General features: G+C 37.1%; 2 protein-coding genes and 1 pseudogene across 2 annotated transcripts in view; 1 reads left to right on the top strand and 2 right to left on the bottom strand.

Moving 5' to 3' along the window:
- The first annotated feature begins 3159 nt into the window (after nt 1-3159).
- On the top strand, nt 3160-7630 carry LOC138319220 (uncharacterized). The gene is made up of 2 exons (XM_069262207.1): nt 3160-3318; nt 4816-7630. The coding sequence occupies exon 2, from the start codon at nt 4859-4861 to the stop codon at nt 6242-6244; it is 1386 nt and encodes a 461-aa protein (XP_069118308.1). The 5' UTR covers nt 3160-3318; nt 4816-4858; the 3' UTR covers nt 6245-7630.
- Nucleotides 7631-51500: 43870 nt separating this feature from the next.
- LOC138319758 (uncharacterized protein MCAP_0864-like) lies at nt 51501-52731 on the bottom strand (annotated as a pseudogene).
- Nucleotides 52732-52862: 131 nt separating this feature from the next.
- LOC138319219 (probable tubulin polyglutamylase ttll-15) overlaps nt 52863-60948 on the bottom strand; it is a 40731-nt gene continuing 32645 nt past the window's right edge. Inside the window, exon 15 of the mRNA XM_069262206.1 lies at nt 52863-57459. Within this exon, the coding sequence (XP_069118307.1) occupies nt 57328-57459 (132 nt within the window). The 3' untranslated portion in view covers nt 52863-57327. The remainder of the gene's footprint in view (nt 57460-60948) is intronic.

The raw sequence follows: 60948 nt of genomic DNA, 5'->3' as shown, positions 1-60948 counted from the left end.
AGGATACTGGACACTAAGGGATCTACCCTAACTTTCTCTCCAGCCAAGTCATTGCCTAAAATGAGCGACACGCCCTCTATCGGAAGTTCCGGTCTAACACCAATGGTGACAGGCCCAGTAACCAAGTCTGACTTTAAATAAACACAATGGAGAGGCACATTAACAAAACCTAACTCTACACCTTGAAGCAAAACACTACTACCAGATGAGGTCTCCTCAGACAAAGGCACTACGCCATCTAATATCAAAGAATGAGAAGCCCCAGTATCTCGCAAAATCTTCACAGGTTTCAAGTTGGTAATATCACTAGTAAGTGAAACAAAACCTTCAGAAATGAAGGGAGAGTACTTCTCCAAGACACTATCAGACTCTGAGCTCTTAATCTCAACAGACACTTTAGAATCTTCCACAATATCACTAAGTTTCTGACTAGGCTTTGACATAGCTAACACAGAAGGAACTGACTGTTTACGCCTTTGCTCCTTACGCTGGAGAGAATAACATTCAGACATAGTATGCCCTACTTTCTTGCAGTAATTACAAACAGGACCAGAAGGAGACCCCACACCTGCCCTATGATCTGTTTTAGAATCAGACTTAGTCTTATCACCTAATTTAGGTTTGTCGTTTGAAGGGCCACTAAAGGTTGGGTTCCTAGGCTGACCAAATTTACTAGTACCTGTGGTACTGTTTTTGTCTTGAGAACTGTTTTTAACAAATGAGCCTTTGTGGGTGAGAGCGTAATCATCAGCCATTGTAGCTGCTTCACTAAGTGTTTCAACTTTTCTCTCATCTAAATGAGTTTTTATGTTTATGTGGACACAACGTTTAAACTCCTCTATCAACAATAATTGCCTCAATTTACCGAAATCCTCATCAATTTCTTTAGAATCACACCACCTATTAAATAATTGTTCCTTTTCTCTGGCAAATTCTACATGAGTTTGTTCATCTCTCTTTCTCGAGTTTCGAAATTTCTGGCGGTAAGCCTCAGGAACTAACTCATAAGCTTTCAAAATAGCTTTCTTGACTACTTGGTAATTTGAAATATCATCAACAGATAAAGAAGAATAAATGTCTCTAGCTTTACCAATCAAGACACTCTGAAGAAGCATTGTAAGCTTATCTTCAGGCCATTTCATACTATCAGCTATTTTCTCAAAATGTAGAAAATACTTGTCAACTTCTTTCTCTTGAAAAGGAGGAACTAACCTAATATTTCTACTGACATCAAAACCTCTGTTTCCTTGTAAACCCCTAAAAGTTGGATTACTTGAACCGTCTTGAGAAGCTAGCTCTAATTCTTTAATTCTAAGTTCTGTTTCAGCTTGAATTTTCTGCTTCTCTAGTTCTAACATCTGATCTCTCTCGATCTCTTTTTCTTTTAATTTTTCTTTCCATTTCTTTTTCTCTTAACTCTCTTTCTTTGTCTATTTCTTTTTCCCTTAACTCCTTTTCTATTTCTCTTTCTCTCATTTCTTTCTCTATTTGTTTCATTTTCATTTCATTCTCTATTTGTTTCATTTTCATTTCATGTTCAAGTTCCATTTGTCTAATTTGGATTTCTGAAGTGACTGTTTCCTCTATACTATCTAATGCACTAGAGTCAAATTTGCCATTGTCAACAAAATATCTTATAATTACATTCCTAATTTCAGCTTTCCTCAAATTAGTTTTGATAGTAAGGCCTAAATGTTTACCCAATAACAGTAAATCCTTCTTACTAACTTGCAAAAGAACATCCAGGGATGGCGCTTTAACAAACTGTTCTACCTGCATAGTAGTCATATTTATCTAGCTGTTGGTTTCAAATGTAAACTCAAAGTTTGTACACAAATTTTGAAAATTTCTTAATTAATTTTTCAAAGTTAGATTTCACAAATTGAATATCGATCCCGGACGAGAGCCCCCAATTTCTGTTACATGAACGAATAACAGAAAGGAGAAACCAGCAGCTAAATTCAAAACACAATTTAATTATATATACAATATTATACAGAGATGGTTTACGATATCTAAAGTAATTGGTGGTGGTACAAGACTAGTACGATGATTTAAAGTGTTACTTATCTGTATGCGAATGTCCTGGTATAATCCTTGATCCTTCCAGGTTTCAAATTAACAATAATCACAAATCCACAAGGAAAATTGAATGTCCACAGATGATTTGTAAAGTTCCAGGCAATATGAATAAATCCACACAAAGTGTTGTAATAATCCACAGATAAAGTCACAATAGCTCTCCCAATAGAATCTTATATGGCGCTGTACAATTCTTGATATGTCTTATTACAGGTCTCATTACAGTTCTGATTAGCCTTGGACAGCTGGAGTATATATAGCTAAACCGTAATTCAAGAATATTGGAGAACCTTCTACTTCTAGAAATATCTAACTAAAAACAGTAAACAAGTAAACACACATAACTTTCTGGAAATAGATCATTCTAGATCTCTACTTAAAATCAACATGTTTACAAACATATTTGTTTATACACATGATTAAATTCTAGAAAGTTCTATAACCTAAATCAATGATATGACCTTCATAGGATGTATTGATAAAAAAAAACTATAGGAGTTATCTCCCTTATCTCATAACTACATGTATTTAGTGTCATACATAACAATATATATTGAAGTAACATGTTATGTTTTGGTTATAGATCTATACCGTAACTCATTCTTCAGGTATAATAAGCCAAGCTACAGGTTATGTTTTGGTTATAGATCTATACCGTAACTCATTCTTCAGGTATAATAAGCCAAGCTACAGGTTATGTTTTGGTTATAGATCTATACCGTAACTCATTCTTCAGGTATAATAAGCCAAGCTACAGGTTATGTTTTGGTTATAGATCTATACCGTAACTCATTCTTCAGGTATAATAAGCCAAGCTACAGGTTATGTTTTGGTTATAGATCTATACCGTAACTCATTCTTCAGGTATAATAAGCCAAGCTACAGGTTATGTTTTGGTTTTAGATCTATACCGTAACTCATTCTTCAGGTATAATAAGCCAAGCTACAGGTTATGTTTTGGTTATAGATCTATACCGTAACTCATTCTTCAGGTATAATAAGCCAAGTATGTTAACATTTTATTTTTGTGCAATATTGGGTGATCGATTGTTTTACCTCCAGTGACACTGTGAGATGTGACGGTTCTATACCTAACGTAATCAATATTTATAAATAGTCCGTAACTGTCGACTCGACAAATATTTATATGTACACATGTGATATTCACGTGTGTACTAGTGTGTCAAACATTCACCAAAGTGCTGGTATTTAGACGACTATGATTCCGTAGAAAAGGTACGTGGAAACTAATTTGATAGGATTTATAAGACATATTTTGAATTGTGTGTCGTTTTAGAACATGGCGAATAACTTCCGTCGTCAAGGCAAACAAAAGTCGCAGGAATGACTCTTGTCTGTCCTTCTGATGAACGTTATCTTGTCTACCGGATAGCTGCACGATCCCCGCTTACTGTAAGAGTCAGTATTTATGAAACATTTACTAAAAGAAAGTCTTCCGACAATAATTTTATCTGTTTAGAGTTGAAATATACCTGGCGAATATAAAGTCTTTGTGCCTACAGTATAGTACGGCATCGGATATATTATATACACAAAATTGAATGGGTCGTTGGACTGAAAATCATACTTATAATATATAGTAGAACACGTACAGGATCCTGGTAGAATATGTGAGGTGTTTAATATCGATTGTTTTGTTATATATACAGGTATCTACCATGGGTAGAAATATTATAAAAACGGTGAATAGGCCTACTATACGCGGTATACACGTACACACACAATTCTCTATTCAAAACATAAACCAAATACCTTATGTATACACGTTTCAATAGTTTTCCACGTTTCGGTCGATTGATCAATTCTAGCAGAAACACATGTAGGCCTACATAGAGATTGTCAACTCAGCCAACTTTAAGATGTTCAAAAGTGTACCTCTGTATGTGCTAAGGTTTTTTTAGATAAACTCTTAAATAGTTAAATACATGAAATTTTATAAAAGTTCTGTAATTTTCAGATGGTTTGAGTAAGATTTTGGATAGAAAAAAAATAATATTTTAACTTATATATTAATAAAACAAAATGCACATCCGGTTTTGAATGTCTGATTTTCGAAAAAAACAGGTAAAACTACTGATTTCCATGCTTTCAAAAATCATTAAATAACATCAATCGGGAAAACTGATCACATCAAACCATGATATAATGTTTAAACTTTTTGTTGATGTAAAAATATAATGTTTAAAAGAATACACTTAAAAGTAGTTAGCCAAAGGAAAATGCCTATAAACCAGAGGTCCCTCTGCCTGTCAACAAATACAAAGAAGGAGTATAATCTTATAAATATTTCTGATGCTAGGTGTTTCTAGGGAATTCAAATGATTCTCCAACCCACGGCCTGTTTTCGTGTATTAAAGAATAAGATTCAGTTCATGTCCGGGGGTTTTAAGCTATATAAATTTTACAGTGTCTACACATACTTATGTTCTAGTTTCCTTACTTCAACACAAACTAAAATGTTCATTGAATTGTTTGAATATAGCTCTATTTTTACACTGGGTTGAGGGTGTTGTTTTTCTATGATACTATGATCAAGAAACGGACAGTGCCGTGTGCATTTGGACCTATCCTACGTTTTAAGGATCATTTTCAAGTGTATTAGAAAATTAGAAAAAATGTATACCTCTATTGCCATATAATAATAATGCTAGGTTTGCAGGTCTGACTTTAAGAAAACCAGATTGATCATTTTCTCACCATTACATTTTTCAGACAATCTGACTGACTTACGAGGAAGGTGAGAGACGATACCACAATGAGCGGACACACGTTAGCTAGCAGAAATGGTGTAGAGCAGTACAGAAGTTTTGGAGGAGCGGGAAGGGGACACGTCAGCTCTCAAGGCCAAGTCACTTTCCAGCCATCAACAAACAAAGCTGGGCACCGCCACAGTTCTCAGTCAATCAGAGGATCACCCAAACAACCAAAATGGACCAAAGATACGTACTTCAAGGCAGATCCGAAGTTGAAGAATGTTTCCCAAGCATATGGTATTCCACTAGATCAGATTCATAGATCGCCATCAACACCTAAACATTCTCCGCCATCTTTTAAGAGACATAACTCGACAACTAGTAAGTCGGAGATATCGCCTCTTCACAACGGAGATCTAGATACAAAGTATGTTGACCTGGGCAGAAAGTCTGACCACAACAGTGGGTCCAGAAAACAAACGAGAAACGTGACAGTGAGTTCTAGTGGGAACTCCAAACAGGGAAAATGGGACAAAACAATGATTCCACAAACTGCTCAAAAGTCAGATAGCCTTCCTGAAATACAAAACACACAGACCCAGTTAACATCGTCAAAAAGCAAAGCAAAGCCATGCTACGTGACACAAAGAGATTCTAAGATTGGTGGACGTGGGCAGTATACGACAATAAATAACAACATCAGATCACATTCGCAAGTGGTTAACGAAGACAGAAGTCCTGTACTCCAGACAACGCCACAGAACGGTAAACCTGTATCATCTCGTGACTCTCCACGACACACCCAAAGAACATACGACCCAAAAACATCGATACATTCTGGTACTAGACAAGATATGGACATACAGATAAAATATGACGCTGGCGGTAGTACATTGATGGAATCCCCACGACGTGCGAAAGTATTGCATCAGGCAGCACACCACAGCAACAGTGAGCAACAAACAAAGAAGATACCACCTGAGCAAAACGCGACAACACCTTCTAAGAATAATATTGATGGTATAAAGATAATGTTGAACGACAACAAAAAGCAGATCGGCCCCCAAGGAATTCATGTCCCGAGCAATAAGCGCCGCGTGTCCCATCAGGCAGCTCACACAAGTAACAGTCTACCACTTCAGAGCCAAACAGCCGAACAATTCGCCCTCCCATCCCACCAAGCGGCTCATCCAAGCAACAGTCTATTTCTCCCATCCCATCAGGCAGCTCACACAAGTAACAGTCTACCACTTCAGAGCCAAATAGCCGAACAATTCGCTCTCCCATCCCATCAAGCAGCTCACCCAAGCAACAGTCTATTTCTCCCATCCCATCAGGCAGCTCACACAAGTAACAGTTTGCCACTTCAGAACCAAACAAGTGAACAACTAACCCTTCCACTCCATCAAGCAGCTCACTCAAGCAACAGTCTGTCACTTCGGAGCTAAACAGCCGAACAATTCGCCCTCCCATCCCACCAAGCAGCTCATCTAAGCAACAGTCTGCAACTTCGGAGACAAAACAACAAAAATCTGAAAAGTGAGCCTTTTGCCTTCCATCTTTCAGAAATACCACATCAAGCGTCCCATACAAGTAACAGTTCGTCCAGGCAGAACTGAAGACACGTCATACCTCAGTACATCTGAAGCAGCATGCCATGTCCAAACATACAATAATTCATAACTGTTGCAGTTCCTTTTTAGTATACTTATCGTCACTTTTATTGAACTCGTGATTAAATCCTGTCTTTGTTATCACGGGTGATACATAAACTTGTACAATTTGCACGGATAGAGAATCGATCTGATCGCACTTATTCCATAATATCTACCAAATTTCCAATCAAGATTTGTTGACGGGTTGTTCGTTAGAAAATGGTGAAAACGTTTAAGAACACTTTGCAGATATTTGTCAGGATCATACGTAGATGTTTCTCCTAAGAACCAACTGTAAACTAGGTTTGTCAGTCCTGGTTTGTAATCATGTTAGATGTTGGATGTTGGAGTAAAGTGGAGCAAAGTCAGAAAAGTTACAGCAGAAACTGGCGGTTTGCGTTTTTTTTGTGCGTGACCAATTTGATAGACAGCGTAGTAAGTGACTACCTGCAACTGGTGACTTGTGATCCTCAGAAACAGTTTAGGAAATTTGTCATTTGTTAATGCCGTAACGAAGTAGCGTAATATGAAATAAGGTAACATTTTCAGAAGCACGCGTGTTTAACAGTATAGGTCACACAGGTCCAATACAACAAAATCAGTGCAATATTTCAGCATTTCAATGTTGCCTGAATCAACTGACCCATCTATGTTGTTTTGGTTTTGTTATATATGTTCATTAACTATTCGTTTTTGTTTTGTTAGTTGTTTACACTATTAATCTTCTACTGCTACTTTATTGTTTATTAGTGACCTCCGTTTTATTCTCCATTCTAGACTTATCACAGGTTTACTGTTCATACATGTATAGACATAATATACAGACAAGAGTATACAGACTAAAATACATACCCCGAGGTGTCAAGAGCAATAAGGAAAAGATCAGTTTTAAGCAATAGTCTTTCGAATAATAATTGATGATGGGAAAATTGCGGTCCATATATCTAGTAGCATAAACGATATCACCTTCTGACTGACTCAGAAGTTGATATATTTCCCGCTACATTTCTGTTGAAGTTATGACTTGGTACAGTAGTGCTACAACGTAATGGATTCACGACATTTTGGTGCAATAATGGAGTAAATGGAGTGTTTGTTGACATTATTATGACCCTTATACACAGTGACATCTGTTTTACTATAGTTTAGTTTTACAAATAAACTTTTTTTAAACTTCTAGTTTGTTTTACTTCCGAAATACAGATACCCTTGGTGGTGTAAGAAGCTGCCCATCTATTGGCTGCCAAGTCAATCGTTTAACTTCCCAAATACAGATACCCTTGGTGGTTTAAGAAACTGCCCGTCTATTGGCTACCAAGTCAATCGTTTTACTTCCCCAATACAGATACCGTTGGTGGTTTAAGAAACTGCCCATCTATTGGCTGCCAAGTCAATAGTTTTACTTCCCAAATACAGATACCCTTGGTGGTTTAAGAAACTGCCCATCTATTGGTTGCCAAGTCAATCGTTTTACTCCCCAAATACGGATACCCTTGGTGGTTTAAGAAACTGCCCGTCTCTTGGTTGCCAAGTCAATCGTTTTACTTCCCAAATACAGATACCCTTGGTCGTGTAAGAAGCTGCCCATCTATTGGCTGCCAAGTCAATCGTTTTACTTCCCAAATACAGATACCCTTGGTGGTTTAAGAAACTGCCCATCTATTGGTTGCCAAGTCTATCGTTTTACTTCCCAAATACAGATACCCTTGGTGGTGTAAGAACCTGCCCATCTATTGGCTGCCAAGTCAATCGTTTTACTTCCCAAATACAGATACCCTTGGTGGTGTAAGAACCTGCCCATCTATTGGCTGCCAAGTCTATCGTTTTACTTCCCAGATACAAATACCCTTGGTGGTGTAAGAAACTGCCCATCTATTGGCTGCCAAGTCAATCGTTTTACTTCCCAAATACAGATACCCTTTAAGAAACTGCCCATCTATTGGATCCCAAGTCAATCGTTTACCCAATACTTCCCTGACAAATTCTCTATGAAGAATTCGGATGGGTGGCGTCATTGGTGATTGCTCGTTATGCTTTAATTGTCCTTTTAGATGCACTACCCTCCAGCTGTATCCACGCCGATATAAAGTCAGGTTTAGCTTCATGAGTTGATTATTGCTCTAATGCAGTGCGCTGAGCATCATCCACAAAGACTTATCTATGAGACAAGGTCTGAATCCCATATCCATCGGATCTTCCTACTTTCATGATATTGTCAGCTCTTACTGTCAACAACGTCTTTTCTAAGTAACGGTCTGACAAGGTAATTGCTAGTTTAGACGATATACAAGGCCAAAGAGGTCTAAGTACCGCACACGGGCAACATTCTTGGATATACTGGGAGTGTTTGTTAGACAGTTAGCCTTTGACAGATAGTGTGAAAATGGAACAGAAATACTGTACTGCGAAGATAAACTAAGTCGGTCTATAGTCACAATAACTGTGTATCTATCTCCGTTTTCTGCGTTTATCTACAGCCACACTTGCCTAATACCCCATTGTCTCTTCACTTGCTGAACTTTTCATCATCCCAGTTATGCTGAGCGTCAAACTGAGTATTGCGATCGGACCCAAAATGTAATATGCATAACTAGGGACCTAAGGGAACCTGCACCTGAAATTTGAGACATATCCCTTCAGTACTTTCTGAGAAATAGCGGTAACAAACTTCAACTATCAAAATCCAAGATGACCGACTGATCGGTCCCAAAATGAAATATGCACAACAAGGGCCCTAGGGGAACCTACATGTGAAATTTGGGAGAGATCCCTTCAGTTCTTTCTGAGAAATAGCGGTAACAAACTTTAACTATCAAAATCCAAGATGGCGGCCTGGCGGCCATCTTGTTAACGGATCGGTCCTAAAATGCAATATGCACAACTAGGGCCCTAGGAGAACCTATATGTGAAATTTGAGAGAGATCCCTTCAGTGCTTTCTGAGAAATAGCGGTAACAAACTTCAACTATCAAAATCCAAGATGGTGGCCTGGTGGCCATCTTGTTAACGGATCGGTCCTAAAATGTAATATGCACAACTAGGGCCCTAGGGGAACCTACATGTGAAATTTGAGAGAGATTCCTTCAGTGCTTTCTGAGAAATAGCGGTAACAAACTTTAACTATCAAAATCCAAGATGGCGGCCTGGCGGCCATCTTGTTAACCGATCGGTCTTAAAATGCAATATGCACAACTAGGGCCCTAGGGGAACATATGAAATTTGAGAAAGATCCCTTCAGCCCTTTCCGAGAAATAGCGGTAACAAGAAATGTTAACGGACGGAAGGACGGACGGAAGGACGGACGGAAGGACGGACGACGGACCACGGACCACGGACGAAAAGCGATTTGAATAGCCCACCATCTGATGCTGGTGGGCTAAAAAGATAATTGGGTGAAGTGGACAGTGGGAACTGGACATATCTGACACGTCTCCTGTAGACTTTGTAAGTCAGAAGAGGCAAACTCACAGGCTAGCACTTTACCTCAGTATGTCAAATGTACACTACAAGCTTGACGGGGTAATTGAGAAAAGTTTACAAGACTTGGCATACTTGTCCCTTGCTGCACATTGATCCCCGTCAAGCAGTAAGTCACCTGATATGCGTCATATGGCCTATGTTTGATCTGTGAACAGATCATTTGTATCACATATCCTGCGTAAGAGCTGTGAACAGTTTTGTGTCAGATCAGAGGTTCGATTTATACAATTATTCAATTGCTGTGTCACCTGTCCAGGAAATGGTTTGTGCCACATACCCTTTGTCAGATCCATGGACGGATTTGTAGCACTTACCCTATACTATGTCGGACCATTAGATTGGTTAGAGTCGCATGTCATGTATGAGATCTGTGACTATACCCTGGGTCAGATGATACAGATGTGATGAGCTTGTTTAGCTCCTCTACGTTTTCAGGACTCGAATTCGGACTTTTATACAGACATCCTATCAGTAAGCAGTTTTTATCAGCAAGATAGATTTTCACCCATACGTTTTCCTTGAATGTATTTCCTATGATTACTTATACTCCTTTCAGTCTTTCCTTTGTGTATATACCGACCCCTCTATGACAATATAGTGCATTTTCATTCATAAATAAATCATACTCTGGGATATGAAATTCTGTTCTGTTAGGTAGATATCTGCAGTTTTTTGGATACATCTCGGTAACTCCTATTATATGTATGGCCGCCAGGCCGCCATCTTGGCTTCCATTAATTGCCTTAGCTTTAATTCCTCAAATTTATTAGGTAGACTATCAGCATTTGTATAGAATGGGATCTCTTGTCGAATTGATGCTAACTAGTTGTTAGCAAAAGATTTATTGAAAGGCCTGATGGTTGTTTCCAAAATTGACACCACTAAGCCAAGGTGGAATTAGTCCCAGACTGCATGCTACCTGTAATTAGAATTGGTGGATGTTATATTCAGGGAGTGTTCACATCTCTTTTGTTTCCTTAATTATAACGCTAGTGCCTCTCTATACAATACTGTATGCATTTTGAATTCGCAATGGCGGCCCCCAAGCAAATTTCAGAAATCGGGAAATCGAAAGAAAAAACGATCGATGTTTTGCAGAAAGCAAAAAATTTAGATATAAAGCAGTAGGTGGAAAACCAACATCAAAATTGGTAGATTTTGCATAAATTGCTAGGGTTAACATGTCTGATTTTTAGACACCACCTTTAAAAACATTTAACTCTTCTCCTATTCAATTGTCAGATAACCGTAAAGGCCATTGCGCCTCTTAAGGTTCTCAAAAAAAAAAATTGTAATAATTTGGAATTATGCACCTTCCAACATGAATCTCCAGATGACAATTCAACCTTTTTATCCAAGATACATTTAAAACATCATTATCATGAACACCCGTAGTATATTTAATGCGTAATTACGTATTTTCTTCATTTTATGCACCCCTCTAGAGCCCCACTGAAAAGGCAAGGACAGAGTTTACTGACACTTGCTTGAAATCAAACACATGTTTTTTAAACTTTTCAATTTGCTTATCACATGTTGATGGGGACTTTCTTGTGGTAGATTATTTTAGCGGGGCCCTTCCTGGCTTAATTTTGTGTAGTCTAGTTTTACTGCCGTGCTACTCCAACTGAGAACGACGCGTGTATATAAACCCCTACCGCTCTACCGCTGACTTGTATCGATGTATTGAATGAGTGTACTGTAGCCGTGTTATTTATAGACCTTCAGAAAAGAAACAATGAACCTGTATTTAGAACATTACTTGGCATTACAAACCAGGTGAGCGATACAGGCCTTCTGGGTCTCTTGTTATTGTTTCTGTCTGACATCACAATGAATTTCCAGCCAATGAAAATCGCTCCAGGTCATATTACACTAGTGACATCTGCAAAAATATTACACGGGCGAAATCACTGGATATCAGGCGGATTATGTGATAAATATAAATATATATACATTTAGACAGGTTTATGAACACGTTATGGTGTGAATTTTTATGGTTGTTAGTCAGGTGGTCGTTGAATACAGGTCATTTTTGTCATGCTAAAAATTAAAGTTATATATAAGTCTACATTCAAATCAGTAAGGCTTCTAGGTCCATACCTCGAGCTTTGTTTGCTCAAATTTTTAGCCCACCATCTGATGATGGTGGGGCTATTCAAATGGCCTTTAGTCCGTGGTCCGTCCTTCCGTCCGTCTGTTAACAATTCTTGTTACCGCTATTTCTCAGAGAGTACTGAAGGAATCTTTTTTTTAATTTCACATGTAGGTTCCCCTAGGGCCCTAGTTGTGCATATTGCATTTTGGGATCAATCGGTCAACAAGATGGCAGACTGGCGGCCATCTTGGATTTTGATAGTTAAAGTTTGTTAACCGCTATTTCTCAGAAAGTACTGAAGGGATCTTTCTCAAATTTCATATGTATGTTCTCCTTGGACCCTAGTTGTGCATATTGCATTTTGGGATCGAAAGGTCGACAAGATGGCCGACAGTTTGTTTACCGCTATTTTTCAGAAAGTAATTAGGTAAGGGATCTTTCTCAAATTTCATATGCATGTTCCCCTTGGACCCTAGTTGTGCATATTGCATTTTGGGATCAATCGGTCAACAAGATGGCCGACCGATGGCCATCTTGGATTTTGATAGTTAAAGTTTGTTACCGCTATTTCTCAGAAAGTACTGAAGGAATCTTTCTCAAATTTTCATATGTAGGTTCCCCTAGGACCCTAGTTGTGCATATTGCATTTTGGGAAAGATCGGTCAACAAGATGGCCGACCGGCGGCCATCTTGGATTTTGATAGTTAAAGTTTGTTACCGTTATTTCTCAGAAAGTACTGAAGGGATCTTTCTCAAATTTCATGTGCAGGTTCCCCAAGGGGTCTAGTGCATTTTCAGACTTATCGGTCAGCAAGATGATCAACAGGTAGCTATAGCCATCTTGGATTTTGATAATTGAAGTTTTTACTGCTACATATCTCAGAAAGTACTGAAAGGATCTTTCTCAAGTTTCATATATAGTATTTAGTAAAAGTTTGAAAAGCAGGGAAAAGATCCCTCTTTCTGTTGTCAGACATAGATCATTCTTTTGTGGGCGCCAAGATCCCTCTGGGATCTCTTGTTATGAAATAAAGACTGAAAAATAGGATGGCTCTTGTCATTTATATATAGTAAATATCATTGGGAGGAATAATTAAGGTCACCTAAGACAGGAAGTCGCTTAATACAGGGGGTCGTTAAGACAGGTTTGACTGTATAGTCAATCAAATGTAACTTCTTTCTTTTAGGCTGGCGCAAACTCATCAAATCCACCAGGACCTGGAGCAGGAAACTCCAGCAATGACAAAGGGTAATAATTCGATTTGGTTGTTACTTAAACCTGTAATTAATTGATAATCAATTACTTTTGTGAAACACTAGTACTGTAATCAATTATTAAGCAATTACTGGTACGATTCAATTGTATTAAATTGATTACCTTCAATAACTTAACAAAAAAGTGATTGAAATTACGGTACAATTATTTACTTTCGAAACATAAGTTGAATTATTAGTTGTTTATTTTTATCACAATATTTCTGTTCTTTTTACAATTAGATAGCATTTAAAGACCAGTTATATTTATAAGTATCAATTGTTATAAATTTCTTCATTCTAATGATTTTGTAAGGATGCTTTCTTCTGAGGTTTAGGTCTTGTTGATGTCTGATTTGAACCTTGATCAAAGATATTTTAAGCTTTATAGCCAATATCTAATTATACACAGGTTTTATAAAATGGTCGATCACTCATTCTTTAGATCAATTTTGATCATACTTGTTCACTTGTTCTAACATACATGTAGGTATGGATGCCTAGTAATTGACTGACTGTAAATTTTGATATTTTCACAGGGAGTTTAATTTTGCGATTTCCTACAGTAAACTATACGTGTTGGGGTTATTTCACGGGTTTAAAACATGAGAATGGTAGTCAATGAAAGTCAAACTAAAGTTTTCATTCCACGGGACCCCACCTAAGGAGAATATTCATGTCTCAATTGCACATGTCACAGATGTATAAAGTGGGAAGTTTGATCTTTCTGTCTCTTCCATTGCAGCAATCCATCTATCTTTTTACAAGCATGCACATTGCTGACCCTTGTTGTACTTTCTGTCATTTTCTACTCATGGAATCTGTCATAGGGCCCCTCTTTCAAGAAACATCTCGGTGTATAAGTCTTGTCTCGTTCATTTGATTTAGAACAACATTTCATTCTACTGATTTTTTCCCATTCAGACTTCTATATTATGGTCACCTGAGACGAAGTCTCAATTAAGTGACCTATTCTTATCACCTTTTGTTCGTCGTCGTGGGTCATGTGTCCGTAAACAATTTACATTTTCAACTTCTTTTGAAGCAATTTCAGTGAAATTTTGCACAAACCTTCTAGGGCATAAGGCAATCAAAATTGTGAATTATATGACCACCACCCCCAAGGGGCTGTGGGAGGGGCCAAAAGGGGTAAAATTGACTAAAATTTCCAAAATCTTCTTCTCCTGGACTCACAGATGTGTTACAATCAAATACTCTTCATAAATAGAAAGGTCACAAAGCCGTCTACAAAAATTGTGTACTATATGACCCTGGGGTGTCGGGTTTCCCCCTGGGAAGGGATTAAAGTTTACTATAGTTTATATAGGGAAAACACATTTTTGAGCATTATTTGGTCATTTATAATAGGAAATTACACAAATATTGTCAGTATTATCCCTATGAGATGGCCATTGAATCCTATTAGCAAATTTTCCATGGCTGACCCCAGGGGCCTTAGGGGCGGGGCCAAAAGGGGTCAAATAGACTAAAACTTCAAAAGTCTTCTGATGAAATTCTAGAACTGGTAGAATCAAATACTTTTATAATAATAATATTCATTCATAATGTAATGTTAAATGTTAAAATATTTTGTCGATAATTGTACTATACCGGATTTGTTTGGAGATGGCTTACATAGGCTTTGCCTGTTGCCAAATCCATTTGCATATTATTTGCAATAAAATTTGTTGAAATGAAATCAAATACTCTTCATAGGAAAGGTCTTAATTATGGTGGACTGTACAAAAATTGTGAATAATATGACCCTGAGGTCTCATGTTTTCCCCTGGGGAGGGGTCAAGTTTGCTATAGTCTATATAGGAAAAACACATTTATGAACATCATTGCTTAGTTTTACATATAGTGCAGCGTACATTGTCCATCCATCAGTTCGTCTGTCAACATTTCCTTTAAAACACTATAGTCATAGAGTTTTGTATGGATTGTAACCAAATTTGGCCAAAAAACATCCTTGGGGGAGGGGAACGCAGTTTGTAAAATTTTGGCTCTGACCCCCTAAGGCAGGAGGGACGGGGCCCAATAAGGAAAATAAGAGGTAAATCCTTTAAATCGCTACTAGTTATAGTCCGAGTTTTGCATGGATTGTAACCAAATTTTGCCAGAAACATCCTTTGGGAAGGGGAACAGGATATGTATAAATTTTGGCTTTGACCTCCGAGAGGACAGAGGGCGGGGCCTGATAGGGAAAATAGAGGTAAATATTTAAGTCCCTTTAGAATAGAGACAATTCAGATCATGACTTGGCATTACAAACCAGGTGAGTGATACAGGACCTCTGGGCATCTTGTTTCCTAAAGTTAATTTGAAATGTATGTTTACTTATTCCATATAAGTCAAAACTTACTATAAAAACAAACTCAAAGGAAAAGGAAAACATGTTTATCCCATAACTATCCATGTGATAAATTCCATAGCAGTTGGTTATCATTTATGATTACACGTTTACACACTCCAGTGTGTAAACACCTACGGCACCTCTGATTGGTCAATTCCAAGATCTGTTGATTTCGATTTGCTCTCAACTTCGGGCTACTTTTCATAGCGCATTTTCTTTTAAATAGCATTGTATTTACTGTTTAACAGGTAGTTGCTTATTCAAAGTATCAAACAATAGAATATTGGCTCTCTATTTAGGCACTATATTTTATGACGGAAAGATATATCACTACACAATGTATGGTGGTTATGTTTCCCTGAATGAAGATGATGAAATGGTCACCACGGTATAAATATAGAGCTAAAGTTATGGGATAAATAAGTTCCCCAATGCGTGACTGTTGTTTATCATGTTTATCTAAACTCTCGTTAGTTAATTTTCAAATTTTAAAAAGACACTCGCTAAAGATCGTGTCTTTTCAAAATTTGAAAATTAACTAACTCGAGTTCGATAAACATGATAAACAACATTACAGTCACTTGTTGGGGAACCTCTATATATCGCCAAGTGGTCTATACCTAGGTCAAATTGTATTATAAATGGTTATTCGGGATCTTACAAAGTACAGGTTGTACAAAGGGTTTGCTGTAAACAATATTTTTCCCCTTATTCGTATACAAACATCGAAAGACCACTTCTTTATATCCCTCAATTCTGTATGCTCTATTATTAAAGCAGCAAGCTCTGTTTACTCAAAAAGAATAATCAAGAATAAACAACGCAACAAGGATTTTTGGCAGATAACTGGCTCACCTTTTATGAAGGTGACCGAAAATATTTATTTTGACTTAAACCAAATATTTATCGAAAAGAGAATTTTGAGTGAAGGTGCGGCCTAATACATATATACAGCTATGCATATTGCAATCTGGGACTGATTATCAAGGTTTAGATTCTTCTCTTAAAAGTTATTTCATAAAGTATTGCTATTATTAAAGATGCTCCACCGCTTGACAAATGGTATTTTTTCACTATAAAAAACAGGAGCAGACGATTAGTATTTTATTCAATTACAAAAGTTACTTACTTTACAAATTTGGTTTTTAAGCTTCTAATTTTATTTTAGTTAAAATTACAAAAAATAATTAATTGCAATCCCGAAAAAAAACCGTTCACTATATCCTATAATGAAATAAAGTGCTGATTGCGCATTCACAAAGGCAAAATAAATTATTTTATGTAATTTTTTGTGTTAATTAGACATATATATACAACATCAAGAGATTGTTCAAGTCATCATGGGCGGTGGAGCATCTTTAAGAAATTTTGGTTTTGTATAAGTTTATTTTGAATACTTGATGTTTTATTCCAGATCCAACACCAAGAGAACTCATGGGAACTTTGTGACAGTTGTGTTCCATGCAGTATTTACACTTCAATTCTGGATGACTCTGTTGGTGGCCCTTACTTGTGGTTTGGCTTTACCAAAAGTTCCCTACATTAGAATGGAAGCTGTCAGGTAGGAATTTTGCTTAATAAATAACAATGTACTGTGAGGCTGTTCTTAACTGAATAAGTTGAAGAATTAATATGAATCTGCCTTGTAGTAAATTTAGTACTCCAACATGTTATTTTACTGTCAAAATATTTATGTTCTCAAAGATGGAAAATTTGAGAATATTTTATAATCTATATTCCTCTACTGGAGAAGGATTGATAGTCATAATATTACAATATATGACAGTTTTGTTTTCAGCTGATTAAAGGGTTAATAGGCAATTAAAGTAAATTGAAAATATCATGAAGATTTTGAACTTATCAGAAATATTTTACTTACACCCTGTCTTTGTTTTTTCAAGGAAAAATTGAAAATGGTATGATAGAATTGAGGGCAGAAGTTAACTTCCAAATACATCTGGTGGATAAACTGATTAATTACTCATACTGTGTTGATGCTGGGAATATGCAGCTGGTTCCTGAACTAGTTCATGATAACTTCAATAGAAATTCTGGGCGTTTTTTTTACGATACCAAGGAAAGTGCTGTCAGAAGGTAATTGAAATTAATGCCAGTTTTCTAGTTTGCATTAAAATTTCTGATGAAATTGATTTATCTAGGAATGTTACATATTTAGTAATTGTTGCATGGTGTTTAACCCTTCAAGCGCTTGTCGCAACTATAGTCGCTCCGGGAAAGATGGGCCGTTAGTCAGATTATAGCAAGGAGGGATCAGAGTTTGTTATGCATTTTTTTTTTATTCGATCCTGAAGATGATATAAATGATTTTGAAGGGTTCAATCTCGAGGACATTGACGGAGGAAATACTTTACCAATGAATGATTTTCAGCCAGATCATGATCGAGAAACGGAGGCAGATTTTGCTGATCTATGGCGTATTCCAGGTGCAGAAGGCCCGTTTATCGCTCCTTTTACCAGCGAAAGTAGTCTAAATATACAGATGGATTGTGACAATCCTATAGAATTATTAGTTGGAGAAACAAACAGTTTTGCTGAGAAAAAGATTGCTAGCGGCCAGCTGAAACAACATAGTAGATTACAGAAATGGCGTGACGTTACTAAGGAAGAAATGAAAGTGTTCTTTTCTTTGACACTAGCAATGGGACTTGTGTAGAAAAAAGGGATGTAGATGCACTGGCGCACTCAGGATACAATTATAACTCCGTTTTCTGGGAAAAAAATATGTGTTGAGACAGATATCTCAACATTCCCTCCAATTTACACCTGGTCGACAACGACACGCCAGGTGTGACTCGGGATTTACTAAGTATACAAAGTTAGACCGTTTATAGATATTCTAGTTGACAAATTTTCTGATGTGTACAGTCCTGAACAAAATTTAAGCTTTGATGAGGCCACTTGTCCCTGGAAAGGACGATTGAAATAACAAAATTTGGTATAAAAGTTTTATCAATTGTGTGAGTGATTAGATTTTTTTTCTCTCACTTAAAACAGTCATGGGAGTAATTATATGATGTTGATTACTTGAGAAAGGTCACCATGTTTACAAAGACAATTTTTACTCTTCACCTGAGTTTTTTGACACTTGAGTATAGGTAAAACACTGAGTGAAAATGTTGATCCGTGACAACAACAGAAAAGTAGAGATAACAACAACTTGATATAATAGTTTAAAATCACTATATATAGGGGTATTTTTCATTAAACCCATTAATTAATTCAGCAGTACTAGTACTTTACTAAGGAAAACAGTGTAGCGCTTGAAGGGTTAATACCCTACTGAAAAAAGTGGACAAGACAGACCCTCAGGGCCTCTTGTTAGAGTACTCTTTCGCTGTCTCCCAAACTTTCCAGACTCAAAAATCATTCAGAGACAAAGTAGATAAACATCTGATTGAGCTGATGCTTGGTCTAGTTGCACTTTGCATCAGAACACAGACAAAATATAGAATATGAATGTTTACTCTGTTCAATCTTTACGATGCTAATGACAACTGCTTTAGTTAACTACAGCTGTACATATATTGGTGGTAATTGTCATGGCAACTGTAACAGTAAAACACTTTTACCAACTTAAATGTCATTTGGTTTTTCTGGCAACTGCTTTTAAACTCATTCACAAGCAATTGCTTTGTCATTCTGCCGTTTGGCCCATAGGAGTCATTTCGCCACACATTTGCTTTTTAAAACAATTAACATCTATGTTGGGTGTATTTTCTTGTGATTCTGTCAAATTATTTTACCTTATTTTCAATGAAATAACCACAATCAAGTTTAATATATATACATCCTGAAAGACTTATAGCATGCTGGGATGAAGGGCTCCCAAGTTTGTTCAAATGATTAACCTTGACCTTCATTCAACGTCACAGGTGTCAAATAGGCTAGAATCATTAAATAACTTCTTGTATATAACTAAGACCCTGGGTACTTATAGGCGGCCTGTAGTATTGCTTGGATAAAGGCTATCAAGTTCATTCAAGTTCACAAGTGTTAAATATGTTAATTTGTTAAAACATACAACTGACTGTGTATTTCAGTTCTACTATATATTGTATTAAAGTCAGATGACCGTTAAGGCCCATGGGGATTTTGTTCACATAATATGAGCTTGACCTTCATTCAAGGTCACAGGGGTCAAATAGGCTAAAATCTTTAAACAACTTCTTCTTAATAACCAAGAGGCCTAGAGACCTGATATTGGGCCTGTGACATACATACTGGGTTGAAAGGTTGAAAGTTTGTTCAAATTATGACCTTGACCTTCATTCAAGGTCATAGGGGTCAAATAGGTTAAAATCTGTGAGGCATATATAGAGACCTGATATTGGGCCTGTGACGTGCTGGGACATGATATAAATTCTTATTGACTCTCCTTTTTAGCTCACCTGGCCAGAAGGGCCAGGTGAGCTTATGTCATGGCGCGGCGTCCGTCGTCCGTCGTCCGTCCGTCGTCCGTCCGTCGTCCGTCCGTCGTCCGTCCTCCGTCAACATTTCCTTTAAATCGCTACTAGTCATAGAGTTCTGCATGGATTGTAACCAAATTTGGCCACAAACATCCTTGGGGGAAGGGAACAAAACTTGTATAAAGTTTGGCTCTGACCCCCCCGGGAGCAGGAGGGGCGGGGCCCAATAGGGGAAATAGAGGTTAATCCTATAAATCGCTACTTGTCCTAGAGTTCTGCATGGATTTGTAACCAAATTTGGCCACAAACATCCTTGGGGGAAGGGGAACAGAACTTGTAATATAAAGTTTGGTTCTGACCCCCCCAGGGGGCAGGAGGGGCGGGGCCCAATAGGGGAAATAGAGGGTAAATCCTATAAATCGCTACTTGTCCTAGAGTTCTACATGGATTGTAACCAAATTTGGCCACAAACATCCTTGAGGGTAGGGGAACAGAACTTGTATAAAGTTAGGCTCTGACCCCCCGAGGGCAGGAGGGGCGGGGCCCAATAGAGGAAATAGAGGTAAATCCTATAAATCGCTACTTGTCCTAGAGTTCTGCATGGATTGTAACCAAATTTGGCCACAAACATCCATGGGGGAAGGGGAACAGAACTTGTATAAAGTTTGGTTCTGACCCCCCGGGGGCAGGAGGGGCGGGGGCCCAATAGGGGAAATAGAGGTAAATCCAATAAATCGCTACTTGTCCTAGAGTTCTGCATGGAATGTAACCAAATTTTGGCCACACAAACATCCTTGGGGGGTAGGGGAACAGAACTTGTATAAAGTTAGGCTCTGACCCCCGGGGCATGAGGGACGGGGCCCAATAGGGGAAATAGAGGTAAATCCTATAAATCGCTACTTGTCCTAGAGTTCTGCATGGATTGTAACCAAATTTGGCCACAAACATCCATGGGGGGAAGGGGAACAGAACTTGTATAAATTTTGGGCTCTGACCCCCCGGGGCAGGAGGGGAGGGGCCCAATAGGGGAAATAGAGGTAAATCCTGTAAATCGCTACTTGTCCTAAGAGTTCTGCATGGATTGTAACCAAATTTGGCCACAAACATCCTTGGGGGTAGGGGAACAGAACTTGTATAAAGTTAGGCTCTGACCGCCGGGGGCATGAGGGGCGGGGGGCCCAATAGGGGAAATAGAGGTAAATCCTATAAATCGCTACTTGTCCTAGAGTTCTCTGCATGGATTGTGACCAAATTTGGCCACAAACATCCTTGGGGAAAGGGGGAACAGAACTTCTATAAATGTTGGCTCTGACCCCCTACGGGGGCAGGAGGGGTGGAGCCCAATAGGGGAAATAGAGGTAAATATTCGAATTCCTTCAGAAAAGGAAACAATGAACCTGTATTTAGAACATTACTTGGCATTACAAACCAGGTGAGCAATACAGGCCCTCTGGGCCTCTTTGTTGTTAAGTATGAACCATGATTACTAGATAGCAATTTATATATCATTCACATTTCGTTTGCAATCTTTAGGTAACCTGATAGTGTATATATAAGCGTACACCTGTGTAATAAGGACATGTTTTTTGTCCCTTATGGTGTCTTTTTATACAGGCTTGACTGTAGTAATTGTTGTATATCAAATACTGTATTTGACTCAGTAAGTGCCCAGGGCGCTTCAAAATTCTAAGCAAATACAGGGGTGCTTAATGGAAACAAATTTGGATTAGCCTTTGATAGAATTATTTTACAAAGTAAGCCATAAATCAATTTGCAAAAGATATCATTAAAAAAAAAACCAACACAGTTTTAATATTTTCAGTCTGCATTTAATTTGTGATATTGACGCCTAAAAAAGGGGGAGGGGCACTTAAAGGGATTGGTGGGGATGCTTATTGGGTCGAATACAGTATATTAGAAACTGACAACATCAACTGAAAAGGTCTTTAATAAGTATACAATATCTTAATTGATAGTTAAAGAAGGGTGAGCAATTTTAACCCATTTGGTGTTTTGTAATTTGTTCTATTTCTGTGTTACTTTTTAGTATTTTTTATGTGTATTCTGTTAATGTATTCGTGATAATTAGCACCCAGGGCATTTGAAAAATTGTAACAAAGGAGGGTGAATCAAACTTTTAAGTTGTGAACAAAAAAAGTCTGCCTTATTTTAACAGTTTCTGTACACATGGCATATTAATCTGTTACAGTAAACATGCATATTTTTTAGATATTTTGTAGCAATTCACATGTAGAAGACTCACAAGTTCATGTAAATATGAGATACAATGCTGTTGTTAGAAGCAGAAAAGGGGAGGGCCAATTATTGGAGGAGGGGCGCTAATTACGCTGAATAATGTAATAGTCAAAATTTGATCATTAAGGCTCATTGAACATCTTGTTATTATTTTTCTACTACAATTTATATTTAGGCCAAAAAAAAGAAATAAGTCTGTTTAGGGTTACATTGGCAAAAAAAATAGGGTCAGTAGGTCGGGATGTTTTTTTTTTTTTAGTGTCTTTCACTCTAAAGTAGTGGCCAGAATAAGAGTCTGAGATCGAAATCCTGACTTTTAATTATTTTTCGTAGAAATGTGGGGGAAAAATTAGGGTCTGCATGGGTAAAAAATTAGGGTGGGTCGGGTAACCCTAAACAGACATGGTTTTTTTGGCCTTATTTTATATTGACATTTTGAAAATAACAATTCATTTCTTTCTGTAGGAATATGGCATCAGTTTGATGGAGTTGTGTATGGCAAGCTAGACTCCTCATTTTATAAAAAGTTCACAACTTTTTTTTGGATTTGATGACCACAAAAAGAACATGAAAAAAGGATGCAGAAGATTATGTTGTTAACAAACTCTGAACATTTTTTGACCAATAAATTACTGGCGTTAGAGAAACATATTAATTGACACCAGAGTGAATTCACTTGATTTTGTTGGATAGCATTTTATTGGCTTTTAACCGTGTTTATCCAAGACGAGAGGGAAGATCTGGGGCAACACAGCATATGCCAATTGATCCATGGCAGCAGGAAAGGTAAAGTTTTGCGAGACAATTTGCATATTTGCTTTTCCAACAGAATATAAGATTTCTTTATTAGTCCCCTGGCCTGTGAAACAGAAGGGGAAGTATAGTTGTTTCTGTCTGTCTGTCTGTTCCCTGTATTTGGTTTTCCAGAATGGATAACTTGAGAACGAATATTGAGATATGGATTTTGATCAAACCTCATATTTAGATAGAAAATAAATTTTATGAGAAAATACGACTTTGGATTGAATGTTATGGAGTCAAAAAATGTCAACATACAAAGGACAACTGTTACTAAAAAAAGATGATTGTTTCAAAAGTTTCCAGATGATTACTTGAGAACACATCTACAGAATTTGTTAAACATCATACAGTGATATCATAACTAAGCAATAATAACTTGCCATAGATAAGAAAATGTAATTGGCTGCAGGGGATGTGTGTTGCTTGCAGTAGAGATGGAGTATATATATCTTGATCATTAAGTATGTACCAATAGCGCAAAATGTTTCCAACTACGTTGCCCTTTTAAGATAACACCAACATTCACTGTGTCCCCTACTTCAAAGATTTTCGTTATGGAGTAAGGTAGGAAATAACTTGTTTACAAATATCATCCACCGAATATGGTAAACAAAAAAGTAGTTCTGGGCGCTACTTTTTGGTTCAAAAGGTCAGAGCATGCAATCTATCATACCCTAGAGGTTAACAGAAAAATCACTTAAACCCGATGACAAATCAGTGAATAGTTGGAGAATAGAATGACCTTTATCCTCCTTGTTCTTTATCAGTAACTGACAATATCACATGATTACTGTGTTTCTACTGTTATGATGTATTGTATTGATAGTCCTCAAATGACTGTTAAGACCTTAGACTTTCCTCTTGTTTCATTTTTATTTTCCCTAAAATAACTTTCTGGAATTCATTCATTTAGGTAAAAAAATGAAAGCCACAGAAATTAAACCTCAACCAAAATATATACTGATTTCACTGTATAAAGTCTGTTTTGTTTTCTACACATGACAAATGGCATTTTGGGGCCTATTCAACAAAGTTGCTGAAAGACTGCCATCTTGACTTTGTTAAAACACAGATAAGAAAAAAGTAATAATGAAAGTAAAAAAACAAATGTGCATAGATAAAACTTAGGGACACTCCAACTTAAATATTTCAACTTTGTTTTCTTTACTTATTACAGATATTCCAACAGTCATCATTGTCTTTCATGAAAAGGATTGATTCAAATATACCAGAACAATGGAGACTTGCTATCATTATATCCTTGGTGCATTTTACCATGAAAACCCATCCGTTTGATGAACAGGATGAAAAAGATATAGAACTGACTTGTAATCTACTGAAGCTTCCATTGTTGGAGAAAGACAAAGTCACAAATTTAATGAAGGATCTTACAGAACTTTTCCCAAAGCATCTAGAGTATGTATATATAATTAATCTTTGTTAGAGTAATATTTGTATCTATAATTAATCTTTGTTCAAATCAAAGTAAACAATCATAGTTATTTGCTATGATTATACACTTACAGTTCAGGGCTCAGTTGTTCAAAGCGTGATTTAGCTTAATGACATGAGTAGTGAAATTTTCATTTGTCATTTACTGGAAAATTTGTGATTTTATCTTCACTAAAATCAGCAAGAAGGTAAAGAATCTTATAAAATTATGTAAAAAGTCATATTACCAGAAATTACTTGATCTTGATTAAAAAATTGTCGTTAAACTGTTATTAAAGTAATCACCTGTTTTACAACTGGGCCCAGGAATCAATTGTAATATTCATTACATTATTTAGGGCCCCGAATCAAGATGTGGGTGTGCCCTATAGTAATCAGCTCCTCCGTCTGTTACGTCAGAAAGTACTCAAAGGATCTTTCTCAAATTTCATATGTAGGTTCCCCTAGGGCCTTAGATGTGTATATTGCACTTTGGGACCAATCGGGTTAACTAGATGGCTGACCATAATGAGAATTTTGATCGTAAAAGATTGTTTACAGCTAATTCTTGGAAAGCACTGAAGGGATCTTTCTCAACTTTCATATATAGGTTCCCTTACAGCCCTTGTTACACATACTGCGTTTCGTATCTGATCTAGGCTCCCCTAGGGCCTTAGTTGTGCACTTTCCATTTTGGGACCAATCCGTTAACAAGATGGCTGACAGACAGCGATCGTGAATAGGAAGGTTCCCTCAAAACCTGGCCTAGTTATGCATATTGCGTCTTCTATATGATCGGTCAACAAAATGGCTAACAGGCAGGATTTTGATGGTTTTTACAAAGTACTTTAAACAAAGGGAGCTGTCTCAAATATTGCATTTTGGGACTACGATAATCAGTCAACATGATGGCCGACAGGACAGGCATCCTCAGGCATTTCTCAGGAAGTACTGAAGGGATCTTGCTGTGTCAAATTTTATAGGTAGGTTTCCCCTAGGACCCTAGTTGTTGAAACCTGAGAAAAGATACCTCTTTCTCCCATACTTCACAGGGATATCCCATGGTTGCTAGGGAAAAGATATCTCTGTCTTACACAGTGGGGTGTAAGACAGCTCACACGCGCAAGACAATTACGTTACGTCATCAATAAATGCCGCGTAAAGCGCGGCGTGCATTGTAGATGACGTCATCAATTTTGACGCATAACGAAGACGTTCCTGCATAGTGGCGCAACGAAACAGCTGGAAACAAACAGGAATTTCGTCTTTTGTCTATCAAATATGGGAGAAAAAGAATCAAACATGGGTCTGTCAAGTGGACAGGGATATCTCAACCCTCGTGAAAGATATTGGCTGTCAACCCTCGGCAAGCCTGGGGTTGACCAGCCAAAATAATTCCACTCGGGTTGAGAAATATCCCTGTCCACTTGACAGACCCATGTAAGATTCTATTATTCCATTGTCTGACATAGATCATTCTTCAGTAGGTGCCAAGATCCGTCTTGGATCTCTTGTAGTACTATGCTGACGTCTTTCATTTTCTAATCAGTCTTAAGTCTTTCTGACGTGTCAGTGTTCTAATTAATTTAATTCCATCCTTAAGCTGTTAAAAGATGTTATTTGACGAGCTTTAAATCATAAATGTTGACCCTGTATTCTACTTTTGATAGTCACTTTATTGACTCATTGCATCGATCTTAATCCTGATATTTTATAAATGATATACCTTTTCTTTTTAGGGCAGTGAAGACTATCCTTTACAACAGATGAACAACTTTATTGCTTATAAAACTGAATACACTTGTTGGTTGTATGTTGTACCATTGTTGCACTTTCTGTGGGGAAGAAGTTCTCCTTATGAACAACCGTCAATAAAGACTGGACACAATGACAAAGTACCTGTGTGGTGGGGAGTGGAGGAGTACAAAGGCAAAAATGATTACTTTGGTGGAAAAACATCATGGGATAGGTAAGTCAACTGATGGATTATTAATGGTCCACACTTGTTATTATTTGGCCTGTGGAATAAAATGTTGAGTTAATGGGTGAGGATGACCTTAAACTTTATATTCAAACAACATATTCTTAATAGCCGGCTTAGGTTCTCATATTGGGCCTATAGCATGCTATCAACGTTGGTTCTGCTGTATTATGCTAATAGTCAAATGAACTTTAAGGACCATGGGCCTCTTGTTCAAGTTTCGAAGTTGAGCATGAACAAATGTATACATTATTTTTGGTTGTTTTAGATATCAAAATATTTTGAAATAAATGGGGCTCTATACAAATAAGAACTTTTCATTGAAACAACTTTTTCTCAATAACTGAAAGGTCAAGGGTACTGATATTTTTGTAGCATGCTGGGATGAAGGGCTAATAAGTTTGTTTGAATCAATGACCTTGACCCACATTTATGGTCACAGGGATCAAAAAAAGCTAAAATGTTTAATGAACATAGGTCCTAGGGACCTGATAATAGGCATGTGACATGCTGGGATAAAGGGCTACCAAGTTTATTAAAATATATGACCTTGACCTTCATATATGTTCACAGGGGTCAAAATGACTTGTATCTTTAATCAACTTCTTGTGAATAACATAGAGACCTAGAGACCTGATATTGGGTTTGTGACATCATGGGATAAAGGGCTATTTGATTTGGTCCAATGAATGACCTTGACCTTCATTCAAGGTCATAGTAATCAAAATGGATAAAATCTGTTATATACAACTTCTTGTCAATAACTAAGAGGCCTAGAGACTTGATATTGGGCCTGAAGCATGCTGGCATAAAGTGTAACCCAAGCTTGTTCAAACGAATGACCTTGGCTTTCATTCAAGGTCACAGTGGTCAAAATGACTGAAATCTTTAAACAACATCTTGTCAATAACTAAAGGCCTGGAGACCTGATATTGGGCTAGTGACATGCCAGAGTGAAGGGCTACATAGTTTGTTCAAGCGAATGACCTTGACTTTCATTCAAGCTTACGGGTCGAAATGGCTAAAATCTTAAAACGACTTCTTGTGAATGATTAAACGAGAAAGAGTCCTAGAGACCTGATATTGGACATGCAGCATGCGTGCATAAAGGGCTACCAAGTTTGCTCAAGTGAATGACCTTGACATTTATTCTAGCTTACAGGTCAAAATGGGTAAAATCTTTGAACAACCTCTTGTGAATAACTAAAGAGGCCTAGAGACCTTATATCAGACCTGTGATATGCTGGGATGAAGGGCTACCAAGCTATTAAGTTTGTTCAAATGATGACCTTGACTGCCATATAAGGACACAGGGGTCAAATAGGCTACAATTTTTAAATGTACAATTTACTGTGTATTTCAGTTTTACTGGTATATATTGTATAAACAGTCAGATGACCCTTAAGGTCCATTGGGCCTCTTGTTTATTTAAAAATCATCGAGTGAACTGTATCGATGTTATGTGCTTGATTTTATGTGCTACTTAAGTTTTAAGAAAACTTATTTAGATCATTAACACGCCTGGTCCAAAGGACCAAGGTGAGCTTATGCATTGTCCGGCGTCCGTTCTGTCAACAATTGAGACTTCTTTTTACTGTCAACGTGAGATTACTTTGAAAGGAAAAGGTGTACTACTAATCAGACAAACAGAGGAAGTTCCTTTGATCACTATAGACACAAATTTAATGGGATAAAGATATGCATGTGACGAATGGTCGAGTCTGACTTTAAAGAAGCCCCGTCCCACAAACAAAATTAACACTGACAGTTGTGATCACTGAGATGTGGATGCTGTATATAGTGACATGACTTCTCACCAGTTTCGGTGTAGAACAAAACAGCTCGATATTTTGAAGTTACATTTTAATGAATTTTACATATCACCACAGACATCTGAGATTTTAATTATTTTTTCAATCACCATACTTTCACTGAACGCTAACTGCGATGAAGTATGAAAGACAGACTGAAGATTTCTGACAGATTGTTGTTGTCAGAGCTACGATTCTGTCCAATTGTTGCAAACAATCCAGCAGTGAAAATGATGCAATTCATGTGTGTCAAGGAAATTTGCAATTAAATTCAACAATATTCAACAATTCTAACATAAATTGGGTATTTATTTACCCACTCCATGTCTAAATCATGTTATGTAAGCACATTTCAATGGCTCACATCTCTGACACAGCTCACTTTGCCGCAATGATGCTTCTTGTTAGAATGTCAATTTCACTTTATATGGAATGACCTACAAATATTTACTATGACAGAAGTACAATGTCACAGATTTTTTAACTCAATTTTTAGGTCATCTCCCAAAGGGTCAGGATGACCTATAGTTATCATGTTTCCTCCGTCTTGGTTTGCCCTCTGCTGTCCACTGTTTTGCTGTGCATCTCCAGTTCTACCAGTGCAATTTAGCTGAAAGTTGCCTGAAATAAATCTGACCAAGTGTTGTAATTTTTCGGGTCTATTTGAAATCAAAGATGGCTGCCACAGCTACATCTTGAAAACACATTTTGAACTTCTTCTTTATATATATATATATAAATAAGTTCTACTTATACGATTTGGCTGAAAGTTGACTGAAATGATCCTGATGATGGTATCGACAAAGTGTTTCAGGTTGAAGATGGCCTCTATGACACGTACAATATCTAGTAAGATTCTTATATGATTGTTGCCAAGGTAGTAAGTTGACCATTAAGGCCCTTAGGCCTCTCGTTCAAAATTCTTTTGGTAAATTCCAAATTATACTTATATTTATTTAGTCTCACAATGTTTATATGATCATAATTGTCAAACAATAAATTTACATATGGATATTATCTGAAAAATATATTGTGGGGCTTGCAACACTATCAGCAATGATATGGAATTCATACTCTTTCAGGAACCGAGTGGAAGCAGGGTATGATTATTTGTTCTAACTGAACACATGAACAAATTAACTCCTTGAGTTCATTGAAAGCATTGACCCTGGTCTTCTGAGTTTGTCTTGACAGAGTCTTTGATCCCAAATATACGATGGCCACCATGACACTATATCTGATTAATTTCCTATACGACTGTTAGTGTTGTCCTGATGATTGATTATATATCAATTATTATATATAATCAAATATAATATGATTATAATAATAAAGCTAGTATGAAAACAAAATGCCTTAATGGAGCGACATCAATATTGTGAAGCTTTTGAGGTCACCTTAGAGCACAAAGTGTCAAGTGACCTATCCTAATCGCCTTTTGTCCATCATTGTGTCCGTCAGTCGTCCCGTCATGCATCGTCTGTTGTCCGTCATGGGTCATGTGACTGTAAACAATTGACATTTTCAACTTCTTCTCCAAAAACCGTGAAGCAAATTCAATGAAATTTTGCATAAACCTGCTAAGGCATAAGGCCAATGAAAATTGTGAATTATATGGTCCCCCAACCCCCAAGGGGCTGTGGTGAGAGGCCAAAAGAGGTGAAATTGGCTAAAAAATAATTTCTTCTCCACTCACAGATGTGGTAGTAGATAAAATACACTCTTCATAGATAGAAAGGTCTAAAGGTCCTTTACAAAATTTAAGTGAATTATATGACCCTGTGTCTCTCGTTATCCCCTCTGGAGGAGGTTAAGTTACTATTGGTTTCATAGAGAAAAACACATTTTTGAACATTATTTGGTCATTTGTTATAGGAAATAAATCAAATATTGTCAGAATTATTAGGTATTAGATGGCCATTGATTCCTATTAACAAATTTTCCATGACTGACCCCATTAATTGTGAATTATTTGACCCCGGGGTCTCACGTTTCCCCCTGGGGAGGGGATCATGTTTACTATAGTTTACATAGGGAAAACACAATCATTTATGAGCATTTTTTGCTCAATTTTCATCGGAATGAGTCAAACTTGGTTAGAATTATTAGCCTGAGGTAGTGTTTATAACATCATATCAATATTGGTCCTGGCGGACCCCCTGGGGGCAGAGGGGCGGGGCCAAAAACGGGGTCAAATACGCTAAAATTACAAAAATCTTCTTTTAAAATTCTGGAAATGGTAGAATCTAATACTTTTTGTAGATGGAAAGGTCTTAAGGTCCTTTACAAAAAATGTGAATTATATGACCTGGAGTCTCACAATTCTCCCTGGGGAGGGGATCCAAGGTGTTAAATATAGGTTTAGTATAGGGAAAACACAATTGCAGAGCATTTGTTTTTTTACTCACATTGTTTCATAGGAAATGAGTCAAACTTGGTTAGATTAAATAGCCTGAGGTATAGAATTTTAACATCAATATCGCGTTCATGCTGACCCGATGGTGAGAACAGAGGGGCGGGGCAAATTAGGGTTGAAAAAATAGCTAACATTACACAAAATCATAAACATAGCTCACAACTTTAAATGAAGAAGATATTTCATAGATTAAAAGTCAGATATAAAAATCATATGAGCCTGTACTTTCAAGGCGCATGAGAGTCGATTCAATAATGTTAAATAATTTTTTTCGTTATTTATTATAACACTATATACTTAATTTAATAACCAACAATCAACATTATACATTTTCTTTCGTTATACTTCACCCACATCAAACAATTACATAAAATTAAATCAAAATATTTTTTATTTTCTATCAAACTTTAAAATCAAACTAAAAACATTACCCATCCAATTATATAATTAATAATAAATTATCAAACACCTCAACAAAACCAAAAAAAACCCCCTATGATATCCATTAACAAACCAAAAATTTTAACAAAAACCTCCCAAATATAAAATAATCCCAAACACACCTTTATACCCCCAATTTGGGTTAGCTGCCCCGATATTTGGTAATATATTCTTAGAGGAATTGATCTCCATACATAGACATGGTTAAATAACAAACAAATCCGCTGAAATCTCGTTTATTTTCACTTCACACGAACCTTATGTGTATTTCTATTTTATGCATAAATCGGTCATTGAATAATGATGACTGTAATTATTCAATAAAAAGCTCGCCGTCCAAAAAGATGGGAGGACGCTTACTCATTTTGGAAACAGACGAAATACTGGTGTACGCTTCAGCGTAAGGTAGAATCTTGTTTTCATCCGCGACGACAATAAAGTCAATATTTTAAGAAGTAAAATAACATGACAAACCAATAGTTAATTTATCAGAGATGATTTTATTTAATCAGACTCATGAACTTTTAGAATATAGATTCTAGTATCGTTGTAAAGAGTTTATATTATAGGCTTAGGAATAACATAAAGAATTTGTACCGACGGCCCACATGCATGGTGAACTCAGGGTGAGACCGTTGCCATGTCCGAGTGCGAAGGCTGACGCAACGTTCATTACACACTCTTAGTCTTGCCCGAAAGTTGGCCAATAACAGCGATTTGTCTTCAAGTAGCTCAATGTGATTTGAGATGTCGTCTGATCCTTGACGGTATTATCACTCCTTGGGAGCATGGAGATTATATATTCTACGCTTATGATCCATATCGCCATCGATAGATGAAACAAATTCACTTGGTGTTCGTATGGGAAGTAAAAGTGCTATTTGTGGTGACCGCGGAACTGTCAACACGATGGATTATTAGCGGGGTGCATGTTTTTTAATAACTATGATTAAATACTCAAAGAACAAAAGACAAGTAGGATATGTTTAATAAAATGACTCTGATAGAGGCGTCCTCAACCTCCTGTCCCACCCCAAAGCGAAGAGTCGAACATAGGCACCAGAGGTAATGTTTACATGTGTGACTATCCATCATTTTTAAGACAAAAAATAGAACAGTACGTAGACTGTCCAGTTTCAGAGTCGGGTATTTTTCTGTCTTACTTATTATACAGATTGTCTAATTTAAAATTTGTTTATGATTGTTTGAATCTTATATAAATATAAAACATGTATATACTGTTTGTCATTTATTTTCCAAAAATTCTATGAAAATCAACTAATATACACGTAATGTTGCAGTCAAAAATGTAAACAAAGCATGTAGATTTCTTAAAAAAGTAAGTCTTATTAGCATTGCCACACGAACAATTTCCTTACGCAAGTTCAAGTTCAATGTATAAACCATGACAGATTGTGATTAAACAAAACTCGGCTGAGTATTAGGCGTATAGTGGACCAAGCTTAGCAAGTGCCTCCTCTCTAAAATATAGGCCATACTATTAAGGGAGTATATAAGCCGTACATCATATGGCTTATTTCATTTATAGCGTGCTGCGACAAGTCGAATTCGCATTTACGACATGTTTATCAAACGAAAATGAATACTTTACATTACAGACTCCAAGCAATGTACTGTCATGAAGTAGATCCTTACATTATTGTAGATAACGTTCAGTTTGTACAGTATTAACGATAAGTCAAATAGGACATCAGTGTGGATTAGTTTTTGTGCAATGCGTTGATACATTATCATGGAGAAATAGAAGACCTGAAATGTAACCCAAAAAATACGTAAACGTATGAATTAGGAAACCGGACTACACGTACAGAAGCTAAAGGTACTTTACTTTTACCATTTCTGTGAGTTGGCTTTCGGTGTGTTTTTTTTTTAAGAAATAAAATTTTATTATCCCCGCCCAACGAAGTTGGTGGCGGGGGATATACAAATGGGTTCCATCCATCCAGTCCGTACGAATGGTTTCGGAGCGATAACTCTAAAACAGTAGAGATATTTCCACGAAAAACTTCATACACACATTGGTCTTATGGTCTAGTAGTGCCTTTTGCTATTTTTTGGTTTTCATTTTTTGCATTTTTTCCGTAACCATGGAAACATTGCTGAAAATATCATATTTTTGTACCAGGTTCATTTCCGGAGCATAACTCTAAAACCAGAAGAGATATTTCCACGAAACTTCATAGACACATTGGTCTTATGGTCTAGTAGTGCCTTTTGCTATTTTAAGGTTTTCACTTTTTGTACTTTTTTCTGTAACCATGGAAACATTGCTGAAAATGGCAGATTTTTGTGTAAGAATCGTTTCCGGAGCACAACTCTAAAACCAGCAGAGATATTTCCATGAAACTTCATAGACACATTGTTCTTATGGTCTAGTAGTGCCTTTTGCTATTTTTAGGTTTTCATTTTTTGCACTTTTTCCGTAACCATGGAAACATTGCTGAAAATATCATATTTTTGTACCAGGTTCGTTTCCGCAGCATAACTGGAAAACCGGTTGAGATATATGCACGGAACTCCATAGGCACATTAGTCTTATGGTCTAGTAGTGCCTTTTGCTATTTTAAGGTTTTCACTTTTTGTACTTTTTTCTGTAACCATGGAAACATTGCTGAAAATGGCAGATTTTTGTGTAAGAATCGTTTCCGGAGCACAACTCTAAAACCAGCAGAGATATTTCCATGAAACTTCATACACACATTGTTCTTATGGTCTAGTAGTGCCTTTTGCTATTTTTAGGTTATTCACTTTTGTCTGTGCTTTTTATTCGTGTAACCCATAGAAACATTGCTTGACAAATGATCATATTTTTGTGTAGCAGGTTCATTTCGGAGCAGTAATCTAAAACCAGCAGAGATATTTCTTTCCGACGTAAACTTCATTGTACACCATTCTTTTTATGGTTTAGTAGTATCCTTTTGCTATTTTTAGGTTTTAATTTTTTGCATCTTTTTTTCGCGGCGTTACCATGGAAAACTATTGCTTGGTATAAAATATCATTGGTAAATGGTAAATGTTAATGTTGCCCCAAATACATCTTTTTGTATATAGTGCTATATAAATGTCAAGCGCTTCTGTATACTGAATTCACACAATGAGACTTCCGCTGCTATTGAATTATATCTCCATCGTTTCTTTTAGCTCAAATTCTTTTTCCTCGGTTTTTTTCATAACTATAAGTCCTCACAATAAAACTACCTACTTCAGCGTTGATATCTCCATTGGCGGGAGGATCTGCATATGACTATGTCCTTGTTTAATCTCAAATACGATTGCCAAAATAATTTGGAATGGTAGGAATGGTTTTTTTTGTATTTCGGTGAAAACCCATGCTCAATTTAATGTATAAGGAGTTGAGATCTTATACATACATGTAATTGATCAAAGGTAAGACAATCCATTGTATTGTTTGCAACACATATGTGATCTTTTCAACAAACCATACTTCTGAGAGATGAAACCACGTGTAATATTAACTAGATCGTGCTGCAGACAACTTTCTAAAGAGTGTGATCTTAGGCTGGTAATAAAAATGAAACGAAAGCAATATTCAGATGACAATGCATGTAGTCAATGTCAGTGCTTATACGTGTTGCCGATTTATACATAATATGTAATACAAGTAATGATCCTTGATGTTAGTATCCTGTTTTTTAAACCTCTTTCTTAAATTTTCTGTGAAGTCTTGTCTACACTAGCGTTATATTACTGTTAACTTGGATACTGGAACTGCCGGAAAAGGAATGTTGAGGCCTATATATGCTGCGTAACTAACTGTATCCGTATGTCTATCATTTACGGAAAAGAACACTCGAGTAGTGAACATCAAAATCTCAAATTAACAAACTATTCCAATGTTAACACTTCATTATCACGATAATTGGGTTTAACGTATTTTAAAAGTATATTCTTTAAGCAAGGACGTATATGTACATTTTGTGGTTCACTGAACACCCAATGGTATTATTTATTATACACTGTAGCTAGGTCTCTAATGGTTTCCTCCATCCTCGCCCCCCCGATCTTTGTGATTAATCCAACTAAATATGACAAAAACAATAAAATCAGATTTGATTGTACTGGTATCCTAGGTCGTTAAAGATATAAAATTAAGTGACACAACAAAGGACCTAACTACATCATTGTACAATTTGTACACTGAACGTGAGCTACCGGAGTGTAACCCACTGTCTCAAACGGAGTCATCCCTTCTGACAGTAACTCAGCCTACCTGGACTAAGCATGTTTTTTTTCTGCAACACGTACGCTGTGTGTCTGGGAACAGTGCCACGTGCAGCCACATGTATCTGAGAATAACTTATTCAAAACTGGTGACACACTCGGGTTATCGGAAGGTGTTGTATTTAGTGTACCGCACAGCCTTGCCAGGACAGAATAAGCGCACAGAAATGCTGTTGTAGATGTATAAAATGATCAAACCGGAAACCGGGTTCCTTTAACTTTATTGCGTTTCATCGGCACTAGGTAATATGTCTTTGTTGCATTTCTTCTTGATCACTAATTCAAACCTAGTGGTGACAAGTTAAGGTCTTTTGGATCCTGCTTAAGTTATCTTCATATATAGACCGACATTATATATGGTTCAACTCATATGGTATTTTAGAATTATTATAGAAGATTACATCTGTCAGCCAACGTGGAAACAGGAAAAAGTTAACGGAAAACAATATAAAAAAACCTGTTTAGGGTAAATGTGAAATTTTGATAAGTGATTATCCAATGGAAATTCCATGCCCATTCATTAATACCTAGACTAATATTCGCTAAGAATTTATCGTTAAGTAACTAAAAGTTTGTAAAGCCGATATTTAATAATTATAAAAATCGATGATCTTCGGACTTGACACTGAAGAAATTTTTTTTGGTCTTTCGATCATGATGAAGAAAGAAATTTTAACCGAGTCATATGTTGCCAATAATACACAATCTTGTTAATTTTCTTTAATTTAGATGTTTCAATGAGCTCTTTAATTTAAGATTCTTCCGACGCTACAACCATGGTTTGAAATTGACTACCTGTTACCACGCACATTTAATGACGGTCATCAAATGGTGTGACATGAAGGACGCAGTGAAATCTGGACTGTTTTCACAGGAACTTATGTATGGCAAAGGTGTTCTACTTGATGAATATAAGATACATACAGAAGAATGAAGTACAGGTATATTTGCCATTTAAAAAGACTAAAAATAAGACTTAATGATATTAAAACAATGAAATTGAATTGACATAACCAAAGATTATTGTCATAATAATATGCCCAGATTGACACTCATCCTTGTAATTATGCATGATTTTGTTTGCAGGAGGGGTCTTATTTACGGTAAAATAAGGTATTGTTTATATAGGGAAAACACACTTTTGCACACAGTTTGTTTAACCATATTTAAGGAATTAACAATACTTGACGGGGATTATATGTATTGGATGACAGCTTTTGCACGATTATCAACAAGACTGATCCCCAGGGCCTGGTGGGTGTGGCCATAGGGTACTGTACTATTTTGAGAAAAACATTATCAGAATGCTCTCACAGCATTGTTTCTTCTATTTTTATCACTAGACAGAACACATGGTCAAGTGTGGGTTTCAGGTTCATCAGATCAAGGTCAAAGACATTGTTAATTTTATCATAATATCTAAGCATGTTCAAGTTTGAAATACAGGATTATTAGATCAGAGAAGAAACATTTGGTACATTCTTTGAGAAAATAAAATATCAGCTATTCTCCTTTTTAATTTGCACCGCTGAAGAGAGAGGGCTTAATTATGGAATCACACTGATGTCGGCATTTGAAATCACCCGAGGTTAAAGGTTTAGTACAAGTGTTTAAAATACTGTAACAACTGACATTGATTTCTACATTGATATAGGCATATAGGAAGTGTTTTGTGATTATAATCTTATTCATACTAAAATTAAAAATGAAACCTATTTTGAATAAATTGAGAGTCTAGCGATTCCACTCTCTGCCTGGGGTGGGGCGGTCCATTAGGGTAAATATTACTACATGTATATAAAGTTCTTATGTAGGAATAATAGAATTAAGTTCATATATTGTTTGAAATATAGAATCCTTAGATTGAAGAAAAATTTTGTATAAAGGGTTTAGCCTTCCAGGAAGCAAAGGGGAAATAAAGGAAAGTGTGATGTACTTGAGAGCAATTCCTTCCCTGCAATTTCTCACCTTGGAATTTGTATGGTGTTTACACAAATGAATATTTTTGCTTTTGAATTTTTGGTCAGGATTTGAACAACATGTTAGCTGAAATATCTGTCCAGGTGCAGAGGATAGGTGATCAAGCTCGTTCTGTGGATGTTGAAACCAGGTAATATTAACATTACTAAGATGCATACATATCAGCCAGATGTAACTCAACTTTCTTTTTAACCCCAAATCATCGCATTCAAATCGCCTATTTATCATTCTTCTGTCTGGCTGTAAACAGTTCTTGTTATTGCTATTTCTCAGGAAGTACTGAAGGAATTTTAACTTCCCTTGGTGCCTACGATGATGCATATTGCATTTTTCAATCAATTGGAAATGTGATAGCCGACAGGCAGCCATCTTGGATTTTGACAAAACTTTGTCTGTTATCGCTATTTCTCAGTTGGGCATATTGCATGTTGGGATGAATCGGACAACAAGATGAGATAAAATTTAAAAATATAAATTTTTAGAACATCTGATCTGAAGGGTATTGTGCGGTCTGCCATCTGCTGTGTGTAAACTTTTCACATTTTGAAAGTCTTCTCAAGTTCTACAAGCGTGATTTCAGCCGATTTATCCTGACATGGTGACAAAGTGTTGTTACATTTTGGGTTAATCTCAAATCGAAGATGGCCACCATGATTACATATCTCAAATAATTTCCTATATGACTTTTGACATATAAGGCAGTCAGATGACCGTTAAGACCCTTGGGCCTCTTGTTTGACAGATAAGTTATATTTTCCCATTTGTTTTATTTTTGTGTCATAATTTTTAGAAGAAATATACATTTACCAAGGTAACAGTGTTTTAACAAACATTCAATGATTTTCAGATGACTGTTTAGGCTCTTTGCACCTCTAATTATGTCCCTAAACGAAGTGGGGGGGACATATTGTTTTTGTTCGGTTTTCTTATTTCATTTTGCAATCTTCAGTCATTATTATTTATTATTGAGGTGGACCAATATTACATTTTCACAGTCCCGGAATTAGCCAGTTGAGGATGGGTTGGTTTTTATCTTGTACGATACGTAGCCCAGTTCCACAAAATTCGATAATTCTTAATATCTTGGATCAAATCGCGATGAAAAGTTACATCCCACATATTCATAAGACCACGATATCGAGAGTGTGATTGTGGAGTTGCTTTTGGCTTTCTCATGGGGGATAGCGATAGGCCTAGGACGTCTCCTTGCAGGCGGTATATGAGAATTTCAAATTAGTTACTTATTTGCCTAGATGAAATTAATGATTTGTTTTAATGTCCAGGAGACAGGAGTATCATCGTCGTCTTTCCGTTGTCAACACAAAATAAAAACTAACAGGGCTTATTCAAGGACACGTCTTGTGGCCTAGCTACTGTAAAGATACTGACCGTGTATATATCCGATGTAAATCCTCAGATATATAATTATTTATTCTGTATCCTCGCCAGATATTGTGAATAGTTTGAATAGGCATGTTTGCTTGATACAGTGGAACCTCCCAAAACCGAACCGTTCTCAAAAACGATCAACCTCTAGAAATCTGAGCCGAACATGGATGTTCATGTACGGAATGAATTCCTCTTTATTAATAGTATATAAATACCCAAAACCAGATCCTTCCAACTCCCAATATCCGGGGATACCGGACCGATTTTTGAGGATCGTGATTTTAATAGTCAGGAATTAGTAACTAAAATACCCCACTTTCTGAAAACCGGCCTTACCCTGAGCGACAGTCCGATAGATTGCATTGAAGGTTGTGATCAACCGACCGCGAAATACGCACCTGATACCTGCTACCATAGTTGTCCACTGCCATGGGTGTGAAGATATACTATAGGTAGTACACGTGTAATTATACCCGAGATGGTGGTGTAATTATTTAATCATGTCTATTGTTTAGATATCTAAACGAAGCTCTACCATGTGCACGCGTTTTGTTTAGGTTACTGTAGGAAAAACAAGCCAGAAGTCTGAGGTAATAAAGAGAAAGTTTCGCATTCAAAATCACACGGGCTTTTTTATTTACATATGTCAGTTCTCACGAATTTCGTAATCATTATCTGTATGAAGAAGCCGAAGCCATCATTATTGTTTTAGAAAATGTCTATGTCATATAATGAAATGGCATCGATCTGACTTCATCGTGTAATTTCAGACCAGTAATATTTGAATATCTTTGATGTAACCGGAAGCGAACCCTTCGGTCAGTATGTAGGTTGCAGACAGAGAACATCCCAAGAACATTACACGCAACTAACTAACTAAAACCACGTTTATAAGCGGTAACAAAGTCAAGATTTGCTGTAATCCATTCTCCTTTAAACGTATGATTTGTCTCTTTTGTGGATAACATTCACATAAGCTAATCAATAAGTCGGTCGGTTTTTACACGAACACTAGGGCACTACATGCGGTACACTAGTGTAAAAAACGACTTTGTTGATCCGATTAAAATCCGGACCGTGGATGATCGGTGTGATAATTCGCGTTTTTTTTCCTCGTTCTCATTCTCTAAAGACCGTGAACCTCTCTAATTACCGGACCAGAGTTTAATATGTATGACCATGATCGGTTGCGGTTGTTTGGGGGAGGTTCCACTGTATATTAAAAAAAAAAAAAAAAAAAAAACATCATGTGCCGCGGGTGCGTCGGTGTGAGAAGCGAATAGGATCAGAAGATCCGCTGCACGGTTAACACGTAAGCCAGATTTTGCTGCTTTTTTATATACAGTGATTTTTTTATAAGAAGCAGATAAACACTGTTATTTTTTTTTTTGATGATGTATGAATTAGAGTATTTCTTAATAGGAAAACTACTAAAAATTTGTAAATGTAATGTGCATGTAGTGTTGTTCAACAGCTATGAAAGAAAGTGAAAAAATGATAATAACACATTGATCACAAATACACAAAGTTTTTTTTGTTTGTTCTTTAATATACATGACGTATAACGATAATCTTTGTTTGTGTATTTTATTGATTTTTTTTTCTGATATGCTCGAACGTCGGTGAAGACACTTCTCTGAGAGGAATGAGTTTGAGATTTCGCCGAGATGAAGCAAAGTGGCTTGTGTTACGTTGAATATGGAGAAAACGATAGTTCTTATTTGTTTATACACCATGGAATATCAAAGTTATATGCAATGAGAAAATTGTACAATACAATCTTTTTTTAGATCATATACTTTCTACTGTGTATACATCGAAAAATTCTACTAAGGAGTTGCCATGAAAAATACACGATAACTTGCAGGGTACAGGTAGGCCTAAACGTTATACCAATGCACATATGCACTGTCGATGTCGGGAACAGATCCGATTTGATGCATTCAACTCAATATAAAAAAATGAAATGCTATTGAGCCGCAAGACCTTTTGGACTAGAAGATAGTCCTTAAGTCTTCAAAGATCGCTTTTTTTAATGAAATAAGAAAAAAACCAAGAAAAAATCAAATAGCTGCTCGCAACCAGCCTGTGGTACCGTTGGTTTCTCATCGGTTTTCGACGGCGAAAGACCCAAAATAGATTTTTTACACACACAAAGTCAAACATATTCAATTCAAATCATTATATTATATGGTTTCAGAAGCAATGTTAATGATTGTTAAAAATTTGTGGTGCAATATTTCATGAATTTCATCTACTGAACGAAGCTTTGTATCCACAAACGCTGTAAGATTTACATAGTAGCCTACGTAGGCCTACTGTTTTCTTTTTTGTCAAAGTGACGTTTAAATAATGAAAATGTTTCAAGATAAAGTAACATATTATCTTAAACTATGTTAAGCTGTAATCGAATGTGCAAATTTGCCACCTAAAATACCAGACAAAACTGAAAATGCTTATTTAATCCTTCAAAATCGTCAGCTGGCATGTATCGAATCACTCCGGGCTCTTAGAGAAAAAGACTAAAAAGTAGCATCATTGGGAATGTTCGGGGATCAAAATCGTACAAATTTCTAGAACAATGGTAATCAGAAATAAAGAAAATTATCAAATCATTTACATTTAACTAACATCGCAATATTTTTCATACATCGCAAACTGTTACAGGAAATTCTCTATTAAACTGTCCCTCTCGAGTTCTATGCCTGATTAATCTCGCGATAATTAGTGCTGAAAAGATCTGGTTTAATTAGCTAACACTTCAGGTGACCGGAATGAGCTCTTATGTCATGGCGCGGCGTCGTGTATCGTCCACGATCCGTCTGTCTGTCCGTCAACATTATCGCTTCCAAATCGCTACTTCCTACTTCATAGAGTTATTTGCATGGAAAGGAACCAAATTTGCAGCCAGAAAACATCCTTGGGGGAAGGGGAACATGAGCGAGTTAGTATAAAATTTTGGCTCTGACCCCCCGGGGGCAGGAGGGCGGGGCGCCAATAGGGGAAATAGAGGTAAATCCTTTAAATCGCTACTTTCGTCATAGAGTTTTGCAGATGGAATAGAGAACCAAATTTTTGCCAGCAAACCATCCATTGGAGGAAGGGGCTACAAATTTTTTGTATAGAATTTTATGGCTCTGCGCCCCCCAGGGCTAGGAAGTGGAGGGGCGGGGCCCACCACAATAGGGGAAATAAGAGAAGTAAATCACTTTAAATCGACTACTAGTTATAGGAGTTCGGCATGGAATGTACCCAAACTTTTCGCGCCAGAAACATCCTTAGGGGGAAGGGACCAGAGTTTGTATAAATTTTGGCTCTGACCCCGGGAGCCCCCCCAGGTGGCATGGAGGAGGCGGGGTTCTACATGGGCAGGAAATAGGAAGGTAAAATCCTTTAAAATCGCTACTAGTTATAGAGTTAACTGCATGGAATGTAACCAAATTTAACCAGAACCATCCTTGGCGGCGAAGGGGAACAGAGTCTTGTATAAAAATTTTGAGCGCTCTGACCCCTCTTCATGGTGGCAGGAGGATGGACGGGGTCCCAATAGAGGGAAAATAGAGGTAAATTCCTTTAAATCGCTACTAGTTAATAGAGTTCTGCATGGAAATAGTAACCAAAATTTGGCCAGAAACATCCCTGGGGGAAGGGGAACAGAGTTTTGGTATATAAATTTTGGCTCTGACCCCCAGGGGTCAGGAGGGGCGGGGGGTCCAATAGGGGAAATAGAGGCTAAAATCCTTTAAATCGCTACTACATCGTTAATTAGATCGTTCTGCATGGAATGTAACCAAATTTTACCAGAAACATCCTTGGGGGAAGGGGAACAGAGTTTGTATAAATTTTGGCTCTGACCCCCCAGGTCAGGATGGGGCGTGGCCTATTTAACACCACTAGAGCGGGAAATAGAGACTCGTAAATCCTTTGTAAATAACTACTAGGAGATCACCCGGAGAAACACACGCTTTCAAGCGGCATGATTGTAACTGCTAACCAAATTTCATTGCCTAGAATCCCATCGTTGGGGGAAACTAGGGAACAGAGTTTGCGTATAAAATTTTCCTTGGCTCTGACCCCCAAAGGGGGCAGGAGGCGTGGGGTCCAATAGGGGATAATAAGAGGTAAAACTCCTTTAACTCTACTGACACTAGTCATAGAGTTCTGCATGGAATGTAACCAAATTTGTTAACCAGAAACCATCCTTGGAGGTAAGGGGAACAGTAGCAATGATTAATATTTTAGGCTTATCTGACATCTTTGGCTCTGACCCCTCTTTTACAAGGGCAGGAGGGGTCGTGGGCCCAACCAATAGGGAAATAGAGGTAAATCCTTTAAATCGACTACTAGTTTTTCACAGAATTCATGCATGGAATGTAACCAAATTTGGCCAGAACCATCCTTGGAGGAAGGGGAACAGAGTTTGTATAAATTTTTGGCTCTGAATCCCCGCCCTCGGGGGCAGGAGGAGGGACGGGGGGGGACCCAATAGGGAAATAGAGGTAAATCCTTTAAATCGCTACTGTGTCCTAGAGTTTTGCATGGAATGGAAACCAAATTTGGCCAGAAACATCCTTGGGGGTAAGGGGGAACAGAGTTTGTATGAATTTTCGGGCTCGACCCCCCGAGACCGGGCGTGTTTGGTTTGTTTGTTTAGTTTTACGTCCTAATTAACAGCCAGGGTCAGGTGTAAGGACGTCTTAGTGCCAGGTCATGTTTGTTAGTGGAGGAAAGCTGGAGTACCCGGAGAAAAACCACCGGTCAGCGGTCAGTACGCATGGCAACTGCCCCACATGGGATTCGAACCCTGCATCCCAGAGGTGGAGGGGCTTGTGGTAATATGTCGGGACATTCTTAACCACTCTGCGCCACCGCGGTGTGTCTGAAAGGGGGCAGGAGGGGGCGGGGCGGTGTCCAATAGGGGGAAATAGAGGTAAATCCTTTAAATTGCTACAAGTTAATAGAGTTCTGCATGGACTGTAACCAATTTAACCAGAAACATTCCTTGGGAAGGGGGAAGGGGAACAGAGTTTGTATAAATTATTGGCTCCATCTTCTGACCCCCCAGGGGTGCAGGAGGGGCGTGGGCCAATAGGGGAAATAGAGGTAAATCCTTTAAATCACTACTAGTCACAGAGTTTCTGCATGGAATGTAACCAAATTTGGCCAGAACCATCCTTGGGGGAACGGGAACAGAGTTTGTATAAATGTTTATTCTGGCTCTGACCCCCACCCCCCCGACACAACGGGGGACGACAGACTCCGCCTATGCTACGCCCCGGGGGTAGCGGGGCGCGGGGGCCCAATAGGGGAGAATAGAGGTAAAAATTCTTTAAATTGTTACTACTAGTCATGGAGTTATCTTGCATGGAATGTAACCAAATTTTGGCCCCAGAAACGATCTTGTGGGGGTAAGGGGGAACAGAGCTTGTATAAATTTCGGTGTGTGGGGACTTGACACCCCAAGAGCAATTTCCCAACAGGGAATTTAGAGGTAAATCTTTAATTCCTTCAGAAAAGAAACAATGATCCTTTAATTCAAAACCATTACTTGGGCACATACAAACCAGATGAGCCGATACACAGGAGCCCTCTGGGCCTCTTGTTTGATATTGATCCGCTACTGGTTTGTTGAGTTTGAAGTTCGCCAAATTCGAAGGGCATCAGAACGCTTGTTTTCAACCGAAATCACACACCGTAGTGATTAAAGACCTTCCAAGTGAATTTTTTGCATTGGGGGGCAACAGGGACATAAAAAGTTGATTTTCTCAAAAAGTAAGAAAAATAAAATACATTAATTTTAGCTGGAACACTAAAAAAAATCATTCTGATTTCGGAACAGTTGGAATCATGAAGATACATCTAACAGTATTTTTATTATTATTAGTATATATCATGTAAGTAATTTTTTTTATACTTATTTTTCTTCCAACTTTCTTCCGCCAGCGCGGGTTTTCCGGGTCTATCCCGAAAGCTTTTCCTCAGAAACTACTGGGCGGGATTATCACGAAAACTTGGTAGACAGACTCTCGTATAGGGTGTGGGGTACTGGTGCATAGGGAGACTTTTTTTTTCCAGCCCCCCCCTCCTTTGCTCCCCCCTTTTTTTCCCTTCCAGAACCGGAAGTCCAAGGATGGCCGCCAGGGGCCCATTTTCCTGTTTTCAGCTGTTTCGGTCTCTGATTCTCAAAGAAAATTGGGACTGTAGGGGTTTTTAAAGGATGGTGAACAACATAAAAATGATTTTCGTAAAGAGATTTTTGGTTCATTTCCAAGAGATGGCCGCTGGGCTAACTTCCTGTTTTTATATTTTGGTCTCTTAATTTCAATAAAAATTAGTATAAAGGGGGTTATTTCTAGGGATGCTGATCAATATGATAGAAATTTTTTAAAAGATTGTTGCTCTGGGCCAACTTCCTGTTTTCAATTTTTTCTCGTCAGCAATTCATTGAATCAAATGGTAAATGGGGGTTTTTACTTAAAAATTAAGGGATGCCATACAGTCATGATAACTGCCAAATCCAATCCCATCTGAAAATAGCCTTGAGGTATTACCGTATTTTTTTGCGCGTATAGTGCACACTTTGTTTTTCATAAATTATCAAGTGAAAAGTTGCGGTGCACACTATACGCAGGTTCACTTTAGGCCTTTCGAATGACCAGGGGCCTGGTGGTCATGAATCAGGGGACCGAGTTTATCGTTCATTTTAGGAAAACCTGAATTCCTATATAAAAGCTAGACATCATAATTCTCCCAATGATGTTTCAGTATACACTGTGCGGTGGCGCGGTGTGGAACTGCAAGTTCTGTGAGGACTGATTTGTTCTGGATTTGCATATTGGGGGTGTGTTTGGGGGGAAATGTAATAGTGTCCATTACAATGAGTAATTGTTTTCTTTTTATATTTCAGGGAAAAAAATCTCATGTGACATGTACTTGCTGTATTCCATAGGCAATGATTTGCTTACCCTTTCCTATCGAACAAACGAAACGATACCTGTACGTGCTAGTGTTTGTTGTGTGTCCAAAATTGTTCTCCACGGTCTGGCTGTATTTGAGGAAAGTGAAATGCAGCAATAAAGAACGTTCAGAATGAAGAAAAAACCTTAAAACAAAATAAGACTGATTCACTTGTTTTTGTATGACGATATCAGAAATGCGAACTATTGTAGTTTCCTACGTAACTCCTGTAAAATGTTTAGCAACTAGAAAACTTGCACTGATGAGGTGCTTGTTAGCGTAAGTATCAAAGTTTTGATATTGTGCTTTAATGGTCTATACTTTCTCAAAATGATTACCTTCTGAATGGAATTATCAAAATAAAGTATTTGATTGATGATCAGCGAATAAGAAATTTTAAAGATGGGTTTTCAGGTTATTTGCGGATATATTTATCTCACTTCTTCAGAGATTTATAGCCATGGTTCGGTGTCAGGCTGTACTGGGCCAATGTTAACCTTTTAGCATTTTACAATGATTTAAATGCCAAACTGCTGCAAAAATCCAGTGGAGGGGGCATGCAGTTTTTTTTGATCTGCAATCCTCAAAGTCCTGACCTGTCCCATCATTTTGCATGATGTTACTTTATTGTTTCTGTCATGACCTCACACTGGATTTCCTGCCTTGTGTCATGCATAAAAAGTGTTACCTCCTACCTCAAAAAGGTAATCAGATACTTTTCTATTTTTTTTTTTCCTGCATAAAAAGTACCCCCTGCCTCTGTGATAGGACAGTTGCTGCTAGTTTTAGGGGATCTCATGTCCTCTCATGTTATGACTCGATGTGAATGTCAAATGATTTTCTCTAATCCAAACTTGTTGACACAGACCAAAACGAGGAGGAGAAAAAAATTGTCCCAAGGGGTGGATTTCTCTGTTTGGGTCACAGACACTAATAAAACTGCACCCTTAAGTTTTTGCTCTAAATTCAACCATTTTTGAGGCAAAAAAATATTGAATTTGACTCATTTTCAGCAAGGGGGGGGGGGGGGGGTATATATCATTTTTATGTGATGTGTTGGGTATGTTTTTAGGTTAGGGGTATAAAAAAGTATCCAAGATCGTCAAAAAACAGTGTAAATCCATGGTTTCCGTTCGGATGACTTTAGTACAATCTATTTCAACCGACAAATATATATGGTATTGCTTTATATCAATGAGATTTCGGATGAGTTTGATGCTGCAGTCAAAATTCAATCAATATTTGCCCAGAGTTATGGGACTTGAAAATTGTCAAAACAGATAAAATTTTCTTGGATTTCAATCCCACTCTACGTTTTTCCCCACTAAGGAGAATTTGCTGATCTAGCAAATGTCAATTTTCAAAAGATAGGCCCAGATACGTAATTGCTAACTTAACAATATGTTCAACTGTAAATAAACTATTTTTTTTGTGATGCTGTGCAGGTGACACATCCACTTCTGTGGAATTCTTGTGTTTTTGACAATGTGGAGGGGTCATGGTCAAAGGTCTAGAAAAAAAGGGGCTTATGAAATCACTCAAGTGTCCATATGTGTTTGACATTATCTGAAAGGTTATGACTTTTCTTGCTTAGAGGACACTTTTGCCTTATAGTCTTGTCAAAGAATCTAGAATAGTATCCAAGCCGAAGGCAAAGAATTATCCCATCATGAACATCACACACCCTTCGTATCCGGATATTGGTGCACAATAAAAATTGTGCCATAGAATATAATATGTTACATTTGCCTTTTCCTGAGACTTGATCTTCATTTCCACTCCCTATCATATTAGAGGTACATTATTGAGCATTTGATTGTTCATTGTGTAATTGCCAGGTTTGGAAATCTCAGTTTGCTTGATGTTGAAATACTCCATCTAAAACAATACATGAGATACTCCTTCAAGGGAGCAGTTGTAGATGAGGTGGAAAAAGATTCGCTTTAAACAATCGGTATGTAAAGCTGGTGTTTGGCTTTCTGAAAAGAGTGTACAGATGTGTGGGAAAGAACGCGCACCATTCTCCTATTTTGGCGAGGGTCACCTCCGCCATTGTGATCGGTGGTTGCAATGAATTTCTCTTTACAGTCAATTTCCTCAATATGATTGGCTTAGAAATTGCTTGCAGATACTAGCGACGCTCCATAGCCTGGGCAGTGTATTCAACAACTTTGATTTTACCGGGAATTTTAAACTAGCAAATTTTGAACATGAAAAGTTACTGAAATAAAGCGTATCTGTAACGTTGGAATTGTGAAATAGGAATAGATATAGTGTATTACGGTCTCCCCTTTCATATCCGTGTACTATATACACTATCCCAAAAGATCTTCTGTTTGAAAAATTTCACCGTGAATTAGTTTACAAAAGTATCTAGACTTTTCGTCACCAAAATGGGTGTTTACACATGAATGAATGAGACGTTTCGTCCCCAAAATGACTTGCTTCGCTCCGAAGCTGGGTTTCCCCCAAGACGTTTACTCCCTATTATTGTGACAGTTTATCCCAGCAACGGAAAAAAATGAATTTTGGACAAAACTTGATCTACTGTGTGATTACTGAATAATAGCAGTGTGACAGACGGTGAACATTTTGTAAATGTTCCAAAGGCGGCGTAATCTTAAAACGCTAACGCGGCCAGTTAATAAGGTAATGAATATTTACCAAAGTCCATAATTATCGATAGCATTTCATAAGCACATTGTATAATATCAGAGATTAGTTTTATCTATTCTACTTATACAAAGCACGTTTCTCAGAGGTGGGGATATACCACTAATACCATACTTTTTTTAATACATTTTAGTTATTTTCACCACCGAGGAGCTTGACGTTCTGATCATATGCATACAGCATATTCATTAATACTAGGTAATACGAAGTAAATTTTTGGCCGCACGAATGACATATATCATATATGGAATGTTTCATATAACTCAAAGTGATATTTTTTTAACTTACTAGATCGAGAGAAAAATGGTTGATTTTACTTTATCATAATTCTTTTCCGTAAAACGGGCAACTTAAAAAAGCTGTTTCAATCGAGCGGGGTTTATATTTAAGTAAAAATGGTAGAGGAAAATCTGTAATGTGTAAATTTTAGCAATTATCCTGAGTTTATATTTTCACAACAAGCACTCAGATATTAGCAATTAAAACTTGTACATAAACATAATTCCTGACTCTCACATTGCATTGTGGTGATGGTTCATGACAAATTCGATAAAGCGCTGGAACTAATCTTTTACCAACCTGGCACACTAAATGCTATCGCGCAACAACAAGCCCAACATGATACTCACAGTTTTTAGCCCCAGTTGATCGAGTTCTCACATCACTAGAGTGTGACAACAAGTGGAAGGTTACTGTTACTTTTTCTTACTCAAACAAACGCAAGATAGGAACTTTACGCGTCGTCTCCATGATCAGCACCATCATTTTCTGTCTAATCTTTATTAATTTACCACTGTTACCTATATGCATATGATTACGGTGTGTTTATTTAACAATGTGCGATGTGCACAGATAGATGATAACAACTGCAGCGAGATTACATCGTATTTAATGATGGACAATACGTCTTAACATGTAAAGACCAGGAGGAGCCTGAATAGGAAAATACAGCTTGATGAATTATTGTAACTTGAATAATAGTATCCTCCTATGGCTGGTTAGATGTTGCTATCTGTATGATTGAAAATGTTTAATAACTAGGTGAAAGAGAGCAGCTTTGAGCGCTTAATTACTCTATGATCTCAAGTCCTTAATACATGTCCAGTCTATGCATGTATTCGTCTTTACACTGGATATACAGTCTAGGAGAAGAACGTTGCAGTGAACAGTAAAAGAAGTAATTTTTCAGAGTGTGGTAGCTTCATGTTGCATGTCATCTTCATATCCGAAAATAAGTAACTTTTCCTCATCTTCACATATTTCCTTATTGTGAATAATTGACTGTAATATGAGTTTTAAGATCATATAACCTGAAATTTGGTCAATATTCAATACACTGTAACATTTGCATGAAATTAAATGAATATAATAAAAGCGATTTATGTTAAATTTAAACACAACAATATGGACATTAACTCGTTTATAGTGGGATTTTTTGTCATAAAAAACATATTTAAGCTTCTACATCGTTCAACAACACACACACAACTTATCACCTTCTAGACAATATTAATGAAAATCATTTATACAATACATTTAAATTCTGTATAACTACAGGTCTGTCTTATGGTTTTCACCCGCCTTGACTAAACAATGTTCCCTGAATCACTCTTGAAAGTATTCTGATTTTACCTTCTGTTTTTCGGTCACCACATTGAACTGCCTTTAAATTCATCTCACACAAGGAGGACTTAACATTTACTACATTCATTATAAACACTGTAAGGGCTATTCTGCAAGATCAGCGAACATTGGTGTTGTACCTTAAATACTCTACTCGCACAGTATGGTACCATATGTATTAGGAGAGGAGAAAATGGTAAGCGGGCAAAGACCGAGATTCGCGGTTCCCGGGACTCTCCGAACACTTAGCTGTGTGGCTCTACCGGACTGTGAACTACCTGGTCATCGATAATCGACCCAGTCCAGTCCCGCTACACTCCTCCCTCCTTTTTTGAATACATACGAGACCCTTTCAAAACACCACAGCCGTTGGTTATTTAGTTGGGTGCCAATTCTGTAACAGGAGAGAAGAAAAATGTAGCTCTTCCGACTGAGCTACCTGATCACCGATAATCAAGACCCAGTTGATCCCGCTACAAATATTTATCTGGTTATTTTATCTCCCTTCCTATTTTCAATCTACCTTTTATGACTTAGAATCTTACCTGGTGGAAAAGAATATTTTGTCTTACAAATCTTGACAAATTATGCACACTGTGATTGTTGCAAGCTGTAAAATCTACGTATCCGCTAGCTGATTGCTGTTGATTGTTAATGATCTCAAACACACTAATTACTTATTGTGCCAAGTTAAGTAAATATATTCTACTTTTTTCAAATATTCCTGATTACTATTCATGTGTAATATCTCAAAACATTGACATGTGCACGGAGTACGGCGGACCAGACCGCCGATGTTTTGGACATCTGCTAGATATTTCAGTTTCAGGTTACGGTGGCCAATAAAAAGAAAACAAACACAATGCGGTTTTTGACATATGTTATTTCTTCTAAATACATTACACTTTTTGTGCAAGTTGTCAAGCATTTATGGGGGCAATATTTTGCATTGAAATTGTCACCTTCATACATCGGTTTTGGGACTCCCTGGACATTGTTTTTCCCTCCCCATTTTTTGATGCGCTAAAATATACTGATAGTAGATTTTTTAAGCATTTTCAGCCCTAAAAAGTACCTGCGCAAAATTATACCAGTTTTTTTACGGTATATGATATTAATGGAATGTTGATCCCAAAAATTTTTATCATGATTATTGTGCCAATAGAAATCACTGTTTATGATATCAGAAATATCTGATGGTCTACAAAAAAATGTTACATGAATTTTAACAATATTGCATAACATGGAACTTTAGTAAACTTAGAAAGTTGATGTTTCGCTGTAAAAATTGTATATTCTCAAGACGAAATCGGTACAACAACAACACCAGTTGAATGTTATGAAATTTTGTTGAATCAGAATTAAAAATTAGTATTTAGTAGGTAGACTATCAGCATTTGTATAGAATGAAGTTTAAGCAGGTCCTGGAATACATATTTCCCCGACTGAGATTTCTGCGTTCATGCGATTTGCATCGTCTCTTAGTTTTGCTTCATTTTCCCTGTTAGTTTTGTTAGGTCGTTGCTGATTCTAACTGATTTGTATTCCTTAGTTGTTTGCAGCTCCCTTATGTTTTTAAAGAAGAGCTTTTTATCCTCTGTTGATCCAAATGAAACCAATTTTGGCCTTGGTTTTGGATCTTCATTTTCTTTGGCATCGCTTTCAGGCTTTTTAATTTTCCCTAGACGTACCACTTTAGCGATACTGTCAAGCAGTTCCTTGTTAAGTTTACAAGCTGACAAGATACCCCGTATTGTTTTCTCATCCTTTCTTTTTCTTTCGCTTCCCTCATTGCTGGTTTGTTCTTCAATTCCAAAACAGATGATGTTATTTTCCCTTTTCTTTCTATCTTCTAGTTCTGATAAAACTTCTTGGGTGTTGTTGGTGGTTTTCGGGACTTCTGTCGATAGAGACTGTGTTTCTCTATTTACTCCTAGTTGCCATCTCCTCCTTTACAATGTCCCTCACTTTGTTTTCATCACATTTGTTCTTGAGTTCAGATTCAATTTGTGTGATCCTTGTTTCAAACTCATTCATTATTTCCTTGCTCAATCATTTTTTCATTGTTTATATTCTTTTCTATATGGACTCTGCATGGAGCGCAAGTACAGCGTACACATTGTCTCCCTTGTCCAAGCATTTAGTGAAGAAATGGTCTACGCAGCGCTGACATTCTAATAGTTTAGAATCCTTATCTGTGTACAGTTTGTTGCAAACTGAACAGGTCCATGGCTCTTCTGTCCATGGAGCAGTGAAAATCCACCAGTTGATTTAGATTTTTCCTTTGCTCCCCTTGTATTTGACGTTCAATTACTCTTCCGCAATCTGTTGTCCGCGACGTCCGATTTGTTTACATCTGGTCGAGTAGGCATAATTGCGAATTTTGGATGATTCACGTTCTAGATCTCTACTTTGTTTTGTGCGTGACTAGAAAATGGTTCTAGTAACCTATTCAACAACAAATATCATTAAACTTGTACAATCATAATGGTTTAGAAGTGAAAAATACCCTCGCTCACTCAGAGTGATAAACAATAGGGACCGTCGCCATTGACACCGGATGTGTTCAAAGAAAAACATCATAATTAGACCAATATGACACATTTTAAAAACTATATATATAAAAAAAAAAAATAAAAGTGATATATTTGTATTTGTATTTTTTTTAAATTTTTTGTTTGTTTTTCAAATGATATTTTGTATTTTCCGTACAAAGCCTATTTGACAACTGAGTGGAATATAATGTATAGGACACCATTAGGTAACAAAAACCCAAATATTCAAACTGTATGTATTGTCATGTAACAAAAACATGTAAACAACATGAACATGGAGATTCCATGACACAAATTAAGTATAATTCATTGCTGAACTACACAATACTGTTACGGGGGTATTTACACACAAATATCCCACGTCCTAGAAATGTTTTCTCCTTTAAATCCAAGGTCTAACGGCATTAAGGTTCATTGATGTTAACTTATGTCCTGAATATCCTTTGTTAACTGAAAATTGTATGCAAGTGTATGTGACAATTTTGAACCAAATCACAGAAATAAAATTAAAAAACATATTACGAGAACTTTCCTCACTATGTCTATTGTACAAAACAATGATACACAAATTGAGAAAAAAGGATTATAATGACCACAATAAAAAGCACTAGCTACCTTCATGTTCAAAACTGGACAAAGCCATATCATTTAAAATATAAAAAAAAAACACCCAGATAACAGAAAAATACAAATATAGCATATGACACATGATATTGTGGAATGTAAACAATTAATGTACACCATTACATTATGATGCACAGATATTATTATGCAGAGACATGTTACAGCTTGGTGTCTTGCATCAAATGTATGACACTGAATACATAAAGAAACATCTTAGCAACCTATTAAATTGCACATCTTTTTAAATAATATAAAAATAATTTAATGATATGAACTTACCATTTTCGACCCAATAAGAGCCTTTTAAAGACGCTTTTAAATCTGAAGAAATGAAGGGGCGCTTAAAAGGACCAAATTTTACAAAATTATTGCAGAATAAGCCATTCATCAGTTAAGTAAATAAAATAGAAGAAACCTGCAATGTCTTCATAGTTTTAGTTGAAACATTAAATTTGAGGTAAGTAAAATTCAACCCTCATAAATGGGGAGGGGTTCTTATAGTCATAGGTGCTTATTGTGTCGAAAAGAGTATTTGGAATAATGATATGATTGGCACTAAGACAAGGTGGGGAGATTGAGGATCAAAATATATACAATATCATACTGAGTAGTTAATATAGAGAGGTTTGTATACAATATCATACTGAGTAGTTAATATAGAGAGGTTTGTATACAATATCATACTGAGTAGTTAATATAGAGAGGTTTGTATACAATATCATACTGAGTAGTTTAATATAGAGGGGTTTGTATACAATATCATACTGAGTAGTTAATATAGAGAGGTTTGTATACAATATCATACTGAGTGGTTAATATAGAGAGGTTTGTATACAATATCATACTGAGTAGTTAATATAGAGGGGTTTGTATACAATATCATACTGAGTAGTTAATATAGAGAGGTTTGAATACAATATCATACTGAGTAGTTAATATAGAGAGGTTTGTATACAATATCATACTGAGTAGTTAATATAGAGAGGTTTGTATACAATATCATACTGAGTAGTTAATACAGAGGGGTTTGTATACAATATCATACTGAGTAGTTAATATTATATAGAGGTTTGTATACAATATCATACTGAGTAGTTAATATAGAGAGGTTTGTATACAATATCATACTGAGTACTTAATATGGAGAGGTTTGTATACAATATCATACTGAGTAGTTAATATAGAGGGGTTTGTATACAATATCATACTGAGTAGTTAATATAGAGAGGTTTGTATACAATATCATACTGAGTAGTTAATATAGAGAGGTTTGTATACAATATCATACTGAGTAGTTAATATAGAGAGGTTTGTATACAATATCATACTGAGTAGTTAATATAGAGAGGTTTGTATACAATATCATACTGAGTAGTTAATATAGAGAGGTTTGTATACAATATCATACTGAGTAGTTAATATAGAGAGGTTTGTATACAATATCATACTGAGAAGTTAATACAATATCATACTGAGTAGTTAATATTATATAGAGATTTGCATACAATATTTCATTGTCCTAAATAATTAGAAATTACACTCTTCTGCTAACTGTAAAGACATTTTCATTTGAAAGTGTTTTGTGCTGTGAAGATGATGGGACGTCAATATCTTAACAAGGGAAGTAACTCTTAAACAGAAGAAAATTCAGGTGTATCAGTTCTCTCCACAGATATTATTTCCATCTAAATAAATAGGATTATATAAGTACAAAATTGCCTCCGAGTATTTCTGATTAAATATTGTCCATATAAAAATTCTACAATTAACTACAATATCTACTTCTGCTTAGTAAAATATAAAAATTCCGAAATCATTAAGTATGAAAAGTCATGCATATTTTCATTGCAACAACTCTTTGTAATGTTCAAAAAGTCATTGAACTCTTTCATTCAACTCAGCGTGTCCATTATGTGATACCTTTCTAAAAGTTAAAATGCCATATTATTTGTAGTCTATAAAATCACAGTTACATATATTTCAACTAAAACTAATAAATAAATAAATAATTAACCCTCTTACAGCATAAAGCATTTTGTATAAAAAATGTCAACTATATTTATGATCTATTTTTGATACAAATATTAGATGAAATAAATGTTAACCTGAGTTAAAGATAAATTGTTGAAATTTATATTTTATGGATTTTTTGTTTTTCCTTTCCTGCCATGGTGTTCATTAATTACATTTGATATCCCTAATGATGACGGAATGTCCAGTAGGTAAAGTGAATATTTTACTGGATATCCCTCACAACTATTGGTGGACATTTTACTGGATATCCCTCACAACTATTGGTGGACATTTTACTGGATATCCCTCACAACTATTGGTGGACATTTTACTGGATATCCCTCACAACTATTGGTGGACATTTTACTGGATATCCCTCACAACTGTTGGTGGACATTTTACTGGATATCCCTCACAACTATTGGTGGACATTTTACTGGATATCCCTCACAACTATTGGTGGGGATAAGGGGTCTTATAGAGTTAACCATGTCTGTCCCATTAATCTGCACTGATGGAGCCAGGGTGGGTGGTCTTTTTCAGACATTTCTAGCTATTGGGAACAAGAGATCCCAGAGAGATCTTGGCGCCCACCAAAGACTGATCTACATCTGACAATGGAAAGACGGATCTTTTCTTTGCTTTTCAAATTTTTACTACATACTCCATATGAAATTTAGTACTTTCAGTACTTTCTGAGATATATAGCAGTAACAAACAATTATCAAAATCCAAGATTTGGATAGGTGAATCTATTTTGAAATTTGAGACAGATCGCTTCAGTACTTTCTGAGAAATAGTGGTAACAAACTTTAAATAATCAAAATGCAAGATGGTGGCCTGTCCGCCATCTTGTTGACCGATCGGTCCCAAAATGCAATACACACAACTAGACTCCTAGAGGAACCTGCAAATGAATTTGAGAGAGATCCCTTCAGTACTTTCTGAGAAATAGCGGTAACAAACTTTAACTACCAAAATCCAAGATAGTGGCAAAAATTGTTAACAGACAGATTGACGGACGGACGGACCGTGGACGAAAGGCGATTTGATGATGGTGGGCTAAAAAGCTACATCAAAGTACATTGTATATGGTCATATAAAGAGAAGTACATGTACATTGTAAGAGTTGTGCCTTTGTGAGTTGTGAGATTTTGATAAATCATATTGTTTCATACCACCATCAGCCAAATCACAGAAAAGATTCAATTGGAAACATTTTCAGTCATTAGTTCGAAACTTGAATATATTTCTGTTAGCATTCTATTGCAAAATTTACTTTAGTATTCTCATTTCAATTACATTGGCATCTATTTACTATTGCACAGAATCTTATTTAGCCTTACCAATTAGGCAAGTTTTCAGTCAGTACACACACACAGAACAGGTATTGATAGTTATACTTCACCTGTACACACAAAACATGGAAACATCCCATAGCCTGTTTTCATTACCTGAAAACTATACATCAACATGTCCAATGTAAAACATTATATAATTCTGAAATGTTTCTTCAGTGTATTGTAAATAGAAGTGGTAATATACCACTCATAACAAAAACTGGGAGCATAAATTTTTTTACATCTTCAAGCAAGGTGGGAATATGGTGCCAAGTAAATATATATAGATATATCTATTATGATAAAAGTATAACCTGTATCAGGCATAGTAACAAAAATATCACAGTCTGGGTTTACGCTGACACCAGGTATTGAATACAATGTCTGCTGTAATGTAATAATGTCAAGATAGAGACATAGAAAGGGTCAGTATGGTCAACACTCGATGTCCCTGAGGTCAGAACCTGAAGTGGAAAGTGTACCCTGTAAACTTCAAAGGTATTTTAGAGGTCATGACACTTTGTAGTAAGTGTTCGATGTGTAGTTCCTACTGAAAATTATAAGTGGACAATTTCTAATGATTTCTAATGACGAGTCTCCTTAGAGCCATGACCCCTTGTAATAAGTCTCCTTAAAGTTAGTTTACCAGTCAGTGATGATAGAATTAACTAGTGTGGTATAACTACAATGACCTGTCTTTACTCCTGTCTAGAAACACCAGCCTGGATCCAACCGACACTTGCCCATGAACCAGATATACATCTTCTTGTTGCGAGGATTAAGGGAGTGATATTCCTGGTCTGCTGTGGATGGACTCCATTTAAGTGCCTCTTCTTGTTTCTGTAAGGATAAGATTATGTGACTTAGGTCAAGTCAGGCTACTATCATACCCAGTATACAGGGCTACAATCATACCCAGTATACAGGGCTACTATCATACCCAGTATACAGGGCTACTATCATACCCAGTATACAGGGCTACTATCATACCCAGTATACAGGACTACTATCATACCCAGTATACAGGACTACTATCATACCCAGTATACAGGGCTACTATCATACCCAGTATACAGGGCTACTATCATACCCAGTATACAGGACTACTATCATACCTGGTATACAGGACTACTATCATACCCAGTATACAGGACTACTATCATACCCAGTATACAGGACTACTATCATACCTGGTATACAAGACTACTATAATACCTGGTATACAGGACTACTATCATACACAGTATACAGGGCTACAATCTAACCCAGTACACATGGCTACTATCATACCTGGTATACAGGGCTACTATCATACCAAGTATACAGGACTACTATCATACCCAGTATACAGGGCTACTATCATACCCAATATACAGGGCTACTATCATACCCAGTATACAGGGCTACTATCATACCCAGTATACAGGGCTACTATCATACTGGTATACAGGGCTACTATCATACCCGGTATACAGGGCTACTATCATACCTGGTATACAGGGCTACTATCATACCCGGTATACAGGACTACTATCATACCTGGTATACAGGGCTACTATCATACCCAGTATACAGGGCTACTATCATACCTGGTATACAGGGCTACTATCATACCCGGTATACAGGACTACTATCATACCTTGTATACAGGGCTACTATCATACCTGGTATACAGGGCTACTATCATACCTGGTATACAGGGCTACTATCATACCTGGTATACAGGGCTACTATCATACCCAGTATACAGGGCTACTATCATACCCAGTATACAGGGCTACTATCATACCGTAGTACTACTACATACCCAGTATACAGGGCTACTATCATACGGTATACAGGGCTACTATCATACTGGTATACAGGGCTACTATCATACCCGGTATACAGGGCTACTATCATACCTGGTATACAGGGCTACTATCATACCCGGTATACAGGACTACTATCATACCTGGTATACAGGGCTACTATCATACCCAGTATACAGGGCTACTATCATACCTGGTATACAGGGCTACTATCATACCCAGTATACAGGGCTACTATCATACCCAGTATACAGGGCTACTATCATACCTGGTATACAGGGCTACTATCATACCTGGTATACAGGGCTACTATCATACCTGGTATACAGGGCTACTATCATACCCAGTATACAGGGCTACTATCATACCCAGTATACAGGGCTACTATCATACCCAGTATACAGGGCTACTATCATACCTGGTATACAGGGCTACTATCATACCTGGTATACAGGGCTACTATCATACCCAGTATACAGGGCTACTATCATACCCAGTATACAGGGCTACTATCATACCCAGTATACAGGGCTACTATCATACCCAGTATACAGGGCTACTATCATACCTGGTATACAGGGCTACTATCATACCGGTATACAGGGCTACTATCATACCTGGTATACAGGGCTACTATCATACCCAGTATACAGGGCTACTATCATACCCAGTATACAGGACTACTATCATACCCAGTATACAGGGCTACTATCATACTGGTATACAGGGTTACTATCATACCTGGTATACAGGGCTACTATCATACCCAGTATAAAGGGCTACTATCATACCCGGTATGCAGGACTACTATTATACCTGGTATATAGGACTACTATCATACCTGGTATACAGGGCTACTATCATACCTGGTATACAGGACTACTATCATACCCAGTATACAGGGCTACTATCATACCCAGTATACAGGGCTACTATCATACCCAGTATACAGGGCTACTATCATACCTGGTATACAGGGCTACTATCATACCTGGTATACAGGGCTAATATCATACCCGGTATACAGGGCTATTATCATACCCAGTATACAGGGCTTTATCATACCCCCTATACAGGGCTACTATCATACCCAATATATACAGGATACTATCATACCTGGTATACAGGGCTACTATCATACCTGGTATACAGGACTACTATCATACCTGGTATACAGGGCTACTATCATACCTGGTATACAGGGCTACTATCATACCCAGTATACAGGACTACTATCATACACCAGTATACAGGGCTACTATCATACCCAGGTATACAGGCTACTATCATACCCAGTATACAGGGCTACTATCATACCTGGTATACAGGGCTACTATCATACCTGGTATACAGGGTACTATCATACCCTGTATACAGGGCTACTATCATACCCAGTATACAGGACTACTATCATACCCAGTATACAGGACTACTATCATACCTGGTATACAGGACTACTATCATACCTGGTATACAGGACTACTATCATACCCAGTATACAGGGCTACTATCATACCTGGTATACAGGGCTACTATCATACCTGGTATACAGGACTACTATCATACACAGTATACAGGGCTACTATCATACCCAGTATACAGGGCTACTATCATACCCAGTATACAGGGCTACTATCATACCCAGTATACAGGGCTACTATCATACCCAGTATACAGGGCTACTATCATACCCAGTATACAGGGCTACTATCATACCCAGTATACAGGGCTACTATCATACCCAGTATACAGGGCTACTATCATACCCAGTATACAGGGCTACTATCATACCTGGTATACAGGGCTACTATCATACCCAGTATACAGGGCTACTATCATACCCAGTATACAGGGCTACTATCATACCTGGTATACAGGGCTACTATCATACCCAGTATACAGGGCTACTATCATACCCAGTATACAGGGCTACTATCATACCTGGTATACAGGGCTACTATCATACCTGGTATACAGGGCTACTATCATACCCAGTATACAGGGCTACTATCATACCCAGTATACAGGGCTACTATCATACCCAGTATACAGGGCTACTATCATACCCAGTATACAGGGCTACTATCATACCCAGTATACAGGGCTACTATCATACCTGGTATACAGGGCTACTATCATACCCAGTATACAGGGCTACTATCATACCTGGTATACAGGGCTACTATATCATACCCAGTATACAGGGCTACTATCATACCCATGTATACAGGGCTACTATCATACCCCATACAGGGCTACTATCATACCAGTATACAGGCTACTATCATACCCAGTATACAGGCTACTATCATACCGGTATACAGGGCTACTATCATATCAGTATACCCAGTATCATACCAGGCAGGCTACTATCATACTGGTATACAGGCTACTATCATACCCAGTATACAGGGCTACTATCATACCCAGTATACAGGGCTACTATCATACCCAGTATACAGGGCTACTATCATACCTGTATACAGGGCTACTATCATACCCAGGTATACAGGGCTAC

Source organism: Argopecten irradians, chromosome 3 (assembly GCF_041381155.1).
Source record: "Argopecten irradians isolate NY chromosome 3, Ai_NY, whole genome shotgun sequence".
NCBI classification, from domain to species: Eukaryota; Metazoa; Mollusca; class Bivalvia; order Pectinida; family Pectinidae; genus Argopecten; species Argopecten irradians.
Note: the sequence above shows the minus strand (reverse complement) of the source record. Positions and strands in the feature narration are given on the sequence as shown.

Excerpts from the sequence above, each read along its gene's own strand:
- LOC138319220 (XM_069262207.1), top strand. The coding sequence starts at position 4,859 with ATGAGCGGACACACGTTAGCTAGCAGAAATGGTGTAGAGCAGTACAGA.